Source organism: Melanaphis sacchari, unplaced genomic scaffold, assembly GCF_002803265.2.
Source record: "Melanaphis sacchari strain LSU unplaced genomic scaffold, SCAv2.0 Contig4_pilon_pilon, whole genome shotgun sequence".
NCBI lineage: Eukaryota > Metazoa > Arthropoda > Insecta > Hemiptera > Aphididae > Melanaphis > Melanaphis sacchari.
The window spans coordinates 7,277,507-7,349,595 of record NW_020271335.1 but is presented as its reverse complement, the minus strand read 5'-3'; the positions used below and the strand labels follow the sequence as shown (position 1 = coordinate 7,349,595).

General features: G+C 27.6%; 3 protein-coding genes across 7 annotated transcripts in view; 2 read left to right on the top strand and 1 right to left on the bottom strand.

The window, feature by feature from the left end:
- The first annotated feature begins 20,267 nt into the window (after positions 1 to 20,267).
- On the top strand, positions 20,268 to 36,304 carry LOC112599170 (hexokinase type 2-like). 3 transcript variants are annotated; one of them, XM_025345966.1, is made up of 9 exons: positions 20,268 to 20,369; positions 30,664 to 30,826; positions 30,889 to 31,031; positions 31,098 to 31,316; positions 32,600 to 32,699; positions 33,905 to 34,094; positions 34,201 to 34,356; positions 35,316 to 35,589; positions 36,070 to 36,304. In XM_025345966.1, exons 1-9 carry the CDS (start codon positions 20,268 to 20,270, stop codon positions 36,178 to 36,180), a joined length of 1,458 nt encoding a protein of 485 aa, XP_025201751.1. In that variant the 3' UTR covers positions 36,181 to 36,304. The 3 variants fall into 3 exon arrangements, with proteins under 3 accessions (XP_025201751.1, XP_025201750.1, XP_025201752.1); XM_025345965.1 differs by lacking the exon at positions 32,600 to 32,699 and adding an exon at positions 31,462 to 31,570; XM_025345967.1 differs by lacking the exons at positions 20,268 to 20,369; positions 32,600 to 32,699 and adding exons at positions 28,976 to 29,325; positions 31,462 to 31,570.
- Positions 36,305 to 46,807: 10,503 nt separating this feature from the next.
- Positions 46,808 to 60,959, bottom strand: LOC112599093 (M-phase inducer phosphatase-like). 2 transcript variants are annotated; one of them, XM_025345827.1, is made up of 11 exons: positions 60,826 to 60,959; positions 51,992 to 52,198; positions 51,400 to 51,430; positions 51,164 to 51,323; positions 50,928 to 51,043; positions 50,718 to 50,853; positions 50,523 to 50,654; positions 50,167 to 50,449; positions 48,800 to 48,968; positions 48,556 to 48,741; positions 46,808 to 47,402 (listed from the first exon to the last, which is right to left on the bottom strand). In XM_025345827.1, the coding sequence occupies exons 2-11, from the start codon at positions 52,146 to 52,148 to the stop codon at positions 47,126 to 47,128; spliced, it is 1,647 nt and encodes a 548-aa protein (XP_025201612.1). In that variant the 5' UTR covers positions 52,149 to 52,198; positions 60,826 to 60,959; the 3' UTR covers positions 46,808 to 47,125. The 2 variants fall into 2 exon arrangements, with proteins under 2 accessions (XP_025201612.1, XP_025201611.1); XM_025345826.1 differs by lacking the exon at positions 60,826 to 60,959 and adding an exon at positions 54,159 to 54,587.
- A 6,218-nt stretch (positions 60,960 to 67,177) lies between these two features.
- LOC112598861 (N-acetyltransferase ESCO2-like) overlaps positions 67,178 to 72,089 on the top strand; it is a 5,029-nt gene continuing 117 nt past the window's right edge. Inside the window, exons 1-10 of one of the 2 annotated variants that reach the window (XM_025345507.1) lie at positions 67,178 to 67,323; positions 68,330 to 68,776; positions 69,039 to 69,436; positions 69,503 to 69,732; positions 70,484 to 70,607; positions 70,665 to 70,850; positions 71,045 to 71,243; positions 71,326 to 71,493; positions 71,578 to 71,785; positions 71,878 to 72,089. The exon at positions 71,878 to 72,089 is cut by the window's right edge and continues 117 nt beyond it. In XM_025345507.1, coding sequence (XP_025201292.1) covers positions 68,336 to 68,776; positions 69,039 to 69,436; positions 69,503 to 69,732; positions 70,484 to 70,607; positions 70,665 to 70,850; positions 71,045 to 71,243; positions 71,326 to 71,493; positions 71,578 to 71,785; positions 71,878 to 72,008 — 2,085 coding nt within the window. In that variant the 5' untranslated portion in view covers positions 67,178 to 67,323; positions 68,330 to 68,335 and the 3' untranslated portion in view covers positions 72,009 to 72,089. Of the gene's footprint in view, positions 67,324 to 68,329; positions 68,777 to 69,038; positions 69,437 to 69,502; positions 69,733 to 70,462; positions 70,608 to 70,664; positions 70,851 to 71,044; positions 71,244 to 71,325; positions 71,494 to 71,577; positions 71,786 to 71,877 lie in introns of both variants that reach the window. The other variant, XM_025345506.1, reaches the window with a different exon arrangement.

The window sequence follows — 72,089 nt, the reverse complement described above, 5'->3', positions numbered from 1 at the left end:
GGGCGAATCGCACAGCTGTAGAGTTTAGATGCAAAATATAAACAGAAAAAAAACGTCAGCGGTCGGTCGGTTGATATGAAAATCGGCCGAACAACAATGATATATTATTATTTTGTGCACGCGTCGCGATGCGAGCCAGATGACGGGCAAAAAAAACGAATAGATACGAAAAGAAAACGCCAGGAATAGAACCGCGTTCGGCACAGTTTTAGAGAGCTCCAAGGTCGGCTGTGGCACTTTTCAGGTGCAGGTCTTTATTATAATAACGACCGTTTCGCGTGTCCGTTGTCTATAGGTAAATTATAATAGGTACCTACGCAAAATTGTATTATAATAATATAATAATTATGTATGTTATAATGTATGATATTTTGATGACCGTACTGATGGCCGCCACACGTCCGACAAGATTTCCTGTATCGCGCATATCGATAAAGTCGGCTGCACGCCTGCTTCGTGTTTCGATTGATAGAACTATACTTTTTATAGCATAGGTATTGTGTATAAAATAATAAAATTATACGATTCTTACCTAGTCATGCGTGAAACCGACATGAAATTGAAATATTCCCAATTTTTGTAGTGTATAGTAACTAAATGTTTGATAATATTATTATTATTGTAAACATATGACACAGTGCAAACGCGAATGCGCTGCTGCCGGCTTATAACACCAAATAACGAGTCGTGTTTTAAAGGTTGACGGCGACATTTCATCTTCACACTCGCATATCATACACGCAGTTATAGTATAATTTCTAGCTTTGATTTGAAATTTTGTAAACTCAGGTTTTCTGTACCACGAAGACTTGTAAAAAGTGTTTTTGAAATTTCCTAGTTTTAAAAACAATATGATGTAACATTGTAGTTTCAATAAAAGGGTTATTTTTAATTAAACCGAGAAATAATATATAACTTTTAATTAACTTCATCGCACAAAACTCGCACATAATTTCCATAATATAGTGTAAAATTATACATAATGATAATGTCATCATAATCATGATAATAAAAATTAATTGCGTTCTAAATAATTTTCGTTGTTTATTAAAAATGTTTTGTTCATCATAATATTATACATACTCAACTTGTTCGCATTATCAGCTCAACACATTTTTTGTTTGATTGATTGACTTTTGAATAATTTGTCTATTATCTTATCTAAATAATAAATGCTACCATATTTTAAAATAATTCAAATAATTCTTTATTTTAATATTTTTAATGTTTTTTTTTTTACAGTTTATAAATATACATTGAGTAATTATTAAATAATTAAATTAATTAACATGATTTTGATGTTTAAAATCCAAGATTAAGGTAATTTATAAATACTATTTGGTAAAACCACATTATCTTATAAAAAAAAACATACTAAAATTATATTTTATGTCGTGTGGGTTATAATGACGTATGTAAAATAATGTACAAATTATGTAACAAAATTTAAAATATAATTATGTAAACCATTTCAATATCAATTTATTTTTAATTTTGTATAACCACTAATTGTATATTATATACACGTATAGTTATTTCATAAATATTTATATATTATTTAGATAATTTTATTGAAATTTATCCATTCTCTCATCGAAATGATTTTAATGCAAAATATCTATAATTTTATCTAGATGACTATTTATTTATAATACTATGCATGAGCTTTACTCTTGAATAGATAGAGCGATTCGAGTTATAAGTTCAAATAGTTACTATTAAATTAATAAATAATAATAAAACGTGAAAAATGAATAATACAACCGTTAACAGAAATAATATAGGAAAACTTACGTTTATTCAATAAATTAACCAAAAACTAAAATAGACGATCACATTGAATTATTATCAATGCCTGTCATTGTTACCACCAGACTATAGTCCATCAGCATTCAAATCAACGATTTGACATACAAAAAAAAACCGTAATGAAACAATTTTAATTAATGTCAAATTTAAAATATAAATAAAAAAACGCTAAACTCAACCTGTAACTATTTATTTTGTTATTTATTATACTTGATAATAATAATTTTACACTTTACCCACTCTCATACCGATAAAAACTGTTTACGGGTATAACCGAATAGACAATAGTCGAGTTGGTAATAATATTATTGAAGAGAATTATAAGAGGAAAACTCCCCAACCGTCACAATCGCCTCCACAATCACATTAGGATGTGTCAGTTCGGGGTTAAAAACGATAAACCATCAACGGCACTCGACATCAGTTCCCTAAAGAAATATTTCGACGGATTTCCACCTACGCATTCAGTATCCATCTACGACCTACGGTACAACCCTTTCGCGCAGTCGCTAGGCCGACACGCACTTGGCCCAGTTCCCGAAATTCTCCGACGACCCTAACCCACTTTTCAGCTATCCGCGTGCAAGCGCCGTGGCTTGTTAACGATAAACAACGAACGAGCTAACTCGGTATAATAATTTAATATATGAATATACAGCCAACTTTAACGGTGTAATTTATTATGATATTATGCACACAACCAAAATACAATTATATAATATTGTGTTTTATTATAGGATAGCTTATGCCGATGGATATGTTCGAAAACCTTGTCATGTTCCGTAATATAGTGAAACTTGCGTGTTATAAGTTGTCGCGCGTGGAGAACACGAAAAATGCGAAAATTTCAAAGACCGCCACAACAAATAATCTTTAATTAGACGACGACCGTTTCGCTATACGAGAAAAAAAACCCATTCGATTTGAGTCAGCTGCAGAGGTAACCACGAGGTTATCATCTCATATTTTGCATTTTTTACGTTTTGCAAATTATTATTGATATCGATCAATTATTGTTATTAAATGAATCATCATCAACAATACATTTAAAAATAATGTATGATCAATACAATAGAATTTTATTTCATTTTATCGCACAATAATTAGTTGCGAAATTTCCGTACGAATATAATATTATTTTATTAGGAAACTAAGTGTAATAATAGGTGTAAGTAATTTAATTTAATTTTAATGCTTTTAAAATATCATTAAAGTAATCATCGAAAACGTTATCTCTACTAATAATATATTGCAACGCACGCTCTAAGATCAGACGATCCCAATCTTTATTAGACCGCAGTTATAATTCCACCATAACCGAATCCCTCTTGTGGTTTACAATCATACCCGTATTATATGTGTTGTTTGTAGTTGTCATAACTATTCGACCGGCCGAGCACATCATCGTTAAAAAATATTATTAAAAAATAATATAAATTATATTATGCTTGTAATGATAACGCACCAAGACGATGAAACCCGTTTCGCAGTATCGGAGAAATCGTTACGATCTCAAAGTTTAGAGAACCGTGTGAAACGAGCACGAACTCCAATTATTCTCCTAGATTTTGGAACGGTTTCTGTACTTGCCTGTTATACGTCACAAGTTCGAAAAGACTGCGAATTTGATACGTTTTTATTTTCTTAATTTTCAAAAGGAATTGAATATCCGTTAAAGATTTATCTCGTATCACTGTACCGGTACGCTTCCTAAGAAATTCTATTTCAAACGGTTTTGCCCATTTGATGGCCTGAGCATGGCTTATTGTAAATTACATTGTACTATCTACAATCATTTTTATCCAAGAATCATATTTTTCATGTCTCACAATAACTTATCCCGACACGATTGATTTAAATTACATTAATGGCTATAAAAAGACTATTAGTTTTTTTATTATTGTTATTATATTTTTTATTTTAAATTGCATATTTTATAAAATATTATATTACGCTAGCTTTTTACCTATGGCTTCTCTCTAGATATTGGTTATCTGAAAGAGAATATTTTACCTCAGAAATTTCTTTAGTTTATAACTATATAGAATTTACTCCTGTTTAATCTCACGTATAAAAATTATCTATTGTCCAATGAATTCTATCATTATGAGTAGGTATATAGGTTAATTATGGTTTCTGTCCTGGAAATTCAAATATTCCTTATAATATTAAGTTTTGTAATAACATATTCAATACTTTTATGTAATGATCATTGTCAAATTTATGTTACTTATATTGATTTCACAAGGGTTTTTGATCGAATATTTAGGTGAATTTTTATAGCATTTATCCATATTATAAACCAATTGATTTTTACTTACTTCATCAATAATTTATCTATTTTATCTTTTAATAGTTCGTAATTTTGGTTTCAATCTTACTCATATACTTCCTCCCAAAAATTCCACGTTGTAGGTCACTTAAAACTTTGGATTTTATTGAGTAAGCTGTAAGTGACTTTAAATAGTCAACACCAAGAAAGTTTTATGCTGCTTATTTGTTAGACTTATATTAGAGTATGCATCGATTCTATAATTTTTGAGACCTTAATGTCCTTAATTCAACGAGAATGCCTAATCTATTTACTAAAGATGTATTGTCCTCCTCACTTTTACTCTCCTATTTTAATACATTAATGTCTGGAATGCTTAGCTGATTAAAGGTAATGTGGCTAACTTAATTTTTTATGCTAATTTAATAATTGATAAATTAGATTTTCCTGTCTTACAATCTCGAATTATCTTCAAAATATTACTAATAATAATTCCATCATTATGGTGTGAACTACATTGTCTCTAACTAATTTACTAATGTTCACATTATTAGTTACTTTGAAAACCTAAAAAACAAAATTCTTTTTTTTTTTTAACTTAAACTATGATTATACTAGTATAATTGTGATTTTTAGTACGAACCAAAACACAAATAATAATTTATACGACATTTATATGTGGTTTATAATATCGCTTGCGCCGCTGAAGCCGTAAATATGTAAAATCGAAACCGAAAAAATATAAAACATATATTCGTGATAAAAGTATTTTTACTTGTTTATAATTGATGGCATTAAAAAACGACCTTTTTTATGGCTTACGAATAACAATAATTATATTGCTCGAAGTCCAATAATAACGGAGACCACATAAAAAACAATGCGACGACAAATCGCGCAGTTCGTCGACTTTTGCTTAGATCTCTTTTTCGGATTGCTTGATGATTATTTTATGAATTTATTTTTGACAATAATTGGAATATTTATCCACTAGCATAACTATTACATACAAAAAAAAAAAAACTAAAATATGTGAATTATTGTGATAATGTTTCGATAACAAATGTGCATCAACTAATCATGTAATAAAATATATAAATAGCATCATTCGCACTAAAATTTTTCAAATAGGTAATACATCAATCTTAATAAAATCAAAAGAAATCTGAGACTTCAGCACCCTTCATCACCCCTTAATCACCAGTTGCAAATGTATTAGCATTTGCAATTAATATGCGTCTGGTGAATATTGGATAACCTATTATGTGCCCTACCGTAGTAATCTGAATCAACTTCAACTTCTCTCGTTTTTCACGTCATTATACTCGCGTATATAAATATATTATAAATACATTTTTATAGAGATTATTAATGATATAATTTGCGTGCAAATCGATTAAAAAATAAATAAAATGTAGAAATTACATTTTAATGAAGTGTTATAATGTCATAGTTTGCAAATTATTTCTGTGTATCTGCTATACATGTTATGTTATGTTATCGATAGTTCAAATATAAATGTACCTATATGAAGAAAATCACACTCAACGAGCATGCTCTAATTTCCTGGTTACTGTATATGGTTTATTACGAATCTAAAATTAAATAAACCTAACCAATATACGTATATGATGTAATGTTGTTCATAATATATAGTATTATTACCTCACTGAAGATTGAAATGCAATTATGTGTTTGAACTGAAACCATCAAGACGCAGAAAACAACGCGTCAAACATAATATTTTATTAGTTACAATAGGTAGATATACATTGTATACGAAATCTAGAATCCTTGTACTAGACCATTGTCAATATATTATCTCGTGTTGACATATATAATTAGTTAATTTGGTGTTAATAAAACAATATTATTTTAATTTAAGTAGATTGATACACACACGCATATACGCATTTTTACGTCATATATAAATAGAGAGAGGGGTGAGTGAGAGAGTGAAGGAGCACGCGTGTGTAAAAATATTACATCAATGGTAAATTAAAAAAATCAAAAAAAAATCGACGGTCATTTAAATTAAAAATTAAGTATTGATATTTTATGTTACGCATATAAATAATCCAATGATTCAAATAGTTGTTATGTTATATTATAAGTATTTATTATTTTTGTTTATTTTATTTTATTTCATTTTTTTTTTTTTTACATAAAAATATTTTAGAACCAAAACCGCGATATTGTATGGAAAAAATTGAAAGTTCAAGATAAAAATAAAATAGTACATTAATATGAGTCGGGCACGGGTATATTAGATATTATATTATCATATAGATACTAAAACTTCGTAGATATATTGTACACATTTTATTGCATTTATCCACTAAATTGAAAGTATACTTTATTTTCATTCCTAATTTTCTACACATATCTGTATAAAATACACATAATGTATATAATATAATTAACTACATAAAATAGATATTACAGATATTCGACGTACTAAGTATTAAAATAAGGTTTATAGTATATGATATTAACTATTAATGCTATCTACTTAAAAGAACTTTTTTTTCGTATAATCGAAAATTACAAATTTTCTGGGTTAATTCAACAATAAGACATATTTATAAAAATTAATCAAGATTATTTCTTTTAAAAGTATTTTAAAATAAACAGACTTGGTTGACTACCTACATAAAATAATGTAATGATATTTTTATATTTTTTTTTCTAATAAAGCTTTTTATTTAATTATTGTAAAATTATAAAAATAATATTTTGCATTGAATTTAAAGAAAAACACATTATTTTAATGTATTTTAGTTAAAACTCCACGCTAAATTCACATTATTAATGATATAATATTAAACTCGTACAATTATAATCGGTATAAAGTTGAATTATATTTAATTTAATTACCAAATCAACACTTGGTGGCCGGATATGGACAATCGTAAAAATTAAAACAAACATCCCCACGTATTAAGTATATCTGGCTTGAATTTGCGAATAAAATTAAATAATATATTTATATCGTATTTCTCGTGTACTGGCCGGCAGTGTATCTAATACTACCTATGTCTGTATTAACACATGGCGTACTTAATGTTACTCTTGTACTATATACATTACACACATAAAATAATCTCGTTCTATTAATGCGCGCAAAGATTGATACTTGCAATTTGCATTAATATTAGCACTTGCCCTGACCCAAATAACGCAGTTTAAATCAATTTTATTTTTTTACAATCAATCGTGATATAATTATGTTCAAATCATTATAATAATATTAATAATAAATAACATTATCTTAAATCTTAGTCTATACACATATAATATTAATATACCCTAATATTGTGATATACTCGTACTACCATTGTAAAGTATACAGAATGATGCAACAGACATGTTCATTCCTATAAAATGGTTGAAGCACACTGGAAGACCATATTTGAATGCAAAGATTTTTTATACTATTTAAGTATAAGAAGTATTCTGTTAACTGTGATAATACAATCTTCTTTTTTTTTAATAAAAACGCCACTTTTTACTATAAATCATTATCATATGACTTTTTTAAAATTATAATACCTTCATCTTAACTTAAAGTTTAAACAAATATAATTTTTGTCATTTCTAAGTTATTAAACTTTAAATACTATATAAAAGATAAAATACCATAATAATGGTTTTACATGAAAATGTATAAAATAGTTATTATATTTAATCTATTATTGTATATTTATTAGGCACTGAGAATTTTTATAAATTATGTACATTTTATAATTTTATAAATTGTATTAATATACACTTGTATTATTTTCTTATCATAAATACTACATCGTCTAATCCTACTGGACTGTTATCCTAAGTACTTAAATTGTGTAATTAATTAATAAAATAAATCATCTCTTTAACAATTTACAGTAAAAAAATATTATGGTTCTTATTTAAATATAAGTCACACTTAAAATAAAATAACATTTGAAGTATTTAAAACATGGTTTAAGGTACTCTTAAAAATTCAAAAATCCAAAATGTATAAAAACTTATTATTAAAAGGAAAAATATGTGGTGGCTGGTGAGCATATCTGATGAATCACTCTGTATAACATACGTAGTAATTGAAATTGTGTATGTATATATTAATTATACAGGTAAAATCTCGTCAAATCTAATCATATTTTTCAATATTATATAAAACATCTATTAAAAACATTGATAGTTAAAAAGTAAAACCATAACAATCATAATATTAATTATTGTGACGTCTAATAAACTACGATTATATTTTTTAATAGTATAATAGATACATTTCATAAGGTATTAATTTTTCAGTACATCCGTTAGGTACTCGTATTATTTATTACACATATTTTTAAATGTTTGTGGATTATCTTGACGATTGGTGAACATTTCAGTATAATAAATCAGTGTAACTAACTACTAAACGTAACACAAACTTACAACAATTAAGGTTTAGTTTTCGATTTAAAAATAATTTCATTTAAAAAAAAAAAAAAAAAAACATTTTTTCTTTTATTTAAATAGAATAATTAATTAATATTGGATTAAAAGTGTCTTTAAAATTACCTATCGAGTAGAAGAGATCGCATAAATACCAAACTACATTTCATACTAAATTAATTTAATTATTTAATTATTTATTGCACATTTTATTACAATAAAATCGTACAACAATAATATATATGTTTAAGTATTAAATTTACCTCTCAAAATAAAAAATATTTTTCAATCCACCATAAAATAAACGGTTGATTAACAGCATAGGAGATGTTTTAAATATCCGATTGAATGCAGCGCAGTTTTCTATAAACCAATTAACAATTTTTTTTTTTCGGGCATTAGTCTTCGCTGTCGCCCGTCGACTAGCATTGACTAAATTATATTTAATTGATTTACTAATAGCATATAGGTAAAAATTACTAATATTAATAACGAATAAATTATATATTTTAATTTATACTAAACAGTCTTAACTAAACATTGATACGTTTTACCAATATATAAACAGACAATCAATGTTTAATAATAATGATTACGAATATTATATAACAAATACGACTATGATGCGAATGAATATATAATACAATATAATATTTCATTATATTTTAACAACCATTTTGAATATCATTTTATGCCACAACTCGGATAATATATACGGTTTGTAATAAATAACGGTAAATAGATCGAAACGGCGATACGAATATGATATAAATATAGTTATAAATCAATAGACGAAAAAGAAAATAAATTGTTTTGTGGAATCCGTAAAAATGTCATTCTATTTGCCATATGTAGTCTACGAAATTTAATCTAACCAAGCCGCACAGAAAACAGAAAGTATAATTTCATTTCTACGACTATTTACAAACGATGTTTACTTTTCAATTTTTATTTTTTATTATTTCTAAATCCTTTTCGAACGACTTATAGCTTAGTATATCGTTACAATACTGTCGCGTCTAATTATTGCGATATGAAATATTGACTTAATAATTTGATAGGATTGATTAAAAAATAAATATATTATGACGAATACATATAACCCGAACAGTGTAGTCCAATTGGCACATGATCTGTGAAAGATATAATATCTCAAAGAGTGTTGAGATGAAAAAAGTAATATGACTATACATGGATTGACATGTCTTAGGTTTATTACAGTTTTAAATGACGTTCACGCATAAAACAAACGTGTCAGTCAAAACCAGTGTAAACGTTTTGTACGAATGATATTACGAAAATGGGGTGAAGTCATATTAAATCGGCGGATGACATAAGCGTTAAACCGCAATGTGAAAATAACAAACGCGGAACAACAAATATACGTAAATACCATATACCTATAACCTATAATACATCCGTAATGTGTGTGATGTGACCTTGAGACATACTAATTTTCTATGAGTTAAACGTAGATGCGGAAAGAGAAGTATCTATGGGCGTGAGACCAAAAACTCCGATATGCAGTAAGTAGTAACTCAAAAAAAGAAAAAAGTTTATGAAATAATACAATGAAAAATATATAATATTTGAAATAAATTACCAACATATATTTAAATTTTAGATGAGTGGATTAATGGACTAACATTTTCCGAGATTCCACCGTGTAGAATATTATTGTACTTTATTTAATTTACCAGTATATTTTTTTAACAAAACATAAAAAAATAAAATTGTTCGAAAAATTGAGGATAATCTAATTTAACAACGGCATAATAGACTAACATACATCCAATCTCTTTTCCAGTTCTTTATAGTTTGGAATGTATTCACTTTAATCATAATATCAACAATGTATTGTTATATATCTACACTTCTAAAGTATGAATTTATACCCAATCAGTATCATCGTCCTTTAATGTTTCAAGAATTATTTCAAAAATGTTTGACACTTACTCTGTGAGTGTAGATTTATACCATTTATTCATTATTGGAAGATTATGATGAAAACTCACTATTAAGTCTCAAAGAACCCATTTTCAGCTCTTTTATTGTAACTTTGGCATTTCATTTTCTTTCTTCTTCCTTAATTTGAAGCTAAATTAATAAAATAGCGCGATGGTTTGAGACAGTAAATACTTTTGATTTACATTTAGTATAATAATTGATTTGATAAATTCATATTTCATTCCCATACAAAAAAAAGCGCCTTAGCCTTTGAAAAATTGAATTTTTATACATTTAAATTCTCGAAATATTCTGGTTTGAAATATAAAATAAAAATGTAACTTTTTTTTCAAAAACATAATTTAGAAATTAATTCAAATTATTTATAAAAAAAATATGTTAATACATTTTGGGAATAATGAATGTTACTATATACTTGTTTATTGTATATCCAACCAATTATTACATTATTTTATATTATTTATTACATAAAGTTCAAACATAAACGATAATATTTTACAATATATATTCAACATAAACTAATATTTTATTAGGACAGGAAACTTGTTATTATTATTTCTTAATAATATGACCATAATTATACAAGTAGAGACGCGTCTCTTGTCCGAAAACATTCATTATGCAAACTACAAATTTCACTGATTGATATACGAATATAGTTAAATCAGCTACTGCTATTTATGTATATATTTACACCCACGATAAAATTACAAGAAAATCAAACGCAATCACGTTTGATGATCATTTCAAATAAGCACACATTAACGAAATTTGACGGTCAGACGATATACAAATCTATAATAATAATAATAATAATAATAATAATAACAATAATATAAGTAAAGTTTATTCGCTGCGAAACAACTATAATAAATCGCCCGACAAATAATGTTTTCGTGTTATATAAGAAATAATACTTGCATCGTAACCACCCACAAAGTATACGGATTTATTCTCAAAAAAAACCTTGAAAGAGTTATACCCACATAAAATTACGTATTGCTAAAAACGAGGAGTAGTTCTCCTTGGATCTTGCGGCGCATTTCCCCAAAAATATAACGACTTCTTTTCGCTCGGCTTAATTTTAAACTTTTTTCCCGAAAATACCGCGTCATTATATTATAGCGCATTATGTTTTATGTTTGTACCACGGCATTAAAAACTTCCTTGAACCACATTATTACAATAAACTCAAAGAACTCAATAGATCTCATGTCTTGATAATTACACAATAAATTCCAGTAGAAATGTGGCAAAACATCAAATTATAAACGAATTATACCGCTATACAAGTACCTGTTTAATATTATTACATATAGTTATAGTACAAGGTGAGTGTTTAAAGATAAACACTCATTTTATTAAAACATTTTTGGTAATATTTTTTTTTTTTTTTTACATAATTTATAGTTTTTACAAAACAATGTATCCTTAGAAAAAACTATAATTTTACTATTTTTAATGATATCTTTTTTTAAGTTTTTGCTCTTTTGTATGACAACGTCATATCATTATCAAAAACAGAATATTTTTGTAGATAAATTATAACTTAAAAATTGTTGAAGTTTTGACGAGTAGATAATGGAATGTCACAACGTACCAATAAAATAATAACCACTGCTACTCTGCACTAATATTAACTTGAGTTAAAAATTAAAAATTATAATTAATTCTAATTTGAACTTTATGCATTGAAATTTTCATAAAAATATTTTTCTTTGAATATAAAATTTAAAAAAAATGTTCATTAAAAAATAGAAAATAATAATAAATAATATAAATTGTTTTCGAAATTAATATTATTTTGTAACTAATGACATTAATTTTAGAATATACTTTTAGTATACTTATTCTAAAATCAATGATAATGACTTAAAATAATATTTAAAAAAAATACATATTTTAAAATAATCTCCTTGTATTATATTATCATATAGGTATATTTAGTCTGAGCAATCACAACAAAATTCTACGTTACTCATTTCTCATTGCCATTACCTTATATAATTTTACATTTTGTACTAATCACTTTAGCTTTCTGTAAAAATTGGTGTGATTCGTGCTTAAAATTACAACAATGTGTTTGTTTATGCAAAATTACATCCATTGTTTAACTACTCTAAAACCTTATTATATTTATTTTATATTTCCATTCATGCAATATTTAAAATTGACACTCGTTCAACTTCCCTCGATTTAAATTGCATATAATATGACATGATCGAAACGAATTTCTTTTTTATTACAATATTCCGAAACAGATTATTATTTTTCGATACGTCTGACGTGTGAACTGAGTCTTGATATAAAAATTATTTGTCATTCTCCCTTAACTGATTTGAGTGCAATACAATTAGTACCTACGATTATCAATTCATTTTTTACAACGGTAAATATAATTAATGTTTTCAAGAATGTATATCACACATTTTCATAGGTGTAAATCAAATTGAATACTCGACTGGGAAATTATGCTTACAAAAAAGTTCACATATATATTATAACACTTTCAATTATTGTTTTATTTAGTCGTGATGTCATTCCTCAGTTGTCGACAAAATAATATTAATTAATATGCCAATGGTGTGTATAACGTACATAGTTGTACTGCACAAAAACCATAAATAATAAAGACAAAGAAAATAAAATCACCATGCTAAGTCGCTCTTTCGGCATATTACAATGTAGCGGGCGTATAGTAGTCTCACATTCCTTAAATCATATTTTCAGTATCGTAGTACAAACTACAAAATTTTATCAACGGTTTCTATTGTTGTCCAATTTATGAGACTTGCGTTTTCCTGTATGCATACGTAAACGTTTTGACGATTAGGAAAAATCTTTCTGATGTCGAATTAGAATTGAATTGAAGTATATTACAATTTTGTACACAACATAGTTCTTGTAATTTTATTATTTCAATAATACATTATGTATTATTAAAGGTGATCATTAACTAATTAAAAATTTAATATTTTTATTTCTTAACTAGTTAATTAATTTTCTAATCAATTTAATAACTTAAATAGTAAAAGTATAAATAAATCCATTTTAATAATTTTGCTTAGTTAATTTAAAAAAATAATATGTTAAAAATAATTCAAGTTTATACATATAACAAATAATACATAGTTTTAGTCAAAACTAATTAATTAATTATTCTTTTTGTTTAATCGTATTTTATATAATTATTTTAAATAAAAATAAACAAATAAATATTCCATGATTAAATAATTTAATTGATACTTAATGTTCTATTAAATTACTAACTTTTAATTGCATAATGAATTGTAAGAAATAATAGAAGGATTTATTTTAATAATATGTATGATTAATACTTAAAATAAATTGAAAATTATATAGTAATCATTGTAATATATTTAACTCAAATAAAAATACAAGTAAAATAAAAATGAATTAACTCCTTATTATTTTCTATAGTAACTTTAAACTTTCTAATTTGAATTTATTGTTTGTTAACTATTACTAACTCTTATATTCTAAATTTCTTAACGTTTACTTAAAATAATTTATCTTATTATCTTTCCTACATTTTAATATTATTTTTAAATCTATAGTTATAAATGCGAAAACAGTTTAAAATAAATAAAACAGTCATAAGTTACTCATATTAGTATATTGAATATTCGTTTTTAATATTATTTATTTATGACAAATATTATTCAATATGAGTCACACGTTAATAGGCATTTTATAATACATGCATCATGCTTGCAGGTTATGAACAAGTTAGTATACATTAACTATGATCTACGATGAACGAAAAATAATTATTTGATTAATTAATCATGTGATAAAATGCATATACATGATATTAATGATAATAAATTACATTGTTTGAACTGCATATTGGACCAAATACGAAGATTAAACTACGATCAATGTTTATTCATCAAAAATCTACTCTTCAGTTTCAGTGGTGTACCTATTGATAACGGATTAATGTAAAACTCGGTAATAACAAAGCACGCGTGATAGGTAGGTATATTCAGAATACACGACATTCGCTCATCTATTAAACACGTGAATTTTATTGTATTGATTAGTTGTTTGTATACGCAGTAGTGTGATTTTGGGGGAGGAAAATTTAAGAAATAAATCCTTCTCATAACACTTTATTTTTAAAGAAAAATTTCTTAAAGTAATATTTTTAATATAATATTTATATATTTTAACAATAGTCTTAACTAATGGTTAAATTTAAATAGATAATTACTTATTTATTGACAAATTCTAACAAATCCAATTCGTATTAACTGAAGATAAATTAATTTACTTTAAATATTTAGTAAAACTGTTTAATCCTGATATGGATAGTTTAGATAAATACCAATTTAAATTTAAATTGAAGAAACGTAATTCAACAGTTAAATAACATTTAATATAGGATAACAAAATAAATAAATAAATGCAATAATATAATATATAGTATTACTATGTAAGCGATTTGCACAACAATGACTTGCATTTATCAATAAGAAATATTGAAAGAGTTTCCAATGTTAACAAAGTATTGTAATATTAAGTTTAACAAAAATTAACGACATTTTGACAACGAAAAAAACTGTTAGATTTACTAAAACAATTTTTAGAGTATAAGAAAAATGTAAAAAATTATTATTTTATTGTTTTAATAAATTGTTTTTTCCGAAAACTTATGTAGAAACTATTTATAAAAGAACTTAAGTACAGTTTTAATCAATTACGCTAAAAAAAAATCAATGAAACCAATGGAAATTTTAGTATAATAATATAACTCCGCATAATATTAAGTTAATTATGAATTTATATTCATTATGGAAACCGAAAATTTTCTTTTCTTGGTAAAAAAAAATGTAATTGCCATTTTGATAACCTATGTATTTAATTTTTTTTTTATTAATAACAATACTATTATAATATTATAACTAATTAAATATCATATTTTTTAATGTTATTAATTACATTCATCAACTTTTATTACATAACAATATTATATAGATATGTCCATGGTGATTGAATTGAGAATATAAAATAACGTAGAAACGTATTTTTGACAAAGCATTTAACTTATATTTTGTCCATCGCATCGTTATACCAATCAAACTACAGTCTACAATACAATTCCTGAACACCAATCTAAATTTCTCATAAATAGTTTAGCTAAGATTGGTTGTTTAGCTTTTTTAAGTTTTAACATTTAATACATCTAAAATTTAGCTTTGAGATCTTAAAATTTTAGAAATCTTTAACATATTAATTGTTAACTTTTTTAACGAAGTTTTAAAAAAAAAATAGATAAAAAACGAATTTAAATCCGTTTTCACTTTTCAGGAGTCTTTTCCGATAAATTGATAAATAAATCATTCGGAATGTTAGACAAAATAATAAAAAATTTTAGCTAAAGAAAAAAGTATGACAGTTTGCGAACGTAATTAATATGGTAACCGGTAACTTAAAAGTTATAAGTGTAGTACGAATAATTAATGATCACTATTATATGAATGACTCATACATGCGCACTTCTCAAATTGCCTATATTTAACTCCTTAGAAATGAGCAATCCCTTTATTAAGAATTTAAAAACTCTATATCAGAAATATTTTATTAAATAGATGATACAACTCATGTCATTCGATAATCGAAAACCGAAAATTTAATAACTACCCAACTATTTAATTTATAGAATGATTATTGTATTGTATAGCACTCATTATTTAAAAATTGATTAACATTTTTAATTTTTTTTTCCTTACATAATTTCTAGTCGAGATAAAATAAAATATATTTTTTAATATTTTTATCGTCATAATTTTTTGTTTTTTGCTTTTTTAACTTACATTTTTAATTTTATATTCTAAAACAGAATATTTTTCAGAGTATTTCGATGTACAAAAATGTATATTTGGACAATAGTAGTTTATGATTTTAAGTATCTAAAATGTATGTTAGTATAGAGTAGTACGGGGATAACCCACAAAATGTTAGTCTACTACTCCACTTACCTAAACTTTAAATACTCATAATTCATAAACTACACTAGTCTGAATTTCGTTTTTTATACAACAAAATACTTTGAAATATATTCTGCATCAGAATATAAAATTAAAAATGCATGTTGTTATTCAAAAAATCAAAAATCTTATAAAATTTTAACAATATTTAATATAGAAAAATATATTTTTTATTTCAAAAAAATTATGTAAAAAAAATTTTGTAATAACGTTAATATATTTTGAAACAATAAGTGTTATACGATAAGAAAACCATCCAGTATTTAAAGTTAAAATAATTATTAACTTATATTTCTGAAGGATGATAGAAAAGCACCAAATAATAGATTTTTTTAATGACTCGTGCATAAATCACCTATGATTTTTATTACAGAAAAACTCATGCCTGTATTTTTTTGGTATTTAAGTTTTTATTTAATCTTAAACTTGATCCATATAGCACGTAAAACTATAGAAAAATATGACTAAATTAAAAAAAGAAAATGTGGTTATCAAAATGTGATTTAATATATTTTATAATATTAATTTTTAATTATAATACTATGAATTTCTTTTTGTTTTAAAAATGAATACCTATACAGTATATAATATAATTACGGTTATATTTCTTTAAATGTAAATGTCTTGCTTATGATTGTCAACAGTAGATTTATTTCCAACGTTGTATAGAAGGTTATCGTTGTAGATTCAGTGGTCAAAATATTATACTCATTTTGTACATATTTGAGAACATTTTGATGTGTTATTACAACTATAACTACAGTAAATAGTCTCGCGTGCAATAGTTTAATATAAAAATACACTGGAATAAGTGAGGTACAATGTATTATTTATTCAAACCAATGTAGATTTATACCTATACCGTGATTACTAATTGTAACTTATTAATGTGTCTTTATATTAATAAAATAATCATGAATCAATACAACTTCAAATATATATTGTATATTACCTATGAAAGACTAAAACAATGTTTTATTTCTCATTTTTGTTTATTGCAATCCTTATTATAATAAATTAAAAATGTCGATCTTCATAAATCAACTAGAAAAATAATGTGATTGTGAAAGTGAATATTTCATTATCATAGTTTATTAACTCAATTACGGTAGTAAAATTCTAAACGAAAAATAAGTAACAATCTACGTTTCTCGGCATTATTATGTGTACATCTGAATGTCAAGGATTTCTTGTATCGTGATTATGAATTAAGTTGTTCCATTAAAATAAAGCTTTAAAATATAATATGTATAATGAATATTCTATATATAATGTTCAAAACAATGTTATTTTTTAATCAATTCAAGTTCAACAAGTGTTTTATTGTTTATTGTTTAATTAACAAAACTATAGTGTGAATCATCCGCTTAAAGAAAACTATTATAAATACTGCTCTTTTACAAAATTAAATACGTACCTACAGTTTTATATTGAATTCATAAAGTAAAAATATAAATATTCATAAATACATTGATATTGCATGATAAATAACAATATACTTGTAAATATGATAATTTTTTTATATAAGTACTAAATAATATGATAGTGTCTGTTGCGAATGGTATAAATAATATTAAAATATACACTAGAGTTATAAAAAAAAAACAAAAAAATGTTTTTTTCTTTTAAAATATTAAAAATTTCTTTGCAAAATAATGTATTTAAAAAGACCTACTATAACTATACATTATTATTATTATTATTATTTACTAATTTACTAATTTTTTGTTTTTTGCTTTTTGAATAATTGCAGTCTATTTTCATCGACACGAGTACTAACTTTCTGGTTTTTCAAGTCGATTACTAATCCTGGCCTGAAGCCCTAAAATTATTGCAATGAAATATTTTTGTAATACCATATTATTTTTCTGTAAAGTGACAATTATTATTAATACTAATTTATCTATAATTGGTTCAAAAATAGTTAAAATATTTTGAAAATTATACTATGTGTATAAAGAATTACTGAATTAAAAACTGTTAATGAAATGTTCGTTTTAAAAAACGAATAATATAGAAATTCTAATGATTATCACGTAACTGACATAAGACATAAACAAACATTAATAATAATATCAATAAATCAAAAGCTAATAAACATGCATGAAGTAACACATGCGTTTATACATTTATAAATTTATTATAATAATACTTAATAGTAAACCTTAAATAAACATGGAATTTTATAATAATCATATCCATTCTCCCTATATATATATTACGGTGACCACTATAAATCCAGATACCCCTTAGTCTTTACATAATAAAAAAAAAAATTCTAACCATCGAAAATCTAATTCACGTTAAAAATGGTTTGTAAAGAAATGTCAGCTCATATCGAAAGAGAAAAACAAACGACCAAAACATAATATCGACAAAACGAAAAAAATATACACTCACGCAAAATAATACAATATAAGGGTGCGAAAAGCACAACGAAACCCAATAAAAAAAAGGAATAAAAACCAATACAGAAAGTTAGCGGTGGCGGTGGTAGACTTAATGTTATACCTCATAAAAATTTAAGTGATCCAAGTATATTATATTATATCATACATACACTGCAAAACCATGAGTGAAATTTTATTAGTTACTATAAGCTGCATAGTGGACAAGAAAACTGTATATTGATTTTACTGAACGTAATAATATAGTTCACATTTTTTTTTTTTAAATAAAACGTTTTTAGAAAAATTACTCAGCTCAAACATGTTCATATTATAGTATAACTAATAATAATACTTCGTAAATTAGAAATTCTGTACAAATACATAAATCGTGACACTTTTTCCGACACTTTTTTTTAAACTACTCGATAATTTTCAATAAGACCGTTTATAACTCTTGAATTTCTATGCATTTTCTATGGTTTAAAATGTGCTGCAAAAAGTGGACGTTAATACTTCAATCATCAAAGTGTCGTACATATATTGCAGTACCCATAAAATAGAAAACACAAATTTACCTAAATTAAAAATTCTCTCTGCTACGATCCAACGGCCCGGCAAGAGACGCCGACAACTGTTGAGTCGAAACTCGAAAGTATAAAGGTCGAAAGCCTCGGCTGAGACCTAGACGGCGGCAACCGCATTATCAGCTTGAACCGAGATAACTGCGAATGCGCGCGCACCTCCCGTAATCATTGAACCGTAACCCGACCGTCATTGGTCGATTTTTATTTCCCGTTCCACGTCCACGGTATAATAATAAAAAAAAAAAAAAAACAATACTACAACAATCAACACATTAGAGTACTTTACAATATTTACTACGATAAATTGTTTATTGTTTAAATAGCGCGTGCTGTGTGTATACACAATTAAATACGTAGTAAAATCGTTCACCCGCCTCCCCCTCTGTATTGCCACTTCACTCCGTCACACCACCACCCGACCGTTTAGTATATAAAATAATATAATCCCCGCCAGCCACCGCACACAGATATAACATTATTATCACGCATAAATTATTAGTGACGACGATACGCTCGGGATAAAGTAGAAGGAGAGACTCGTTTCGCATTATATAAGACCGCGTACCGGCCGAATCGTTCTCCGTGTTGGGTTACTTGTGATATTGTAATACGTACCATATCATTAAAGTTCCGCTGGCATCTGCACCGCAGACAGAGGTGAACAAAAAAACATAAATCGTTCTCAAAACAAAATATCCAGAGTTTAATCGCTCTACTGCCAACCAACACCGAAAACTCTGCAAGTTTTCGATCGTACATCGATTTTTTAACATAAATCCGTCAAACACACAACTGCCAAAACATGAGGACCAAGCCGGAAATGATGGGACAACTGCGTCCAGCATTCAGCGAACTCAATATTTCTGAAGGTTTCGAATTCGACACCGAAATGGTCACCAACGAGGTAAATAATTTTCGTTGAAGTTTTTTTTTAACTCTACAGACCTCTCCGAATTGCGTTTCTGAGAAGAGACGTCTAATTTCTGCGCTCAAGTTTGCGGTTACAGTGTTTTTTCTCGTATTACGATATAGGTATATCTACAAAACTATTATTTCAAATAATTTCCCACGTTGTGTACGTATTATAAACATATATTATCATCTCAACAGTCATAATTAATACTATTATAAATTATAGCACCTATACTAACATGCATATTATACACCTAATTAAATCCTAATAGCGGAACTTACGCGCGCGTTTTACATTATATACAATAATAATAATTAATATTACGTGAATAACATGCGACCATTTGCGAAGAAACCATATAAAAAATTGAAGTTCGATATTTTAGATGGTATAGGTATAAATACATTTAGTGCACTTTATTTTAATAACTCGGCGCAACAGTTAATAAAAACAGTGGTTATATATCACTTCAGCATAAATTACACTCAGTTTTCGTGTTACAGACTTGAGTCGACTTTTACTCAACTGACACAATAAATGACGTTAATAGTATAATATTATTTAATATTCACTCTGTCAATCACGAAAATTTCCCAGTTAAACATATACTCCGCTCATAAACAGACCGGTTATTTGTTTGATGTAAAATTTTAAGCGACCAATTTCGTTCATTGCCTATATGTTAACTCGACTTTGATTTCCATAGCAATTTTAATACAATCGTAGCGTGGTGTTCGATCGTGTGCGGGTAACATACCAGTATGACGTGCAGTAAATTTAAACTAAAAGTCAATTATATTATAATATGTACACAAGTAGTTGGTATAAATTCAACTGTCACCTGTATTTAAATTGTCTCGTATACGTCATTAATGTGTTAGTATGATAATTAAATGCAGTTTTTCGCCGCCTAAACAAATTACCGTTCTCGACGCTCTCCCGAAAATAAATAATAAATTCAATAATTAGGTACAAATCTATACGTATTACCTATATAAAATGTTACAAGTAATGTAAAATGTAAATACCTATATAATATTACAAGTGATAATTAGTTTTTATTTTATAAAATGTTTATAGACATAGGTAATATAATATTACTTTAAATGTTAAATAAACAATTAAAATTTCAATGGATATATCGTAAATAAATCGATTAATGTATTATTAAAAGTTTTTTATGATTTTATTGAATTTTTAATACACTTATGGAATATTTTAAATTAATTAAAATATAAAATATAACTTTTTTATTATTCGGTATAATATAGGCTATTTAACTGATTATTAGTAATTTAAATGACTGGAGATAAAAATAAATAAGTATGACACTGTATACTAGGTATTGCAATATTATGGATAACTATTTATTTGTACACATTATATTATGTACTAGAGTCTAGAATATTAAAACACTTAAATGACATACGAAATTTCGAAATCCACCAGTTTTTCTGTACACTTTCAACTTAGTGCATCGATCTGCTCTTCTCGATAAAGTTTAAATTTTTGGTACGTTATGGGTTTGTAGAAATCAACCAACCTTAGTGATTGCTATATACTTTTGATTTGCATATCAGTCGGGTTTTATGATTTTCGCACATCTATACTATTTACTACCCCTTACCTCTTAAACGCTTATATATAACACCTTTCAATCAACAATTAACTAAAACCTAATAGCGAGCCAGAAACTACAGAATTCCCCGATCTTTTTTGAAGAGGGGGAGCTGGAGTATTATCAGTACAGCTCAATATAATCGCATTTATCACTAAATTAAACAAACGAACACATACTAAAATGAAGAAGACAGGCTTTGCAATATTATAAAACAGTGTCGCTCTAGTGTAAGTGGCAACACAATAATAATGTTATATGTGTACAAAAAAAAAAAGGTAATAATGTTATTAAGATTATAAGATTATAACATAATCGTATTCCTAACCTCAAATAAATACGATTAGTAGTTATAAAAGTAATCTTATAAATAATATATTTAATCCATTAAATTATTCATGATCAAAATTGAATAAACATACTTAATATCCGATCGTTTAAAACAAGTAATTCTTATTAAACACTCGATACAATCAATAATTTAAATTTCGCAGAGTCGGAATAATTACCATTGGATTAGTTATTCTATATTCTGTCTACCACGCGGTTAAAGGCGGTTTGCCATTTCAGTTGCAATTCGGTGTGCTATAATATTACGTATACCTAGACAAGTATCTATAAAGCATGTATAATTAAGTGACGGGGAGAACTTAGCATCGGAGCTTAATATGTTTTAATCCCTATCGGCGTAAACCGCGGCGGCATGATCTGCATCGGCTCTGCTGCACCGGTCAAGGTACTTCCGTGAATTCGCGATATAGTTTTTATTATTATTTCTCCAAGGTTGCGTAATTGGCAAATTGTTATTATTATTATTATTATTATTTTAACTATTACTGTAGTAATATTATTATTATTTTTTTTTTTTTTTTTTTTACTATTATTATTTTTATCTCCACCTATACGGACAAGTATGGTGAGTGAGAGGTCAAAAAAATTGTCTTATCTATATACTACATACATATATCAATTAGAGACTACAGCGTAAATCCGTCGTCGCCGCTAGCCGCGCGCAAATCGGTTTCTCAACGAGCCACGTGACTTTGCAATGACCTTTAATGCGTCACGCGGCCGGGCCAGTTTTCATCGTTGTCGCGGTATACACATTGGTTCTGCATATTCGCGCTCGTGTCCAAGTAACATTCAAACATTATGTAATGTCACATACATAATGATTAATGAATATCGATTGCCGAAACAGACACCCAAGTAGTGACTCCAACGATGTTTCATCTAACCTCTGTGCCCCTGCCGATTTTGAGAAACTACAATACATTATACTTGTGTGTGTATATGTGTGTTCATGATTTTTTTAATTCACTTCACATGCATAAACGAGAATCTAATTTACAAGTAATTTTTTTTTATGGGCGATATCGTTTTTCAGTTGGTATAGTATTATGTGTTTCCGAAATTCTTGAATAACATCAATCGCACACGTCATGACTAACTTTAAAATATTTATTTATTATTCAGAAGTTTCAGTTTATAGAAAGTTTGTAGTTCTTTATTACAGGAAATATTAGTTAGATGAGGTCTCATTTTAGCTAAATATTGTTCATGTAAGCTAACTAATATTACTATAATAAATATTTCAGGACTCAGACGTATGTTTTATAGAAATTCTAATAATATATTACTTATGACGTTTGTTTCATAACTTAAATTTAAATAAAAAGAGTTATGTAACATATTGCACAGTGACAAAATATAAATAATGAATGTATAGGATACAGAGTGTTCTACTATTTATAATGTGAAATTTATTTTTAAGGGTGAAAACAAGCTTCAATTTTTAGAACTTGATATCTTTTAATATTATACTAGACACTTTTATTGTGAGAACTGATAAAACTAATTATTTATTTTAAGACTTGTAACCAGTCTTTTAAAATGTGAAAGTTAAAGATCTTTCTTATGTTGTACAAATATGAAATATTATACCTGAATGGCTGAATAACTATATTTCAATCAATATTTTTCTACATAGGATAAATTTATAAAGTAATTAATCTAATAAAAAATATAAAATTTAGTATTATGCAATTTTGTTCAAGACGTTTAAATACATTTTTAATTATAATATTATACGCATAATATGAAACATCTGCACCGTAAACAATTTATAATACAACTAAATAGTTCATAATATTCGATTTTGTGCAAAATATATTCAGTAGATAACCATGACGATTCGAAATTCGTTACATTTTTCTTTCGCACAAAGTATTCTGTATAATACACACGCGTTTGTTTCGATTTTACAGTACACTCGATCGCATTAATGTAAATAATAATAATAATAACAATAATAATAATAATAATAAATAAAAAGTAACATAAACACACACTAGTAATTGTACTAGTAGTATAGAAAATCAATAATGATTTATTCTCCGATTAATAACAGTGTTTACACAATTGGTAACCAATTGACACGGACTTTACAAAAGCAATAAATTATAAATATAATATACACATAATTCTTGACGTTTTCTGAGAATAAGGCAATAGGTGGTTCCTAAAGACGAATAGGTTTTTTTCTCAATTTTATAAATAGGGCTGACAAACGAGACCTTGAAATACTTTTAAAAAAATTGAATTTTTTTATTTCTGCCATCGTCTGCGGCGATTGCGACGGCGGAAAAAAACTGCGCACTTGTCTTGTATTATATACCTACCTGATGCGGCCATGTATATAGGTGACTATACACTGAACATACGTTTCCTTTTCAACTACATATTTTATATACCTGCTGTAAATTCGACGTGTGGTGGCATGCATTATAATATTATTACACGCAAGTCCTACGACGTAGATATTAACACGTTTATACCTCTCGTGTACAGGCGAGGGAGTGCATTATTCCAATTATATTTATAATACATATTTTAAATGTATCACAACCGGTCGACGGTGTGAACCATCGCCAAGGACACACGCGTTGCCCTCGGGAGTCGATTTTTCTTCCAATTTTTTTTCTGCGATCAATGATGTGAATATCGTATTATGTATGACCACATTATGCTTACGCGTACTCTCTACACAAGTCGACGACGGAGCGGCAAAAAAAAAAAAAACACCAACTCTGACCGTAATGCCACCGACATAATAATGGAAAAATACATCAGCCGCATTCCTGCGCGCGTGCGATGCCCCTGGTACGACTCTTGGAATATAATACGTATTATGTATAATAAGATACGTATCCTTGTAAACATTTGAGATTTACGAATTCCAAACGGAGATTAAAAAGACTAATGGAACGGAAATCTGGCATTCGCGTCGTTGGTTTTTCAGACTAACCGCCCTTTGTTAAATCACTTGAATTGTGTCGGTAGTGGTGTGGTGGGGTGGTGGTGGCGGTGGTGCATTAACACTATATGGTAGGTAACTAGAAGTATGGGGCTTATTTTTCCGCGATACACGGCCACACTGAGAACATAATGACATATTATGATAAATCTCCCTCGATCGTCGTCGTGGCACTGGGATAAAATATGATATGCCGCGAGAAATGCTTACTCGCCGAACGGACGAGACGTTTCGCTGCAGCTGTATGCCACCATAATTCACGTTCGTTATTTCGTTTTGCTGTTCTTATTATTATTACTATTATCGTATTCACTCATCATTATCGTTTTCGTTCAAAACGATCGAAAAATAATCGATACCACAATGCGCCTCCCATTAGCGCGTTTATCGTTTCGGATGTTCGCGTATTCGGCATGCATTCGACTATTCATCCTTGCTGGAGGGTAGGTGTCGAACCACATAGTTTGACGGCGGAAGAGCGCCGCTGATGACGACGACGTCCATAATGATAAAATAGTGCGTCGTAAATAATTCGTTTCGAGAGGAATGTGTGCGGGACGATGGTGCGTCTCGAACCGGAGAAAATCACGTTTGTTCTTCTTCCCATTCAAATATTAATACAATAGGTATAATGTGCACACGAGACACCTCGAGCATACGTGTAATCTTAATATTTTACAACACTTTTAAACCGAACGAATTATTATCCAGTCAGTATTTCGCTCCTCGTGAACTGTACAAGAATGTGGTACGTATAGGTAATCGCTATTTGTATATCATGATGCGTAGACGAGTGCATAGTTATAAAAATGTATTCCAAGGTTAACACCACCGCCATCGCCACCACTCGTCGAGTACCAAAGATATTATAACTACATGAAAATATAACTATAACTTTTTGACGATCAATAGGTATTCTAAAGTATGGCCCAGACACTCAAAAAAATGAGGTGCTTCCTCATTGGTGATGATAAACCGAGTACAAACTATCAATTTCCATTGTAAGACTGATGAAGTAGATAACAATTCTTAATATGGTAAACGCTGCGGCGTTGTAAATGATATATTACAGAAATTTTCTAAGTAGGAAACATTCTAATACTATATTGTTCGAATACTTTTCAATTGATAATACACTTAAATTACATAATTTGTCATTAAATGATTTTATTTATTGTTTAATTCTTATTGTTATTTAACAAAAATAATAACCAGTAGATTTACTTTAACAACCTATTTAGTTATATACAAATTTGAAATTATATATATTTTTATATATTTTATTACCTATATTATTATTAAAATAATTCAAAACTTAAAATTATTAACCTAGTACTTACCTAAATACTTAAATAATAATTATTACTATGTGTGAGTAATGTTACAAATATTAATATTTTCACGAGAATTATATAATAGATACGATGTCATTCTAAGTAACTATTTATGTCTTCTGACCTCTGTTTTTTTAATTTATTTTGTTAAATGCTATACATGCAAAAAAGCATAATTTAGGTACCTATAATCGTATGAAATTAAAAAGATTATAAATTATATAATATCTCAATGTAATCATTAAACTCAATCATAAATAATAAATTTAAAAACCATAACGATACCTCGAACTTGTCGATTTATTGAATAATTTATCGATAATACCTGACACATATATATTAATAACTAACGTTTAAACTGTGGTATATTATTAGGTCATATGCTATAAATTAATATATACGATAATACGTGGGCATAAATACATAATTTACTTTCTATTTTTATTATTTTTTTAAATTCTATAGTTTGACTTTGAGACACAGGCATACACATTTCATAATTTAAATATTTTTGTGAATTAACGTATTATTTTATAATTTTTACATTAACTCATTTACAACATTAAGTACAACAAAATCAAATAAAAACGTTCACTAGTTTTTCAAATACATTTAAATATACCTATATTGAATAAACGATTAATAACTTTTAGTTTTATTATTTTCTCCTATATTACACCACACAAAGAAATATTACCTTGATTATTGAATGGACTCTAACTAGAATAAAACATAAAATTAAATACCACGCATATTTTTATCGCAGTAACACAACTATTTAAAATGCAAATGTATAAATATACTCAGAAATAATTATAAATCTTTTTATTTTACGTACCTACTTAAATATTTCATAACGATAATATTATAAAAATATTTATTATTGTACACTGTATTTAACTCATTAGTCATTACTCATTATAAAGCTTGAGAACAGCTCAAAACGTATAATGTGTATTTATGGATTAATTTATTTTAGAATTGGTTTTTTGTCATTTTGTCAAATGTCGTACGATAATAGTTTTACTATATGATTTAAAATAGACACGTTAAAAACACTTAAAATTATTCCACCAGGTGGTCGCATTCAATCGCGGTCGACATTGCTCAACGATTTCCGAGTTAGACACTTGCATACTCGCACGTGTATCGTGTGTAGTTGACGTTTTGAAAAAAACATAACGAGTACCCATAATATTTCATATTATTATCTTCTACACGAAAGTGAACAGCCGTCGTGCTCACATAAATAGCTCGTGTACCTATATAACAGTATTTGCCTATTCAATCGATTAACTCGTAAGAATAAATTATAATATGCTAGAAATCGACTAATAAAAACATACTCAAACAAAAAATTGACTACACGTTTAATAAATTAGTAAGCTCCCGTCGAATCGTACAGTACCGTTATAACATCGTATCGTGAACGACGTTAACCCTTTTAAGTAGCGGTACGTGGGTAACGCTTAGTGTTCGGTGATAGTAATGATGGAGATTCTGTATCCTCCCCCCGAACTACGAGTGTTCCCCTAAATCTCGGAGGATAGTTTAAGCTGTTCGCCCGTGAGAGTCGCCGTGCACAAAAATATCGTTAAAATATCGTTAATCAATATTATACATTTATGTCGTACCTTAATAATACGTCTTCTATTAATATAGTAATATGTATACCAATAGTCGGCGAAGTACCATAATAATATTATTACACATACGACGTACTCGTCTACTACACAGACCGAACAAACCCGCGAACCGGTCACGCGATCTAATTTTAGAAACATCTCTCTCGTAACCCCGTGTGACGAAAATCGATAGCGTTCTCCCCGTGCCGCCGAATGAACCCGCGGGGTGACGCGCGTAACCTTCAAAATTCGGGCGAAACAATGTAAGACCGACGACGACGTCGTCGCGTGATGATTGAATATTAATACGTCGTGTTTACGACAAATTGGCAAAAACTGATAATAAATAGTAGTCACTACGCGGAGGCGGTCGATAGGGAGAGCAGAGGAAATTTGACCGATTTCTTATTGCGGGTGTGACGTAATAATAATAATAATCGGCGTGGCGGCGAGGGCACTTTCGGTCGATAGCGGTCGCGAGCGCCGCCGGTGACCTGTTTGGCGCGCGGATGAATGGTCGCATGTGTGTGTGTGTGTGCGTGTGTCGCGCATGCGCCACCATCGTAACGGACCGGGCGGTGGTGGAGGGGTGCGTGCACTCACACACGCGTCTCCGCCGTCGCGTACTCGTGTGACGAGTGCGCCAGCGCGTTGAAAATGTGAAAACCACACTCGGTCTCTGTCGGCGGCCCGACAGTCGACAGTCTAACCCTCTCGCCAGTAGTTTTGCGTCCGTCTCGCCGTCGCCCGGTTACGTTTTTTTCGCGTGTCTTCGTAGTTTTTTTTTTTATAATTTTTCTCGCCTCGTCTTTCTCCGACTTGTTCGTGCCGAGTCCGCCGCGCGCGCGTGTGTGTAATCTGTTCTCGTCGCCGTTTTTATTTGGCGATAATAAAAAAACGATCTACTGTAGCCTGTAGGTACTCTGTAGATTTGTCGAATTTTGTCGATTCGTAATCCACCATCGCCATGTGCATCGTAATCCATCCGATCCTGCGCACCCTGTACGGCATATTCACCGGAACCACTTCGACTTCTCCCACAGTCCGCGTGACCGTAAGTCCTCCTCTCGCCCGTCAAGGCGGCTTAGCTGAGGGATGGTTGGGTTTTTTGGTATTGTTGGGGAGGGGGGGAATTCATCGAAACACACACACAACTGCTCCACCGCCGCGCGTAACACATTTTGCCACCCGTGGTCGCTCCTGCGCCTACGCCTATGGCGCGGACGGGATGCGCGCCGTCGCGTGAAACGTCCCGTCTCCCGTTCGCTACTCGTTTTTTCGGCGGCGCCTATATGAATTACCGCCGCCGGGGGTGAAACGAGTAACCCGGTGATCTTGGGGATGAAAAACGGCGAAGTTTTCGTGTTTGCGCCATGTACGTAAATCATAACAATATATAATATTATATTGTACGTGTTAAGCCGTGCCGGTAGTGATGGTGGGGGGGGGGGATTAGTGAAATTCCGTCTTCGTAGCTTTCGGTTTTTTTTTTTTCGTCAAAAACTTCGACGACCTTTACACCGATCGTACTCTTTTGAAAGTTCGATTTCATTTTTCTCGAGACAAATAAGTGGTAATACTACTGTATGATTACAATTCGTAAAAGATTATGTTATTACCCCCGAATACTCTCCCACCCTTTCCCTTGTTGCATTGGCTTATTAAATTGCAAATATAGCAAATTTAACTCGAGCCATAAAGATGTATAAAACAATAATAACAATAGTAAATTCGAATTTTACGATTGTCGTGCTAATACAATATTATAAAAATAATAACGTTTTGTAGGTGACTTTTACGATGATTTTTACTGCGAAATTCTTCTAAAATTATGATTGTGACGACTTACGATTGTTTTCATTTGTATCTACGGAATATTTTTACTCCAAGTTATCGTAAAAATGTCATGGCTATAACAAACGTACCTATTCAAATTATCAACTATAAATTACGCGATGTGTATTATTATTTAGTGTACACGATAAATCTATGTAAATAATATTTCGTTGACTAAATTACAATTGAAATGTCAATACTAAAAAGTTATTTTATTACACCTATCTGATTTTTTTCTTGACATTAATAATTAGTCATTTTTTATTTCTATTGATAACTTATTAGTCATTACACGCGCAAATTTAACACATGATGTACAATTACTGTAAAAATACTTAATATACGTCATTATTATATTAGATTAGAATAATACACTTGTTTATTACTATATTATAGGGAAATTTTATCGCGTTTAATTTATGTATGTATATTATTTAAAGTGTTATGCTAATAGTTATGAATAATTATTTTCATTAAACTCTTTATTAACTATCATCTTATTCTGTGTTTTATTTTAATAATATAAACTAACAATATTGTGTTTTTAATTTTTTAGATCAAAGAAGATTGTAAATCACTTCTTTTGTCCAATGAGCAACTAACCACTTTGATGAAAGATATGGATGGAGCCATCAGGAAAGGTTTGGCCAAAGATACCAATCCATCTTCCATTGTTAAGTGTTATGTCACTTATGTACAAGATTTGCCTAATGGCACAGGTAAAAAGGCTTCTGGTGATTATGATTGTAGATGATATTTTATTAGTATTTTTTTCTTCCAGAAAGAGGCAAATTCTTAGCTTTGGACTTAGGTGGCACCAATTTCCGTGTATTATTGATTGAATTGGGAGAGAATAACTATTTCCATATGGATTCTGAAATCTTCAAAGTGCCTACTCATATTCAAACTGGCAAAGGCACAGAAGTAATTAAATATAATCTTGTTATTAATTGATAATTTATATATTTATACATACCTTTATGTTTGTAGTTATTCGATCATATCGCTAAATGTCTGGCAGAATTTATTAAAAAACACAACTTGGATAGCAAAATGGCATTACCGTTGGGCTTCACTTTTAGTTTTCCACTTAGACAAGTTGGACTTACCAAAGGATATTTAAATAGTTGGACAAAAGGATTTAATTGCTCAGGAGTAGTTGATGAAGATGTTGTCAGACTTCTTAAAGATGCTATCAAAAGAAGAAAGGTAAATAAAATATTCAAATTATCAAAATCAGTTAATTTTTTTTATTATAATACATTTAATATTTATCTCACCTCTTTGATTTGTAATCTTCATAATACATGTTATTAAGTATCAACAGATTTAAGATCTTAGAATGTTAATGTAGGGCCTGAATCTACGTTTAACAGCTATATTGAATGATGCAACCGGAACCTTAATGAGTTGTGCTCACAAAACACGTTATTCAAATAACTGTTTTGTAGGTTTGATTATTGGTAAGTTTGGCTAAGCCAAAAATTCCAAAATATATAATGCCAGCTGTTTGCATTGGGTTACGTTATACGACATTTAAAGTCTGATGAATGCTTTCTGTTCATATACATAACTTGTATATATTTTATATTGTACTGTTATGTCAAATTGTCCATACAAATAGTCTATACCTACAAACTTGAAGCATGAAATATGTATTGTAATTGTTCAAAAACCCATCTGTGATTGTCCAATTAAAACATGAATCAAATAAATCTACTGATATATTATGAATATGAACTTTATAAGCATATTTGTTATTTATCCTATAATTTTGCTTAAATTGCTGATGATTGTCCATATTATTTTTGTTTATGTTCATATAATATGTCGTATGATGATTCGTAAATTGCATTATTGTTAATTCTTCGAGAATGCTTTCTTATGTACCTACAGTCAGATATGTGTGTATCATAAACAAGCATCAGGTACGATATGCAATATTTGATGAAATATGTGTAAATGCGATATCAGTAATTTTGCTACTCCTTTTTAATATTAATAATTTTTTATTTTTCATAAGTTATTATTTTCAGTACTGATAATAAGATAATGATGATGTTTTTTTACAAAAACTATGGGTCACACTCCTTATCCCTTTCTTGTCTAACCAGTTTCACATATATATATAAGTATTTAATTTGTATAAATATCTGATCATATATGATTGGGTCTGGACATGCCTATGGCTATAGTATAAATGTTTTCTTAAAACATTCATCGACTTTTCTTCTGATGCTCAAATTTTTTTTAGGTACATTTTTTAAAATCAATATTGTGTAAACTAAGTCTTTATTTCCTCAACTCTAAATTAAGGTTCAAATTTAAAAAATAATATAGCTAGTTCTTACTTACAACTATTCTCTATATGAAGTTATTCAAAAATCAAATGTTAAATAGTACTATGATTACTTGTAGATATTAAAAATATGTCCCTGTCTATAAAATAACATTATATAATAGAAGGTTTGTTTCGGTGGTAATTTTATTAGGACGTTGAAATCGATGTGTGTGGAATATTGAACGATACAACCGGTACAATCATGTCATGCGCTTGGAAGAACCCGAACACCAAAATTGGAGTTATTGTTGGTATGTTGAGTAATTAGATGTTTAAGTGAGTTAATACCATTAGCTCAATGAGTGTGTCACACAGTTGAGTTAAAACACACAATATTTATTTTTATTTTAATAAACCTTCTCTTACTTTAGTTACTTGCTCATGATAATATTTTCATTTTCTTTTAACAACATTAAAAATTTTATTTCTTTTCATTTACTGATTAATATGTTGCATATGTGTTAACTATTAAACTAGGAATGTTAAGTATTTAAGTTTTTATTATTAACAATGTACTTATTTTAAACATTTCTATACATAAATTAATTTTAATAGTAATGCATAGTTTCTGTTTTTTTTTTTTTTTTTTTGTATATATATATAAACAAGATAGATTTAGATTATTTTTTTGAGATTTTTTTGTTCCTTCGTGTAAAATTTATATTTTACGTTATATTAGTATATATGTATATACATAGATTTTATATTGATTTGATATGATAACCTTCGTTATGAAATCAAATAACCTCTTATTAAACCTCGACATTATTAAGTGATAACTTTATAAGTTATTGCAATCGGTCAAAAGTCAAGTTTGAAATTATCTAATTATTATGTGATTGTAGATTTTGTTTATTGCACTATACCTATTAATGTCGATCATATACATTTTGTACGAGACAAAACTATCCGATAACTGATAAGTGATTACTGATTTTAGACATTTTGAAATACAATTTGTCAATAAGGAATTCTTACAACTTTATAAAATTATATTCGTGTATGGGAGTAAATTTATTTTTATCCTTTTTATACGATTTATGATTTCTGCAAACTAGCGATTAAATGTCGCACAATGCTTGTATAATATCATATTCTCGATGTAAAAATTTGCTTTAAAAACAGACCGATTTGCGTTTGGAACTTCTCCACATTTTTATTATTTTTTAATGCTGCCGCAGCTAAATGTGTTACCTAACAATTTATACATGGTATATATGCATTATATTATATTAAACGTGTGATAACCATCGTCATAATATAAATAATATTACTATAGCTTTTGCTTTTATTAACTCGCCTGCAAGTGTCAGATATGCGTTGTTTTCGTACAACGGATATAGATACATAGCGGCACCGCGTCTATTGTGCATTTCGAAACGAATATTTACGGACTCGTAATAAAGTCCAACAGTTCTAAGGGTACGGTTGTCTATTAACGCGTTTGTTTGTGCAGGAACGGGCTGCAACGCATGTTACGTCGAAAAGGTTGAAAACGCCGAACTTTTTGACGGCGACAAGACCAAACCGCATGTGATAGTAAACACTGAATGGGGCGCATTCGGAGACGATGGAAAATTGGACGCCATCCGTACAAAATACGATCGGGAGATCGACGAGAAATCGTTGAATCCGGGACAACAAAGGTAATAAACGTGTGTCTCTCGACAACAGCAATGAATATGATGACAATAACGTTTTTCTCTATTTTCCGCGGTATTGCCGGTGTCTAAAATTCGCACTGTGTTTTAGATTCGAGAAAATGATCAGTGGAATGTACATGGGCGAGATTGTACGATTGGTCATCGTCGACTTAGCCAACCAGAACAAACTCTTCGAAGGAAGATTGTCCGAACAAATGAAGACTCCTGGAGCTTTTGGCACGTCATACGTATCAGACATTGAAAGGTACTATATATAGTATATTATAATAAATATATTTTTTAAGAACTTTAATGCGAATGTCACATCGTCGTGTAAGAATGAATCAGGCACTTTATATAAATTCTAATTTTTTAGTTACGTATATATGTTTGATAGTTTATACTCAATCTAAGCACATATAATATTATATGTAAAATTAGGTATAATATATATTGATTAGAAGTGGTGGGAGGAGGGCTGGGGGAATACATGACGTTTTTCTATCCATTTTTTCTATAAATGATATGAACCTTTTCAAACAATATAGTAGAACAAACGTGTTAATATTTTAAAATTGTAGAATATATATATATATATATATATATTGTTATTATATCATAATCAACATTGAAGTAGAGTACTAAGGACGCCATACTACCCATCATAATCCATCAATAAAAATCGTTTTGCCTGGAACAAATTTCAGGTATAGAATTCAATTCACAGTATCTTTACAAAATGTATACACTAAAAATAAACAAAAACGACTTAATATGTTATAAAATAATTTGTTTTTAGTTTTTAATAAATAGAAGACATTCCATAATATGAGAGTTGATATCAATAAATGAAAACGATATATATGACATAGATAAAGTACTTCTTTGTGTATTTTAAACATTTGGATAAAGCTGTAGATACTGTAAAACTATATTTCAAGTTCTCTCAAATTGTCGTTAAAAAGTCGATTCTACAAAATCTCTTAAATAGTTGGTGCGTGGCGTCCTCTAATAATGACAGTTATAGAATAGCAAGTTTAGACAGTATAATATAAATTGACAGGAGGTAGTTGACTGACTAAGATTTTAGTTGTTCTGAACGATTTGTTTATTTACGTCGTCCTTAAAGTACCAGCGCAGCACTAATCGTGTACTCGTTCATTGCGATTACATACTATTTACATATTTTCGTATAACTAATTATTGTGATTTTCGCGTTTTCAGCGACAAAGCCAACTATAGAGAAACATTGAAGGTCTTAAGCGAAATGGGCATCAACGATCCATCTTTGGTCGACTGCGCCAACGTACGATACATTTGCGAATGCGTGTCCAAACGGTCGGCACATTTGGTGTCTGCCGGTCTGGCCGTTCTTCTCAATAAAATGGATGAGAAATCCGTCACGATTGGCGTCGACGGTTCGGTTTACCGTTTCCATCCTTACTTCCACAAGCTCATGGTGGAAAAGACCAAGCAACTGACCAAATCCGACATCAAAGTGAGTAAAAGAAAGGATGGTGTTAACTCCATAGTTGTATATGCTAAGATATACCGGGTCATATAATAGTTTTTTTTAAATTTAGGAGTGATATACGTGTGTGGGTTGGGTGTAGTTGTTACCTTTTCTTTTTTTTTACCAATTTTTTGTTTTTTAAGTCCTCATGGCTTATACTATTCAAAATGATAATTATTTAAAAATTTTTAATTAATTTAAACATAACGAAACGACCAATTTTTCAGTAAATTCTATTTCTAGTGTAAATAAAAATATTTTTTTTTAATTTAGTATTTACTAACATAATATATATTATACTAGAATCCATTTTTCATTGCATTTTTTATATTTATTTTTGTTAAATTTTTTCATAATTTAATATAATATAATTGCTATTATATTATCATTTTTGTATGTAACCATAATTAGTATGTGATACTTATAGGTAATATTTAAAAACAAATTTTATTTTTCATTTTGCAGTTTGACCTGATGTTGTCTGAAGACGGAAGTGGCCGTGGCGCTGCCCTTGTTGCTGCTGTAGCAGTCAGGGATGAATTACCATCCATGACAAATGGATTCTCGGCAAAATAATTAGTGGTATCCAGCTAGAGAGTTGAAGTTGTTACCAAAAATGCTCGAAGTATATTAAACATTATTTTTAGCATTATTTGATTTGATTTTTTTTTTTTTAAGAAAAAAAACGTTGGTGCTAACGCTAAATAAGTGTCCCTTAGGCGTATTTTATTCACTTAACAGCGTGAGTCTTGTATGTCTTAGAGTGTTGTCATTGTTGTTGAGTATTGAATCCTGATTGTTCGTTGTTAAATATGTTTTTTTTTTTTAGTTATTACTATATTAGATAATAATACATTTATATTTATATAAAATCAGCACTATAAATGTATCCATTATAATTTTTTATACCAATAATATGTATGTATGAAAGTAAAAAAAGTTTTATCTATGTTTTAGTTTTATATGAAGAATCTACAATATACATGTTATGTAATTGATTTATAAATCTCGGGTGTTATGTATCTATGACAATAATAGTGATAAAGCCCAATTATTTTTATTAATATTATATATACGTGTACTTCTAGTTTCGAATCGTTCCATCAATTTGATTTTTACCATTGTCATTACTGTTGAACATGAAATTAGTTTTATCATAATTTTTATTTTATTATTACTGTTCATTTTAAATTATTTTTCTTAACCTATCATACTAATAATTTTAGTTACAAACGTACCTAAATTCAATTTTTTTTTTTCGGGATCATATAATTTTTTAATTTTTTTTTTTTGTAATATGTACCTATATAAAATAAATATCTTATCCTCCAATATAAAACCAATATAAAATATGATAATTTATATTATTACTTATTTGTACTTAAGGTTGTATTTAGTGAAATGCTAATTTATAATATATTATTATATAATATACACATTGTTTAAAATGTAAAAGCTTCATCAGTTACTTAGTTTGGTACTTAATCGGTACACTTATTGTAAAAATATTGAATAATAATTATATAAAAATTCTTGAATATTTTATTGTTGAAACTTATAAAAAAATAAAATATTTAAAAATATAATAATTTTGAAAATAAAAATTGATATCCAAAATATTAAAAATTGTATGTATTTACTGTTAATTCCATTAATATTATAAGCCCATTTTAATCATTTAATAAAACAACTGAACTCTGAAGTATGGCGGCTTGGTTTAGTGTTAGACCGAAATTACTAAATGATGCTGCAATCAAGCAATATCCGATATTATTAACTGTTGGATGGTTGATCATCTGTGTTCTTAGTAACGAAGCCAATTTTCACATACGGAAACACGTGTTACAAAAGCCTACCATACCATAACAAAACATAAAAATCCCACAGCCCATGGCCTGAATTTTCAAAGCAATAAATATTACAATAATATTCAAAATATATATAATAATTTTTTTCACTGTTTTAATATTTTGTTGTGTTGCTGTTTATTTGATTGTTCCGAGATTGTTGCTGATGAAAGATGAAAGGTTTGATGATAGTAGGAATCAAAATGTAATAATAATATGAACATTTCGATTCGCGCTCACGCAATATAATGTAAAGAAACGAAATATATTTAACAAAAACAACGCGATTCGTGCTAAATAGAAAGTATTAAAATTACGGCTTTTTTGGTCTTCACGCCACGATGTACGGCAGAAGACTACCGATCGACCGTGTTAAATCTGCGAGCACCCGGCGAGTCGGCGGCGGCAGATAACGCGCCCAAACGTAATCTGCATAATTATATGATTCAGAACAACAAAAATATAAAAATAATATAAACAGACATAGGTAACGACGATAACATAATGCGTTTGTGTGTGTGCAGTGACGTCAAACTCATCTGTCATCAATTATGAAAAGATTGCTACACTTTTCAAATGAGTAGGTAGGTCGTGGGCTTATTATAATCCATGTGTAATCGCGTAGAAATTCAAATAATATAAAAAAAAAAAAAAATTTATGTATTTTTATATCATATTAGTTTGGGCAGGTGGGTGAGATTAAATTTTAGATTTTGCTTCAAAAAAAAAAATGAGTTCGGCGGCAGTGTGTATGTATGTCAATCGGTGGCGACGGTGACCGTGAATTTTGAGATTGTTTATATTATTTTAATTACCAGCGGTGACCGGCGCAAACAGCTTGTGATAACATTTGGTTGACTGCCGTTGACTCAATGCATTTAAGTTGCGACTATTTTTCGGGGGAAAGAGTGGAGGGGAATGTTTGCATTTTCTTCAATTATATTTTTTTATCTTGTGTAGAATTTGAGTCCATCATAGTTTTCTTCTATTATTGGTTTTTTTTTTTTATCATATTTTATTATTGATGTTCGTAAATATTGATTCCTTTTTCAGTAATTAAGTTTATTTTTATTAATGTTGCCATTGAATGAATAATGTATTCATACCACGTAAAATTACAGGCCAACTTGTAGAAGTTCTTTGTTTTTCAGTCGCAAGTTAAGTAGCAGACGGTAGTCGTCTAAGTGCGGGTAAAATACCACCAGCTCATATTATTATACCAGTTGAATATATGCTAAATCTAGGTGGCTACAACAAAATTTCTGTCTAAACTGCGTTTAGTACTATGCAAAGCTTTGCTATTGGTTCGAGTTGCAGCCAAATAATTATCAAAGTAGCAAATTAATAAAAAACAAAGGTATTTTTGGACTGATTAGACTATTGTAGTATTGTACTTGCATGAATTGCATTATTGTCCGTAAAATAAAAATTTTTCATAATCAATACAGTGAACGATATTCTAAAAAAAACTTTACAGTAAAAATATTTTAAAATTAATACAAAGGACACCGCTGTAGTTTCCGCAAAAACTAGTAGAAATTCATTGCGGTGAATCGGCCCTGCATTGCTAATGTCATAATAAATGAAAGTGGAAACAGTCGAGAAAAAAATAAAATAAATAAAAATAATATAATATAATATATTTATATATTTATATTCAATATTGAATGTATACATTTTTTATAAACAATATTCGAATTAAATAACTATTCTATATCCATTTTTTTTTTTAATGAAATAAAAATTATTATCTCAGAAATACGAGTATTAAAAATTATTATAACACAGAAAAAATAATTTAATAATATTAACCTTCTAGTATGTTTTCTATTTGGCAATCTGTGAGAGCAATTTTATTTTACAAATAATTATCAATTTCTTCTGTTAGGTACTCCATCGTTTTTTACTTTATCTGAAAATTTGAAATGCAATATAGTAAGTTATTTTCAGTGATAATTATAAACATGTCCAAGGTTATTTATTTTTGTTTTACCGTTAAAATTCGATGACTCTTGTACAACATTCTTTGTTTCTAAAAAAAATATGATAAATATATAAAAACAATATTTATGTGTTACAATGTTAATTACAAATAAAAAAATTTTGAAAACTGTAGATGTGTACCTATTATGCACAAGTATTAAAAATTGTTATGTTTCAATTATTATAATTCATAACAAAAAGATTTAAAAATAATAACCTAATAGTTTCACCGATAGACACTTTGCGAGGACAGTTTGTTTTTTGAATTCACTTATTTCTTCTGATAAGTTTGAATTCATTAAATACTTTTTATCACTTTCCGAGTCTAAAAAAATAAAATATATAAAAAAATAATATTAATACATTACATTATCGATTACAATTTACAAATACACATGTGTGAAAAGTGTAGATGTGTATTATGTATATAAATTTAAAATTAAAATTGTTTAAATGTTATAACATAAAAATAATAATTTAATAATATTAACCTTCTGATATTTTTGATAATAATTGGCACTGATTGAGGGCGTTATTTTTTTTTCAATTAATTTATCTCTTCAGTTAATTCTTTATTTATTTTTTTCGATTTATCTGAAAAATTTGAAACATAGTATAGTAAATTCATTCGAGTGATATTTATAAAAATGTTCAAGGTTTTTTTATTTTTGTTTTACAGTTAGAATTCGATGACTCTTGTACAACATTCTTTGTATTTAAAATAAATATTATAAACAAAAAAAAAATTTTATATGTAACAATATTTTAAATTACAGGAAAAGTTTTCTAGACCAACTAGCCTTGCGAGCTAGAAAATAACGAAAACCAATAAAATCGAGTACATCTCGGACAATTATTGGAGGAGGCAAGTTAGTTCTAGTTTGTGTTTTTTCACATGGTCCGGTGGTAGAATCTGTTATTTGGTCGTTGAACACAGGTTTTTTTTCTACATACTTCTGGGATGTCGGATTTTGTCGAAGAAAGATGACATTGGGTTGTTTTTTTTGGCGTTTCAAAGTCACCGTTTTTCATATTTGTTAAATTGTTATGTATCAACTAATGTCGAATTATTCACTTTATAATAACCAAAATAAATAAGCTTGAAAATAACTAAGAATCAGATAAACTTAATAACTCTTTGAAAGCTAATACAAAATATCTTAAACTATTTAGCTCATGCACGTAAGGATTGTCCTAAAGAACTGATTTATATTTCAAATTTAAGTAAACACAGAAATATTCATGTTTATAATGAGTTGCTATGCGATTTATATTTTTTATTTGAGCCAAGGACTTTATGAGTAACTGAGTTTAATGATGAACTAAATAGACTATTTTAATCATACATTTTAAATTGTAACATGCATATTTTAAATGTATATTAAATTAAAATTAAATAAGATATTCAATTTAATAATACGATACATAATAATATAATATTATTAGGGAAAAGACCATAATATAATTATCATTATCATATTCTTAGAACTGGGTCTCGCAATAATCAAATTTTCGAAATCAGCACTTGTAAAACGTAAAACAAATTATTTATGTAACGACTTTATCCAAAGAAACATGCGTTGAATTAACTCTAACCCTCTTAATCTCTTAAACTATTAAATCTAACTGAAGGGTAACATAATCTTAGACTCAGACAACTTAACGTTTTTATTTTCAATACAATACATACATTTCTACTTTTTAATTGCTTTTCATTATTTTAATATTATATAATTATACTTAATATTTTTATATATATTTTGTTATTTTATATTGTCTCTTATATTATTTAATTATTATCTCAGATGTATTAAAATTTGTGTATTTCCTTTGTAAATTGCCGTCAGGCGTAGAAATAAATAAATCACTCGTGAATCGTTTTTTTTTTTTTACCCGTGGTATGTTTTTATCATTTTGTGGGTTATATTCACTGTTCCTAGAACTGCTTTATATAATTTAAAAAAAAAAGTTATAATATAGGTTAATTCGATCGCATAAATCATGTAACAGCGAAATATTAAACCTATTTTAACGATATTATATTATGGTATAGGGTAATTAGTGGTAAATAGTCTATATTTTAAAAACTAACACTATTTTCAAAATATTTACTTTAACGAATTTTTAAAAACATTACAACCTTTTTACACGAAGGGTTAAATTTTGAAAATTTTTATAATATCTCAAAAATATACATATTGTTTTTTAGTTGAGGATAATAAGAATTTAAAACTTAATACAAAATTCCTCATTCATTTTTTTACTTCAAATAAAAAAAAATTACCAGAAATATTTTTCAAAAGCGTTTAAAGTTCGAATTCGTACACTCTTGAAATAACTATTCTTAAAACGATATATAATACTTTGTAATAATAAAAAACAAAAAAAACGAATTAATGTAGATATTTGAAACTTTCACCAAACGTGAAATTTTAAAATCGTTTTGTAGTTGAAAATTTATAAAATAATCAATTTCATAGTTAAGAATTTACAATTTGATACAAAATGTATTTTAAGTAGCTCATATTGAAACAAAAAAATCCAAAAAAATAAATAACCCTGACTTTCTATGGACATTTAAAATCCAAATTTGAATAAAATTTATATATTTAAACAATGTTAATTAGTTTTTAGTTCTAAATTATTCACAGAGACTTTTTTATTTTATTATTTTATTTTAAGTTTAATATTTAGATTTTATTATACATATACGTATGTAATGTAATTTCCAAAATACATAGATTAATTTTATGCAATTATACCTACCTATACTATTTCACACTGTTTTATAGTAAAGTAATATCTCAAAAGTTAATAACAATATTATATAAAACTATATTATTATAATAATTAGATATGGATAATATTAATTAATAAATGCAATGTTTTTAGTAAAAATTTTGTCGACCTACCGTAATATTAATAGTAAGATAAATTACTTTTATGCAATATCAAATTATCTTATTATGAAATATACTAAATGATATTCATACCTATATTATCTATAAAGTATATTATAATATGATTTAAAATAAATACCGCTCAAAATCGTTTTTCGTATACAATTTGATAAACCTATCATAGAATTCAAATACACCTACTTGACACCTAATGTACAGCAATATAGTACCCGATTACTCACTTTTTTAATGTAACTTGAGTATACCTATTCTCAAATCGTGTTTTCATATCACTTCTCATCTATTTTTGTTTCTTTTTTCTTTTCAAACTACAACAAATATTTTTATTAGACACCGTTACGACGTTCTCAATTTTAGTTTTTTTATACATTCAACTATATTCAAGTTCAAAGTTCTGTTTCGTAATACTTTAACGTTGATAGTGTTCTTGCAATTTTTTTTTATTGCATTTCATTTTAATTCAATATTATTATGAACAATTTGTTTACAAATGTATAACTATCAAATAAAAAAAAAATGATTGACAGATAGATTATTATTTCAAATATTAAATACATATTATAAATATATTATAAACTTTATAATATAACATATTATGTAAGAAAAGATTTGTCTATAAAAGCCTAAGCTTGTGTCAGAATCGATAAGAATTATTTTTTCATACCTAAGAAAATATAAATGAAAAATTAATAATAACATCAACGAAAAGCAATAAAAATGTATTATGTATAGCTATAGCCTATATGCGTACACATTAACTAGATACACAGGAAATCCGAAATACTATAATATCATGTTCCTACTTATACTTATATTTTATACACATCTACCCATATTAAATGTATCTATATGCCCTGTATATATCATATTTGATCTATATTAAATATTTTTATTATAAAAAAAACACATTGCCGTAACCGAGTGAGGACAAAGGTTCGGATCACATGTTGATATTTTTTTATTACATCAGTGAATTTTGATTATCGACTATTGCAAACTCAAATTATCAAAACTTTAGAAAAACACCAATTATTTGAAGATGATGAAGCATCATGAAAAGCTCTTAATATTTATCAAAACATGGTAATAACTTCATTTGCTATAACTTTATAAGTTATGTAAGACATTATACATTTGGTGAAATGTGATTTAATTAAAGCCTTGGCATATGTTGAGACTGTTTTAAGTAGAGTTAAAGACACGCAAATCAATGTACAATAAATCAAACTTTCAAATAACTATTCCAAAAAGTAGAAAAAATGTTAAAGTTTATAGACGACAAGGATCGCATAAAAAATATCAAGACTTAGTGTTGGATTTTGAAATAATAAAACTAACGCGTATTGCTATTGATATTCCTTTTTACAATCATTTTACTCAACAATTAAAAAATTGATTTTCAAATTATAAAACAGATTTGTTTTATTTGTACTTACTACTTAATAATGATGAAAATGTGTGGTTAAATATCAAAATATAAAATTGTTTAACAGCTACTTACACAGATTTTATCTTGTATTATGACTATAGATTTCGATTCATTATCTATAAAAATGAAACTATGGAATTGAAGACGAATCACAAATTCTTAAAACGATTGTTGAGAACAACAGATATTTTTATATTTTTGAACTTAAAAATTATATATGACGGAAGCAAACTGGCCAGGTGAGACAATGAGAATAGTCTTACTGAGTCGCGGTATTTCTAAAGCGGCCGAACTGAACTATGTAAATTTTAAAGTTTAAGCTAATAATATTATAAAAATGATTTTCGAACAGATAAATCTATAATCGGAATAATTCGGGCATACTTACAATAAACTCATAAAATGATTGTAAATGCGGATTGTTAATTATAAATAATAATGAAATTATTAAATTAATTCGGCTCGGCAAATGTAAAAAATTAATATTAATATTTTCAAAAGTTTAATTTAATTTTAGGATTATAGTCACATATATTACTGATAAACTACTAGAACAATATTTTATCACCGTCGTATTAATTTGATTATGAGTAGATCAATTTATTGAATTATACTTCTGTATACATTTTTTTGAGCTTATATTATAATACAATAAACTATTAAGAAATTGAAATAATAAAGGTTCTGGCCAAAAAAAATTCGAATTGTCGGATGTCCTCCCATAGCCAGGCATTTCGAATTATCGAGAGGACCAAGCGTTTTGTTCGATTTATGGAGTTTTGTGGAGTCAATATTTCGTGATACATAAAAAATATTTTTGTTTGCGTAACTATAAAAACTACTAAAAGCCGGCAATAAATTAAACATACTTCCTGAAATTCAATAGTTATTATTACAAAAAAATTGTTGAATTCATAAGTTTCTGAACTAGGCTATTTAGACTTTTCACTCTTTCTATTTAATCTTATGTGTCTAAAATAAACATAAATGCAATGCAATTATTTCATGAAATTTATAAAACGATACCTTAATTTTAAGGTTCTTTAAAATTTAAAATCGATTTCCTAAATAGTATAGATATTTCTTTAAAGAATTTATACATACATTAAAAATTTAAACCCAACATTTTGATGTAGGTACGTGTTATTACTTATTATTTACCACCGCTTGTTGGACGTATGCAAAATATATTAGCTCGCTTGGTCGCTAATTTTAAAAATTGTTAAATACGCCGTGCAAAGTTCACACCAAGTACATATCACGACAAACTATTTTCATAGTCCCCTGGTAGACAGTGTACCCACGGCGCGTGTCACGAAACGGTTATGAAGTAGAGTGATAATGGTGTAAACTTTTTCGTTTCGCGCGCAAATTAAACAAGGAAAACCAAAAGTCTAACGGAATTAATATTGCCTATCTCGTTCCTAGTGCGTTGTATAGATATATTATTTAAAATTCAATGTTTTCAATATTTTTCAACATTATGTAATTCACTTTGTTTTTACATTGTTTTGTAACCTAATAATTTTATTTACAGGTATTTATATTTATACTGTTAAAAGTGAATTTAATTATTTAAATAATTTTAGTTATCTATTTAACTAGTCGAACCACTCTAACCTGTTCTTTTATATAAATAATAAATTAATCAAAAACGTAAAATTAGTGTTTATTTCTGTTCAAATCAAAAAAACAATCTTCAGTAGGTACAAAAAAGTTAAGTCTCCTTTACTTATGAGTTATAGACTACTATTACTCCAAAAAAAAAATAATATTAAATAAGCATACCTTAGGAACTAAGATCATTCCATATTTTTGTATTTATTCCTTTCTAGATACTCATCAATGAAATAAAACTTTGTTTATCTTCCATTGACTGCCATAATAAATGCCAACTAATGGAACTTTGGACATTAACAGAAACACAAATTTAATGTATATAAGTACTACAACTGTACACTGTTCTTTTACTGTCTATGGATGTAATTTGATGTAAGTGAACTTTGCCAAGTCAGGAATAAGCTTGAACTGGATTACCCTTGGGCAGCTAACTGAGAGACTAGCTGTCTTGTAAGGGGCAAAACTTTTTTAATGCTGGTATAGCTTACTAGTCTTGATATACCAATACATACCTTATGATTTTGTAAGTCAAAAAGTGATGAATATTAAATCTATAGATGAAAAAACAATTAATTAGTTTCATACTAAATTTCTGTATTTCAAATAATAACATTTTCATATTAATACAAAAAATATAAATTATTATCTAAAAATATTAAATTGTTTGTAGAATTTACTTAGTATACACTGAGTATAACGTTTCATACATACTTTAAAAGTCAACTCATCTAAAGGAAACAAATTTGTAAAAATTACTAAAACAATTTGTATTCCTCAAGCTCTATATATAGAAGACTGAAAAATAATGATAAAAGAGTTCATAATATCTATTATTAATTTATATTAAATAAAAATAATTATTACTAAAAATGTAAAGAAAAAAAGCATTAGAAACAATTTTTTTTTTTTTTATGCTCATCTTAAACGAGTCGATAAAGAGATTGTTAAAAATAATTATAATATAAAATTGTAACTAACAGTCGATGACATAGATAAATATATTAAAATATAATATAATGTACGTATGATCTCATAACTATTAATATTTTAGACAAAATATGAAAAAATAAAATAATTAATAAATAATAAATTTTTTCAAAATTCTTAATTTTACTACGAGTATATACACATTTTTCTAATTATACATAAAAATTTAGAACACATTGGCAAAGCGATATGAAAAATAAATAATAAAATGAACACATTCAATCATTTTTCATAAACTTATGTCTTACTTATTGTAGTAATGCTTTGTAAAAAATAAAATTAATACTAAAAGTCTTTTTTTTTAAAAAATGTTTACACACTGACTAACATTATTTTTTTTTTTTTTTTTTTTTGTTTAATGTTATATAAAAAAATCACATTGCACTTAGCAAAAATATTAAAATCACACAAACACACGTACATAATAAACTATATGCATTTGATTTTATATTAACGATCTATCTATTTATATAAAATAATTAAAACCACTAAAGCTGACGATTAAATGTTCTTTTTTGGAAACTTAGCTAGCAGTGCTTTTACTATTATATAGCATCACAAAAGTTATACAAAATTGCACTGGGATCTAAATTAATACTTAACACATCAGTTTTAAAATAGAAAAAAATTGGTTAAATGGTAAAAAAAAAATTAAAATTAAAACGCAAAAAAAAAAATAATCAGTAAAAAAAAAAAAATATCAACTTATTTACATGAAAGAATACATAAAGCAATTAATTAAAACCCAATCGTTTGAGCGTGTTTTTCCCAGCCAATCTTGGCATAGCATCATTGTGACAATTCCATGTTTTTGATTTGGACCTAAACTTTCTTAGATCTGAAGCATGGGCCGGATCACACATTGACCGATAGCTAGACGGTACACACAAGTGACTGTGTTGACTGAAAAACTTACAATATCCACCATCGAGCAAGTACATTTCTGGATAGTCCAAGTAAGGGTAGCACATACTGTTTTTTTGACGATCTGCATTACGCAGGTATCGTGACCTGTAATATAAAAATGCAGGTTATTAAAGGTATATTAAATGTGAACTAGCTTAATTATATTTAATTAGTACTTTTAATAGTTTATTAAAAGGTTTATAATAAAATAATTATTACCAAAATAATAATTGTGCTACATAAGTTAAGTACATTAAATTAAATTTTTTATGATCAATAAACAGTTTGTTCAACAGTTCAACTATTAAGGTAACTCAAAACATGTATAATGCATGACCTTTAATTTTATTATAGTTTATTTTTACAGTAAAGGATAAAATATTATATTTATCTTAAAATCTTTTTATTTTTAAAATAATATTGTCGTGTACATAGAACAAAACATTTTTTTTTTTAGTTTTACGTTTTACTCCATTACCCCCACCCTTTCTTTAAATTAAATTTATTTTTTAAACACCAGTACAATTCAAAAAAATTTTATTTTGTTACACATACTCAGAAAATACTGATTTTTCAAAAACATTAGATAAGAGTAATACATTTTAAGAAGTACAAAAAAAACCAAAATAAAATTCAGGATCCAAGTATTTTATATGCCTTTTATAGTTGATATTTTTTGCAATTAAAAAATAACTTATAATTTAAAAACAATTTTTTTTTTTTTTTTTTGTTGATCATAAGCTTGATAACTAGGGCCATTAGCTGTGATAAAGTACATAAAATTTGAGTTTTTGTGTAGTGTTTATAAGATTATTGAATAAGTTATTACTAAGACTTATGACTTATAACCACCAACATACTGGCCACAAAAAAAAAAAAAAAAATAACAAATGTTACATTAGTTAAATGTATACTTCAGTTTTAGTAGCCAATTATTTTTAATATTTAAGATAAATTATAAATAGTAATGATACAATAAAAAAAATTTTCAGTGAATTAATCATTTTTACAAGTCCAGACTGACTTTTATGTACTTAAAAAGCCTAATATATTCCATCTAATATTTAAAGAATATTTTATAGTAGCATTTTAAGTTTGAATATGTGCCCTTATTTCTTAGTCCTTATTAAGTTGAATAACTCAAAAAAAAAAAAAAAATAAAATAAATAAAAACACACACTATTTAATTATTACATAATTTTAGTCTATAATAATTATTAATTGTATAATTAATGATAAAATATATTAAATTACTCACAGACTTGGACCTCTTTCTGATGAAAATTCACAGTGAAATATCAAAACATTTCTCTTTGCATTAATTTTATCAGTTTTATGAGATTTTTTACCCAACTTGTTTTCGGTATAATCTTTGAATAGTTGCTCTTTAGTAAATATGTTAATTGCACCTCTTATATGACCACCTTCATACTCGTAAGGATATCTACAAATGAGATTAATTAATAGGTACAGTTTTACTAACAATATAATATTTGAATTACCGGCAATCTATAATTAGATAGGAGTCAATACAATCGTCGAATGAGCCTTCCAATAAATGAGCTAATGTATCAGCAGATATGCTACGGAGATCTGCATGACGAGCAAATGATAACAAAGGCAATATAAATGATTGACTGAAGTCACCAATTAAATTTGATCCATTATCCTCTACAAAAATAACAAGTTTTAAAATAATAGTGTATTTTTAATAATACAAACCAAATAAAATTATTTAGGACAAGGATACTTATAAACAGGATTCGGACTTTAAGTACTTGCTTATATTATTTATTTCTATATCTATTGTATCTATTGATTTAATATAATATTTAGCAGAATGTTATTTAAATTTATGTTATTACAATTTCAAAATGTTTATTTTGGTAGTCTATCTTTAAAATACTTTTTACTAGCTATATGTCATATATTCTACTTAATACCACGAAAACAATAGCCATTAATAAACTAATTTATTTTTCCAATCTTAGAAAAATATACTTAACACAAGCACAAATACTTTCTATTTAATATTCTAAGAGGATAAACTTGAACGTTTTTAAAAAGAGATTCTATTTATTTACTTTTTGGAAGTTTAAGATAATGTTTATTAACTGCTTTTTTTTGAGTCCATTAAATTTTAAACTATGTATTATAATAATTTAAGAGGATATCAACGAACTACTTGTTTTTCCTTTCTAGCCCACTTATATGATAAGACATTTATTATTTAACAAAACCAACCTTGTACTATAAGAATTAATATTAGAATGACTTGATTTATAAAAAAAATGTATGGGCAAAAATATTATCTAAAATAATAGTCAATCGACTCTAATCTTAAAGCTACTACATACAACTAGTTTAGTTCAATTCCAATTTGATATGAGTAGTATATAGTGCATGGGTTAAAGATAGAAAAAATTAGGGCATTGATATCTCCGTAAGGAGCAAACTAATGAAAAATTATCCTCACATAATTTAGTATACATTTAAAAAAAATTATCATTGTTAATATTTAAAAAAATATATCATGTATAAAAAATGATAAAATAAATATTTGAAGAAAATTTTAAACATCTACCGTTATTTAATATTTTTATAAAAAATATTTTGCTTTAGAGCACAGTTAAAATAAAGATAAAAGTTAAAAAAACCAAAATAAAATAATAAAAAAATAATTAGACATTACTTTCAATTATATAAATTAACTAAAGAAAATGAATGTAACGAATTATATCACAAAAAAAAATTTAACAAATTAACAAATTTAAATTTAAACTTCTCAGTTAATGTATTTATTTTGTAATTATTTGAGTTAAACAAAAAAAAAAAAACCGGATTGCTTCATTTTAAATAAATTACTTACCTTTCTCAAATGCAGCTTTTATAGTCGCTTCATTAGTTGAAAATGATCTCTGTAGCTTGGAAACACTATTTTTGCAAAATCCATAGTCAAAGAGTGTAGTTTTTTTATGTGATACAGGAGCAGTTAAAGATGTATTTCCGGTGTCTAATTTTGGAGAATTAAATGACATTGAAAGATCAACATTAGGTTTTAACCTTTTGGATACAATTGATGACTCTGACGGACATTCAAAATCATTAAATAATTTACGTTTTTTCACAACATCAGCGTTTTTAACTAAATCCTATTTATAAAAATATACAATTGTTAATCGAAAAAAAAATATTATAATATGCATTAATACAATTAATACTTACAATTTTTCGAGGTGTCTCTGAAGCATACTTAGAATTTTTTCGTCTTACAATAGGTTTTATTACCGGTGAATGTAACGCAAAAATATCTCCATCAATCAAAGCATTGAATTCAGTTGGAAGTGAATCTTGAGACTTTAATTATCAGTTAATAATTAAATGACTGTGTTAAAATATGTATTATTATTTATTATTTACCAATCTTGCTGGAGAATTAACATTGTCTACAAATGGATCATCTATTTCTGAGATTTCTTTGTGACAAGCAATTGAATCTGACCGAGAAACAGTCAATGAAGAATTTTTCTTTTCAATTACATTTTTGGGTTCGAATCTACAAGCACAGTAAAATATATTAATTAACTGAAAATATAAATTCAAATTAAATTACTGATTGTAGGAAAATACCTGGTTAATGATCTGGAATCTTCAGAGAGCACGGAAAAAAAACCACTGTCTTGTGAATTTGGATCATGATCTTCCAACGGGTGACGACCTCTTGTATTACGACTGTGCATCAAAAACTACAAAATAATAGTATACAAAATTATTATTAATTACTTATTGGGTAAGACTATATTCAAATATTATTTCATACACTTGTTAGAATAAAAGTTTAAATAATTATAATAAAATAAAATTACTGTTGGACTTGACTGAGATGGTGATAACATTGTTTTAGAAACTATTACATCGGCACATTTAGTTGTGTTTTCCTTCTCAACTGGACTATTTATCATTTTTTGAAGCATCAAACATTTCATAGGACTATCATTAATAATTTTTGAACTTCCTTTGAATAATCTTTAATAAAATAATACATACGTAAGTCATGAAAATATTCAATGTAGTACAACCATATATAAAAGGCAGTATTTACCTGGTATTTGATGAGCTGTTTATATCGTGATCTATTGTTTCATTTATTCAATTGAAAATAAAAAAAAATAATTTTAATTAAACAAAATACGCAACAATAAAATTATTTTAACACAAATTATTTTTTAAGTCAATATCTCTTAACATACTATCTTAGTAATCAAAAAATTTAAATTCATTAAAATAGTTACAATTAGCGATAAATGTATATATTTTGTATATCAATCAGAATATATACCCAAAATAAAAAAGAGAGAAAGAGAAACACGAGTAAATAAACGTTATCATCAATATAAGTAATAATAATCATGGATTTTTATTCAAGTCAGTAATTGATTCTACTTAATAGATAGAATTTTTTGAAATATTTTGAAACTTATATTAATAATAGTTATAAAGTACCAAGTATAGTACTATAGTATACACAATATTATTTACAACATAGATACTTATTGTATCTATACATAATTAGGTTTAAAACAATCAAATTATAAATATATTAAATGGTTAAAAATAGGTGTTGTCACATTGATCAGTTTAAATTATTAAATAACAATAAAAAAAAAAAACAAGTTTTAAAATTTAAAATTTACCGTGGAGTATGTTATCATAACATTTTTTCGGAGTTTCACTGGATTCGGATAAAGTTAGTCTACGTCTGACTGTCAGTGATGTTCCAAGACAATTAGCTAAATTTGTCATTGGTGATGACACCTCTTGAATTGACTTCCTATCATTGAATGAACTCATTGTATCACTTGTTATTTACTGACTTAAATGTATTGAGCAGATAGTATAAACTGTCAAAAAAAAATAGAAATTTAATTATTTATAATGATTAAAAGGAAACACAAATATATTATAATATGTAATAACTAAATAGATTAATAAAGAAATTAATATAATTTAGCTAATGGCTACTACCTATAAACTGTTAATTACAATTTTATACATTTAATTAAACACATACCTACAAGTCGTATCAATTCCAAAAAATAATTAATTTTACATATACTATAATTTTGGCAATTTTATTGAGGTTTGTGCTAATGATAAATATTATTTAAATTGTTTGCTTCCGTGAGATATTAAATAATCACTAATAAAATACATTATTTATTGTAAATAATGTAAGGGGTTTTGGGGAGTTTTTTCAATTGAAATGTTTATTTTGAGTATAAGTAGAAAGGCAGAAAGATATTAATACACTAAATCTTTTTTGTAAAGCTAAAGCAATGTATTAGTTTTATACGACCATTTTATAATAGATTGGAAAGCAGACAATGTTATTCATCTACCCAATACCCAATAAAGGTATTTACTGCCATATTCTTAACTCAATATTTTTCATAGTAAATACTAATTATCAAATGATTGATTAGTGATATCAAATCAACTACTACCATTTAAAAAAATAAAAAGGCAGAGGCTTCTTAATAGCTACTGGACATTCTTAACAAGTTAAAATGTGGAATGAAAAATCAAAAAATATTCATAACTCTTTTCCTGCCCCTTAAAATGTTTTTAAATTGACTTTGAAGTAGGTATATAATTCAAAACATTTATAAGACAACTGTATTTTTATTCTTCATAATATTCAAATAATCAGGATACAACTATATATAATTCCTTACTGTGAAATTTAATCTTACTAATGTAAAATTAGTGATTAATTAAAAATAAAAATGGCTAAAAATAAATGGTTAAGTAAATGTAAAGCATAAAACATTTAGAATATTCTTACTTACCAAAAAAATAAAGCATACCTACTTAATTTTCAAGAAAATCAATAGCTCATTCACTTTGTATAATAAACAAAATATAGGTAGTTATATCTTACATAATTGCAATTGTTTCAAATAACTATATTTTTTTATACCTTTAAAAAAAATGTGGATATTTTAAAGCTTAAACTGTACTTATTGTACAAATACAAGCATATTTTTAGACATAATTCAACTATTAAATCATGATAAAATGTTTAACTCTATAAAAAATAAAACAATTAAATGTTTATTTTATAAAAACAATTTGAAGAAAAATAAAATACATAAATACTAAAAATTATATTTATAGCAGTAATTTAAGTATGCATATTAAGTAGAACCTTTACTTATAATAACTTACTGAAAATACGTTTAATATCTAACTTAATCAAAATAATAACCATGAGCAAACAATTATAAATTTCAAAAATATACTCTGTAAATTTACAATAATTTGATTGAATAAATTTATAATAGCAAATTATTAACATATTTGATCCAAACATTGTTTGACTGGTTCATAATTCTTGATTATATCTAGTTTGCTGCTATTATAGATCAATTTTACTGCTATGTCAAAGATATTTTTTAAATTAGATAGGTACTCTTATGAATAAGATTAGATATGTCATACCATAAAGTAGGTAGGCTTATCAGCCAATTATTCAATTTTTACAAAAGAAAAAAAGAAAATCTAAGCTAACTTATCACCATAAATTAATGTAGATAGGTTAAAAGAAATTAGTGAAATAAAATCAAAAATTAGAGTAAACATTAAGCATGAAACTATGACGATGACCGATGGCATGTGTCTGTAGGTATGCGACTTACACATAGATAATTGGTTTTTATAATACTTCAGCTCGTGTTTAATTTTGCACAAACCATTTCAGACACAAACGAAACGATCGGGACTACCTTTCCAGTTCGAGTTCCGCTATCAGGACCGTCTAACGAGAACTCTTCATGCTATTTTTCATTCGAATATACTCACTGTTTACAAAATGTCAACTGCGACTACTGCTGTTGCACAGACCGACGACCGGCGAACGCCACATCGTTTCGTCCGCGACAACACCAACCGTCGGAAAGTTCAGTCGTCGTCGTCGTTGTCGTTTACGCTTCTCGCGGGTGGTGCGGGAAGCCGAGAAAACAAATCGCGATAAAATGAAAAACGAGAAAAACACTGTGAAAGGCGACAAAACGACGAAAGAACTCGGCACCGGACGGCCGCCGTCGGAGGATATAACGATATTAATAATATTATTACAGCGACAGCGCTCGGGCCGGTCCGTTTCGGTTTTTTTCTTTTCAAAAAGTTTAACGGGCGACGTGGCTGCGGCGGCGGAGGCTGAGGTGTACGGCGGTGGCGGTGGTGGTGGTGGTAGCTGCTGCTGGTGCGCCTCGGGCCTACGATCGTCAGTGTGAACCAGTACGGACGGACGGGATCGGCTACGGGCCACCGCCACCAGACGGCGTCCTGGTCGTTGCTTTTCGGCGGCGGCGGGGACGAACGACCATATGTCGTCGTGTCGTCACGGACTCACGGTCGCGGTCGTCGATGGGCTGGCGGGTGACAGGGAGGAAGAGTGCACAAAGACTACACAACACGGTTCGCGCTTTTCCGCGGTCGGTTCGACAACCCCTAGCTGCGACGGACACGAATCTATTCGGCTATTATCATCGTCATTATTATTATTATTATGAATTACAGTACGATTTTATGCGTTTCGCAATAGCGCGCGTGCTGCCCGACCACGCCAATCCGTTACCGCGGTAATGGTATAGTATCGCACAATACCTTCGTATTATTACAAGGACCCGCCGTGTGGCATGTGACGATTTTTTTATTCGCAAATCACCCGCACGCCACCGCTGGCCGTATTACAATGCCAATGGCCTTTCGACGTCGCGGTCGAGTTGTAGGTACCTACTCGCTTCCACCGCGGTATATCCTGCACGCCGTTGTTTAAAAGGGTGCCCCGCACATATTTTATTTAGGGGTAGAGCAACCGGGCCCGAATCTTTGCGTCGGGGGTGCCGAAATTTTGGCTATACGTATAAAATAGGTACACGCCGAGACATGATTCGCGGTGCGCATGACTTGTGACGATAATATTGCGTATTACGGTTGCTAAAGACTATAATATATTATAAATTATGGAGAGTAGAGAACGTGTTCGTTTAAAGCCAACTCCGAGACGATAAAATTTATAGTGAAATCAAGAATTAGAAAAAAAATGCCTAATCGCCACCGACTTTATTTGCGAGGTGCAGTGCAGACAAATAAGACCACTAAATGCAGAATATCGCTTCAAAAAATAAACTTCAACAATTTGGAAATAAAGTTCGAAATGTTTATAACATTATGGACAAAAATAGTTTTAAAAAGTCGACTGAAATCCAACTATATATACTACATATTATTGTAACCGTTTAAAAGTATATATCGCTTCCATACCGGTGTATTGACGCAAAATTATTAACCACGTTACTTGCTTGATCATTTCTCATAATCTCCATATTGCATTTAAGCCTATTACATATAGATTATAAACTATAATATTATGACCTAATTTTTAGATTTATATAATTGATGTGTTTAAATCATCAAATATGTTCGCAGATCTGACATTAATGCTCGAAATATTATCCTGATTTACTCTTCATTGTATAAATACTTATATATTCTATAAAAGATATTACCGATTAAACGCATCTGATCTCTGTATAGTGTATACTGTATATAGTCTATATTGCAATCCACCGACCACCGTCTATTTAGCATAGTTATCTAGCGCCTAGTATTGTGGACTGTGGTGTATTATGTACAATTTATTTGTGTAAATTTATCACAAAACACTTAAAAAATCATAAATAATAATAAAATTATACGAATGGAGTAAGAAACAGCTAAGTGTGTACGAAATCAATGACCGAATTATCTATAGTATACATATATTAAAATTTATAATATCACACAATTTAGATTTTTCATGCTGATATATTTTAAATATTAATAATTAATATTCGATAACATTCGATATGGCTATCAATATGTAATACATAAATTACGCATTTAGTGACCTATATTATTTAAAATATAATATTGATATTATTATAATAAAATATGTAGGTACCTATACTTAAAATTCAAATTGCAACGGGCCTATATGCTCGTAAGACTCCTGCTAACTTTACCGACATTACTTTCGTACCTACTACGCAACATACTAATGAATACAATTACGACGATTGTACAAACGATTATAATAACAATAATTTCATACAAAGAATAATATCAACAACAACAATAAATATAATTTATGTTTAGTGAATGATACAATGTACATAATTAGGTACCCAATACCTATTGACGTATCACATAAAACCATGATTGAAACCGTTATTATATGATATAATATGTTTATCGTTTATCGATAAGTATTCTGTACGCATTTATATAAATATAATATTAATTATTAACTATTATTATAATAATTTATATGATGATGCTATATAATATGTTCATATGATTTTTTTTATCCAGTGTTTAATCGTAGACGATTGTAAAGGAAAACGACGTCTAATAAAAAAACTCGTCTTTGCGTGGGTCGATCGTAATAATAATATACATTATAAAATGTGGTTCCATTTTTAACGGACAACAGCACTCATGACGGAGACGTCGTTCCGGACGTTCCGATAGTAATATTATACATGTATTGATGTATACAAAATATTTATTATGTACATACATATATATACTATATATATGTACTATACATACGGTATAGTCTCGGACGTATCATGTACTGTATAGGTACTTCCTCTGGCTACTCATGACCATTTTTCGATCCAACGCGCGCTTAATCGAACGGTTTCACGACTCGCATCTGATTACCTTCTTCTACACTAACATTGTATGTAGTATGTACCTATGTATATTGTTTCATAATATAACACTATACTCTTCGTAGATTAAACCTTGCTAAGACAGTGGAAGCGCAGCTATCCACGCAGCTATATTATTATGATTTATGATGCGAAGCGCATGCGCATTTCTGTGAATATTTTCAAACGCATCGCTACGAAAAATACGTTAAGACGCTTGTTGTACGTTGTAGAGCGGTACCTGCATACGTCTTGTAGCAACATAATAGCAGTGCAGCATTGTGATCGTGGGCGTGTGTATACTGTGTATAGAAGTGTAAAATATAAATTATATACAAAATACGTATTTTACGACCGGGACGAAATCGCATCGGAATTTCGAGAGAAAAAAAGTATAATAATTTATAAACGGGATATATATGTAGGTTTTACATGACAATAATACACTTTTACTTATATCGTTGTCGAGATCCCGAAAAAAAGGCCGACGATATATTTTTATGTACATCGTTTGAAACTCGTCTTGTGTATTATATGTTATATATGTGTTTTAGGTATATATAGAACGCGATCGATGTACGTTAGCGAACAATATGTGTATATATACATATATAGTAGATATTTTTATAATATAATATGTTATACTACAATCTAAAACATTTTAACGGCGTGCGAGGCGACTGTTTGTGCGTAAATATCACAAGCTTTGGGGGAGGTTGTCAAAAAGAAACCGTTTTTTTTTTTTTTTTTGAAAAAAATTTCCCCGAACTACATATGGACCTTAAAATCACACAGATATATATGTAGGTATTATATCGGGTGCGTCTTGGCCTCGAGGGTGAATGGGAACGGTATCGGAGCATATAGATATTTGGGGCGACCGAACGAGAACTACGACGCGGGCGCCTTATAACAAACATTATACGCATATACGAACGACAAGGGTAGCCAGGGTAGCCGGTAGGTAATATATTATTATATGTAGTCACGACTTACGACTATGCACCGGTTCGGGTTTTACACTACACACCGTGTGTATGTGTTTGTGTATATATATATATTTATATACATGTAATATATGTGTATGTTAAGGGGTGCGGTGGGATTCGTGGCGCGTAGGTAATCGCACTAACACATGTATAAATATAATATATATTATATACTTGTGTATTGAATATACAGAGATTTCGTTGGACAACGTATAACAATCGAACTGCAGACGGTTATTTTTCAAAAGTGATTTTTTCGATCATGAAAAGAATGTTGAAATACTGAAGATGGTGATCTTAGGTTTTTCTATGATAAATTTAAGTACTTATATATTTATATATAAATATATATACATATACGTGATTTTCTCTTAAAAATGTACATTTTATCGCGTATAAGTGCTTAGGTTAGGTTTTATCCTTAGTCCTGCAAGTTAATTGATAACAAATGAATTAAATTATTATTACTAGTTAAATATATATTGTACAACTCTTACAAGTATGCGTACCTATACGTTATTAGGCAACAGCGCATCGGTCGTATCACGCGCTTTGGTTAATCTATATAACTATATTAATATATTATTATATAATTATACACCAATAAAAAATGGGATTACAAGGTTTCTGCAGATAAAGATTTTATCAAAAAATACAATAATCAAACAATGATATTTCAAATTAAATATTATATTATAAAATTTATATTTTAATAACAAATAATACCTGCTCATATAAGTATATTATATATACTTACGTAAAGGATAAACTAGGACATATGGAAACTAAATATCTAACTATAAACAATAAATATCAAGAAAATATCGGTAGTTTGTATATTATACATACGTGTTATTACACATAGATGAGATATTGGTTCACGCACGAATGTCGTATAAACAACAATAATATGTTGCTTGTACAGTTGTACACGTAATGTTTGTCTTTTTTGACGTTTCCGGTTTAACAAAGTTATTACTTCACTTGAGCGATAGTGCGTGTGTATTAAAAAATAATAGGTAATATAATTATATCATATACTAATAATAAGCCTACTTGATATGATAATATAAAAATGTAAAATATTTTTTTTTATTATTTAGTTATAGCTATTTTACAATGTTTTTACCGATTCAGGTATATGAATATTTTCTTTATTTACATTTAAATAGTAATACTTATATATTTATTCCTAAATGAAAACATGCGTTTTCTAAACGATTTTTTGTCATTCTGAGTATTTAATATTTTTGTTTATTTTAACTAGTAAATTTAATAATATACTGATATAGCAATTGACAATTGATTATATAATTTATAAATTATAATAGGTACTTTGCATAATTAAATATAAAATATTATTTAATCATTGATATATTAAATTATATTTGTCAATAGAAACTTGATAAAATCAATTAAAAGTCTTAATATTTTTATGATTGTTAAAGATAAATTTACAAGTTATGAAAACATTTTATTAGTTTCGTTTGTATCGATGTTTAACTCATTTAAAATAAGAACATTATTTCTGAAATTTTTTTTTATTGCATTGTAGTCGAAATGATATAACAACAAATAACCTATACTGCAACGATGATCTATAATAAAAGAAACGTCATGTATAGTAGTACTGTATAATATTATATATATATATAATACCTGCAATTTATTCTCATATATTCTATAATACCATCATCCCCAATTTATTATTATAGGGGTGGATCCAAATAGGGTAGGGAATATAGGGTCTATGACCGCTCACTATACATTTTAAAATTGTAAAAGAAACTCTTTCGTTTTCATTTAATTTATTTGTTATTTAATTATGGATTAATGAAATACCTTAACACTGCCAATTATAATCATAGGGAAAAATTATCGTTTTATACGTTGGTAGTACCTCCTGTAACTTACAAACAGTATATATTATATAAACACAGCCACACATGACCACTATATAGAAACCAAGTCAGGGAAATCAATCAATTGCGTATAATTATAGTTCGTTAAAATATACCTCTGCAATTCGCAAAATTCTCAATAACCCATCATCAGTAGAGGAATCGAGAAACATCTAAAGGTTAAAATTAAAAAAAATAAATACCATTTCAATATAAATAATTTAAGTAGTAAATTACGTTAAATAAAACTGTGTAGTTTGTTATAAAAAAGCCTTTGTGTACATGGTATGCATGCATATATAATATAATATAAACTCTTGAAAGTTGAATAATAAACCACGAAATGAAATGTATTCAGAATATTATATAGGTGCAACAGGTGATTTCTTTTTATGCCGCGATGTCTTCTTATGATGCACATAACAAAGAAATTCTGAGAATTAATAGCATCCATTCAAATCTATAACAAAACATAGCGTCGATACGAGGGATGAACGACGAGTGTGCATTGAGCGACAACAATCTCAAATCTGCAGCGATATTATAATAGTTTGTATTATATTCATTCACAGGTCGAATGAAATAAGCTGACCAAAATAATGTAATATCTCTGATAATAAGAATTTTTCACGCTAAAAGCGTATATTACTTTCATTATTATTTTGAAAAACGACAATTTTAAAATTTATTAATATTGACATGTAGGTACTGCAGTATTGTACATGCGCATTATTTTAAAGTATAAAAGAGCGCATTGGAATTCGCATAGGTTCGCATATAAAGTGAACAATATTATGTACCTGTATAGTTAAGTTATACCTATATAATAGGTCCTATTATAAGATCATAAGATTTACAGTTATAACTCATAACTTACCTATCTATACTATGTACCTGCAGATTCGAGTAAGCTTGTAGTTGATCCATTGATTTATGTGTATAGCCGTTCAACAATAAATTCATCGATATATGTGCCCAATTTAGATTGTATAAAAACTACCAAGGTGTAGAAATCTTTAGTACGTGATATTTTGATATTAACCGAACGAACACACGCAACGAATGAAACGAAAAACGAACGAGAACTAGGTACCCATATAGTAGAAAAAAAAACTCGTACTGTTTTTTTTACATTTTTTTTTCCACGATTACGATATTAATAATTATTGTACTCTCCTCCAGTCGTCAAATCGTTATAAAATATAATGTGTGTGCGCGTATACAATTGTGTACAATTCAATTATAGATGTATTCATTTTCTTTTTAAGAATATAGCATTGTACTAACTTCGTTATGAATCTATACAGGTATAATCGAGATATATATATATGTATGCAATGTACATTTAAGCGTTAAGCATTAACTTATATTTAAACATTAAATTAACAATATATATCTTTATATGGTATTGTATTTGTATTTATGTGTAAGTGTGACAATTGTTGCAGTTGCGGCATCATAATATATATATATTAATGTTAATATACCGTCATTTTTCAAATTCTTTATACAGACGGACCTGTGTAAATATTATACATTCTAGTATATTGTATAAAAACATAATTTTGTATGGATATACTGCAGTATATAATACCGATATACCTAAAATATCGTATACAGAATGCGCGTCATGAAGGTCTAACATATTATTTCAATATTTGAATTAATATAGTCGAATAGGTATTATAATATACTCAACACTCTGTATACCAACATTATAGTAATATAGAGTAGGTATATACCTTATACATAAATTAATAATACCTATATATATGTATACATATTACTTAATACATATTCATATACATATTTACTGATAATGTGTAATATGATGACAAAAAGATTAGTCATCGGTAAATTTAACGGGCACCGCTCGTAAATAATTATCATTAGGTACACACATTAGTCGTAAATTCGTGTCAAGAAAATAAAATTTTTACATACATTAAAAATATATATAGATATATACACGTATGAAACAATTACATCGGATTTTTAATCGTGCGAAACTGTGAACTATGTTGATCTCTGCACAGACTACACGTTAACACTGTGCAATCCTATATGTATAATACTATAATGGAACTCGTACGAGTTGGGGTGAGCTGCGACATATGGCCGGAAGGAATTAGTCCCAATGCTCCCGTCTAACATCTCATCACTTACACAGAAACTTCTTATTCGTTTTGTGTCAAACAATTTGCATTGATTTGATAATTTGTTAATTAAATTAAATGCCTATCTTTTTGCATAGGGGTACAAGACAGGAAGTAAGAATACCGTTGAACATTTTACAAATGATATACGTTACCGAAAATAATAACAAATAAAAAAAAATTTAAACCACCGACATTCCCTTGGAATACCTAAACTGTTCATATTTAATGTACCTATATACCTAACAAATAACAATGGCTTATATTGTGAAAGTAACCGATCAAGAAGTACCACATTATTTGTAATTTGTATAGCTTTGTATGTGAATTTGGCTAAGGGTGACCAGATTAAAAAATAATATTATAATGTTTTCAAGACAATAGAGTTAGTAAAATTTTAACATGTCCCTTATAATTATTTTCATAACAACCATGTCAACTTGATTTCCCATAACAAAAACATCTTGCAGTATAAATTTTAAACATTTTTTTTTTTTTAAATAAAAAACCAGATTTTTCGGTGTATCCGTATCAATTATCAGTTTATCTATTTTCAGTGAAATAAAGACATATATATATATAACACTTTATAAAATAATATTATCTACAATATGCAGTAACTATATTTAATGTATACCAATTTACTAGTATAGAATGTGTAAGCGGGTAGAGAATAAACGAGTTCGCGTGCAGCCCTATATGCAGGCATGCAGTTATATAACTTGTCTATAGCTGTTCACTGCTCTTAATATTTTATACTATAACATTAAATTAAATTTTACATAAATTATAAACACACACACACACACATACATATATATATGCATAATATACACACGTAACTACCATGCAACACCCGGAGACGAACCAGCCGGACAAAGACGGACAGAACCCCGTCCGGTTGACTGCGTTCGATCGCCGGCCGGTGTGTAGTTAGTGATTATTTATTGCTCAACGGCGGTATCGTGTACTGCAGTCTGTAGCAAAATATAATAAAAACGTTCACCGTAACGATAAATTTCCGTAATTCCGTACTTCCGAACATAATTATTGTGTGCGCAATCTGCGCGGGGAGATTTTCCTCAAGAGTTTTTATTTTAGGACAACTGTTTTACGCGGTATGGTAATACTCGTAATTATTGTCAGTCGAATGTGTATTACACACTACACACATCGTTCGTGTATCGTCGTAATGGATCTACAGCGCGTGATCTGTGTTTGCATCAAAAAAAAAAAAAAAAGGATATTGTGTGAAATATTATTTTTATAAATTTTCATATAATAATAAATATAGTTAATACGATGTGATAATTATTATTGTGATATGGACTGAGACATAAAGGTATACATTATATGCAAATAAATATGCAATATGCAATATGTGTATTGTATTATGTAATTTATCATCTGCGAGTGTGCTGCCGAGTATACCACAACAATAATATTATCATATCATATTATTATCACATAATTTCTTTTAACGTATTTCTTTACCTACGCGTTGCCGGTGGTCCACCTAAACCGTTACTGAACAGTGATGCAAATAAACGCGTACGTCGCGTACCTACGTTTACTGATTGTAGAAACAAGACAACTGAGGTTATTAAAACATTAACGTTTCACAACAAAAAAGAGAGGCAGTTAATTTTGAAAAAACAAAATTTGGAATGCCGTCATATTTTATAAAAATATTTATATTTGAATATTTGAAAATGAAACTATTAAGAATAATCGGGGGAAGGGGTATTTATTATATTTTACCGTCTACCTATAAATACTTACTTGCCGGTCAGGCGTGATCGCATGCAACAGATGATACGAGAAAGTGTATAATATACGTTAGTTTGTACCAACACGCCTATTTAGTTTTTTCTCACATAGTGGAGATACTAAAAAACTAAACTATTAAATATATATGTGTTGGGTTTGTGTTTTGTGTATACTGTATACTTTAATTATTATTTTAAATAAAAAGCTTATATAAGCCCAGGTTCTGTTAAAAGGAATGTTAAATAAATATTTTTTTACTTTCTATACATTTGCTGATGTCAAATTTAATTGCGTCAAGAATGCATAACGATTTTCATTGAAAAAAATTTTATTTTTTTCAAAACATTGTTATGTTTAATTAAATTTTAATATATTTTTTTGATGAACCATGATCATGAGTATTTTTAATAACAATAAATATTTCTTAAAAATGAAGCGATTGGTAATATCACCATAGTGGCGTATCACGTATATATACTTGAATGGGGAGGGGGAAGTTATCAGTGGAAAAACTCTAACCTAAATTCATTTTGAAGTATTTTTAATGATTTAAAATAAATTTAAAAAAAGTTTACAAATGTATATGAAAAAATAGTTTTAAATATGGTCTTATACAATATTAGACTCCCAAATTCAAAGGCCTATTATAGTAAAACGTATGTTTATGCAGTTATAAAATGCTATATATCATAGTATCAAGGTATTAGCTGTGATAAAAAATCGTATCGATTGTAACTATTGTATCATTCTATTATCATGTAAACTCAGTACATCACAGAAATTAGAAGTAAAAATAAAAGAATTAAACGACGTTAACATGTTTATGCGCAAAATAAACTAAACCTTATTAAAAAAATGGTTTATGAGTAAAAACGCATACCATTAAATATATAGAGTCCAATATATTTTCGGTATTAATACCGGTGTCTGATAACCTTATAACTTTATTAGTTATAAGAGTTTTTTATTATTCTAAATACATAGGTAAACACCTCGTTAAATAAGAAACAAAAACTTTTTTTTTGTAAAAAATATTTTAAAAACGCTAATGTGGTCGTATCTTAAATATTGTTCTTTAGACATTATTTTTATAGTAAGTGTTTTTACTTTAAAACCACTTTTTATCTATAGTTTGTTTGCTTATAAATACTTTAAAATTTTAATTTTTTGGTTTATAAGTTAGATTTTTCCACTAACTTTCCCCAAAACCTTGCCGATACAAAAGTCATAACGTGTTTACATTACTGCAAGTGTACTTAAAAGTTACGCTACTAACCAATTTATTATCAAGACATATTTATTGGTTAGTATACATTGTTACAAATACTAGGTATAATGTATCGGTATATCAATTATAATTTATTAATTTAAGACAATAGACATAGTATTTACATTGATTAAATATACATTTCATGTGTAATATGTATATTTAATTAAAAGTATTTATACTCGTATACTTGTTCGTTACTTATCCTCACAAACAATTTAATATTTATATTATAACCAGGCGCGGTGATATAAGCCGACGTATATACTTCCTCGTACCAGCTGTTGTATTGCCACTCCTGGCAACCAAGTAAGATAGTATCAAACGTTCAGGTATATTATAGTAACGGAAATACGAATCAACTATTCGAAATCCTGGGACCTGATAAAGATGCAAACATAAAAGTAACAAATTTTTTAAAAATGTCAAAATAGCACAATTTAATTTAGCATAATAATAGGACTGTGTAAAATAATAATAAAAAAAATGTAATCTACACGCTAATAATCATTTTTGTTGAAGCGTTATTTTGTTCAATGAAAAAAAAAAGAAATACGAATACAAAAGCGCCATCTGTTCGATTTTAAAACAAGTTTTTTTTAAAACGAATTATTTTGTACAAAAGCATTTATTTGACAGTGTTAAAATTCTGAGTTGTTTTTATTTGTGTTGATAACTTGAAACATGCAATTGAAAATGTTCGGCTAACTGTGGAAGTTTGTGGTCGTAATTAATAATTATTAATAATTTTCATTTAATCACACTTAACCATTAATCAATCATAGTACTCATCAATAGTATCATTGTACTATTGTAGTGATTATGAAATTGGAAAATGGTGTACACGCTGATAGTAAAATATGATATTTCACTGATGTTGAAAAATAGGAATATATATATATGTACATACTACATAGATATTTAGTCATATAGTTGAATTGGAAAAAGGAAAAAAAATTTTTATTATTTAATTATTACAATATATACTACGTTTTACTGCAACCCATTGGAAATTCATATAATCTTATGACAATAGCTGTAATAAAGTTATGCTTTTAAATTTTGACGGGGTTTTGCATTTTTTACAAAGCTTTATAAATTCATTAAGCCACCTAATTTTCCTTTTCATGTTGATCTTCAGCTTTATATTCCCTTTCTTTACCTTTAAGTAATTATTTATATCACCTTGTCTGTGATATAACTTATCATTATAAATTGCCGTTTTCTGCATTTAACAAGTTAAAGTGAGCACGTAAACAGATGGTCTGTATCTAGCTCCTCGCCAAATTCAGAATTTCTCGTTCTCTAACATTCCCTATATCATCATATTAGAAGTAGTCCTCCCAGTTTCAGTTAAAATGCTTATAAGTATTAAATCCCATGTTAGTTGTACATGGGTTTACCATTAACTGCCGAGTGGTGTTCTTCCCCAAAAGTTATACCTACTTAGCCACTGAGTGATTACTATCAACAACGGTATTTTGTGTACATCATGATCGACCCCTATGGTTTGGAAGTTCGAAATTTCGAATGTTCGATTCGCGTACAAAATTATTTCACCGTCAACAAGTTGTCAGAGTTGCCTACACTGAACTCCTCAAAAAAGTGTTATTTTGTTATTAAAAAAATGTGTTTTTTTATATACCTACTTCATAAGTAGGTGTTAATGTGTTATTATTACTACTTTACTAAAATACAATAAGGAGACATAATGTACACTGGTATTCGATCAATAGCTTTAATGATTTAATTTTTTTGGACCAAGGTCTAAGTTATTATTCATTCTTGATTATATAATATATTGTGACGAATTCTCGGTTTCTTGGACATCACAGCCAAAATATGATATCGACATTAACGTCGTTTTATTTTGAATTAGATTGCAAATCCATTTACTTGGAATATCTTTGAAATATAAATAATATTATTATCACTTCCTATATTAAATCACTATTGTTATTTGTTGTCACTACTCAGCTGTATTTACCAAATCGTCCAAAATCTAAATTTAAAATTTTCCACGTTTTTACTTTTAACAGTGATTGATTAGTATTTGGTAGCGCGTAGAACTGAATAGTGAATAGCTGATGGCTGTCGTGTATTACTGAAATGCTTATTAATTAGTAATACGTACTACGTAGTCTGGTAGTGTAGTGGAATTGAATAAGGTTTAAGGTCCGACGTAAGTACCTGTTGCAATATTTCATACTTTTAAGTGTTAAATATTTAAATACTATTCATTTGCAAAAATGTTATGAAAAGCCAAAGGCAAAAGTAATCGTTTAGGTATTATGACGTATCAATGCATAATATATATTAAATATTTGACGAAAGAGTGATAACTAATTGAGATCTTTCAAACATTATAACAATCACAAATTTTAAGTTAAATATTATTATTGTTGTTAGAAACCTATGTATGTATTAACATTCAAATCAATATACTTTACTGTTAATTTCATGTTAACATGAAAGGTTATTAAGTTTTTTAACAATTAGAATTGATAGTAATAGTCTTTTTTTACATTTCTTTCAAGTTATGCTTTTTCTATTTTAAGAAAAAAAATTTTTACCTCACTTGCCTAATTATGAGAATAAAAAAAAAAATAGTAATTACAGTAGATAGTTACCTAACATTAGACAAATCCTTATAGTAGTTTATACAATTTATATGATAGTATGATAGGATATTATGAATTATTAGGTATAGGTACAAGGTACAATAAAGAAAAATCATAAATAGAACTTCTCAAAAAGTCAAATCAGGCTATTAAATTAAGTATGTTTTCCCTATTATTACTTAAAATTTGTCCTTTATTTCTTAATGGTACATAAATATTTAACAATTGAAGGTGTACCCAAACCTATTATTACTTTACTACCCATTTTTATATTTGGATTATGACTTTGAAAACCCAAAGATAATTATTTAATGTTATACCATGAAAACAGTTAACTTAAAAGAGCTTCAAATTTGATGAACATTCAAATTCTGACTTCATCATTTTCAAAATACCAAAATATATGAGTCCTTTCCAAAAAAATACCTAGTTAAAATAAGGGTATCTGGTAAAGTTACAATGTTCTCAATTAAACTAGGTTTATGAAGGAAATGTATTTTAAAGGTATATTTTTTATAGTGTATATTATTATTTATTGAATATATTTAATATTGTAATTTGTTTTAGGTTAAAATGTTTACTTATACAAATCCTCGTAAGTCTCTTCGGTTAAATAAAATTGAACCATCGCCATTTTCAACAAATCGAAAACGTAGATTATTTTCTGAAAACAATTCAGATGAAAATATCTCTCCTTCTATGGTTTATGATCCTGAGCATGCTTTTTCTGAAACATCTTCAAATATAAATTCAACTAAATTAAGTCCTACTTTAAGTGAAAAATTTGAAAGCCTTATTTCAAAATCAAAGCATGAGCATTTATGTTTATCATCAATTACCACAACTGAACCTTCAAATCTTCAAACAATTGAACAAACTGCCACAACACCATTGAATTCAAAAAATGTCAAAGGAGACAAAAATCATTCAAACGAAAGCTTGAGCTTAAATAAAATTAAAAACAACAATGCTGAGTCTGAAGTAAAAGCTTCATGTTTTTATGATTATAAAACAGTAAGAAATTTAGATTATGTTACTAATTTAATAAATATTTATATATTTTTTACTTAACTAATACTCAAAAAATAATTTAAATATAACCCTATTGGAATCACAAATTAAAAAAAAAAATCATTTTTGCTATGTGCCTATTTTTTTATTGTCTCATCATACTTAAACTTTTAAAAAGAAACAACAAAAATATAAAGTGAGAAACTATTGTGTAAGATGTAAATTAACTGTTTAATAATACCCTAAAATTAATGTTTATTTACAGATATCACCTAAAAATTTTAGTATTGAACGAGTTACTCGTTCACATTATAATCCTAAAGTAAAAGCAAACTTATTTAAAGATAATAAGTCAACTAGTAAAAAAAGACCTAGATCTACTAGCCGAGAACTAAAAACAAAAATTAATTTGTTTCCTGATGTTATACCACCATTTAAAAAGAAGCCTAAAGATATAAAATCATTTAAAAAAGAAGAGGAAACCAATTCTACTAAAAAAAATGTAGTTAAAAATACTAAGACTCCTAAACAATCTTCTTCAAAAAAAAATGTATGGACAGAATACATGAATCAAGATAAACCCAAACGTATTCTTATGGAACAACACGACAACAGAAAATTTTTCAAGTCTAAAGTGGTTCATAATGATATACTAAATAAGAAGTAAAGTTTTCTTTGAAATCAATTTTAATTGTTGTTACTTTTTTAATAATATTTTTAATTTTTTAGAAAAGATAATGGTTTTAACTTTAAAGTTATAAATTGGAATGATGAAAATAATATTAGTTCTACAGTTGAAGTCAAAGAATCTAATTTAAATGTTCTAGAAAGATTCAATGATGACAATATCAGTGAAAATGAACAATATATAAATAAATCAATAGAATTGTTAGATGATAGCTATTTAACAGCTGCACATAGTTTGCTACCAACTCCAACATTAAAAAGAAATTATAAAGGTATAAAATAATCTATAATTAAGTTATAATGTCAAATATGATCCACTAAATTAATTTTTATGTAATACTAGAGTTTACCCTAAAATTGTATTTAATTACTGGGCTTGTGTATGTTTAATATTTATATAATATATATTATATTTATTTTTATAATCACTAGTATATAATTAATGATTTCATACAATATTATTATTTTTTCTTTAAATTAAAAATGTTTTATTTAAATCTGCAAAAGAATTTTTAAATATTATATCCATAATCAATGGATAGATAGGTGATCTCAACTAATTGTTTTAACTGTTTTTCAAGTAAAGTTCTTGATGAAATTATAAGAATAATTATAATATATTACTTGAATTAGTAACATGTAAGTTTAAACAGATATTGTTACAGCAGTAATTTTAAATGATATGTGATATCTAATAAACTAAATATAATTTACTGTTTGTTCCCAGTTCTCTAAATAATTAATTTTAACACCACATTAGTTGAATCTTAATAAGATTCTAAAAAATGTACCATAAATGTTTTTAAACGAGTATGTAGCTACAATTATTCTTTTTTCAATGTTGGGATTACTGATAGATATTGCTTATTCTGGTAAATTGTGTACATCACAACCCATATTTTTATTTTTATAAAAAATGTAATCCAAGTAAACTGTAATGAAAAAAAAAATAAATATTTAATGTATTATAGTTTTAATAAATTTAATTAATTGTTTATTAAGATTCAGAATTTTTAAATAAAGATGTCCAAAATCAAAGCTCTATTCTAAAACCAGTTTTAATTAAGAATGCTTATGATTTTTATGAGGATTGTGATGTAGAAAAATGTCTTTCTGCTTATTCTTCACCAGCTGCTCATCTAAAGGAGTAAGTGTTTAAAAAAGTTAAAAATAAAATATTCATTATATTATTCATATTTTTCAGTGTATCAAATACTTCAACTGATTTTAATGACACAATTATAGACGAATCAGTTGATACTTCAATCGATATTAATAATACAATTATAAAAGAGTTTCCTGATACTTCAGTTAATGTAAATGAATCTCCACGAACAAACTTGTTCCCAATTTTTAATAATGAAACACCTTCATCTAGTCATATTATTTGGTAATTGTATATAAATTATGTCTATCACTATATTTATAATATAATTTTTTTATAATATGAATTATTCACATTAATCTAATTATACAACAAATCTAGACTTATAACCTTAGTAATTGAAGAAATATAACTTAAAAGTAAAAAAAATATAATTATAATATATTTTATTTTTATTAATTGAGTTTTAATATTATTAGTCCTAGTGAAAAAAAAAAAAGTACAGTGCGAAAAACAAGAAAAAATATTGACAACACTCAATATCAGATTTATGCAGGACAAAAGAAATTTGGTGGTTTTTTATGCAAACAATGTGGTCTTTATTATTCAAGAGGAGAACTAGAAGATGAAGCAGAACATGACAAATACCATAAAGCCAAGGATATTTTCAAGTATAAGGTATACTAGTTAAATTACATTTTTCTATTTCTAATATCTGATTAGTAATTATTAATTAATATATTATATTTATGTACTCTAGACCGTAAAAAATGAAAAAGTTATTTTTAAAGATTTTGATGAACGCATAGTTGTAATATCTGGATCAGATTCTAAACTTTTATGTTCAAAAGCTTTAGAAGTGATGTCATATGTTGATGCAGAACTTGGCTGCAGTACAGGACTTTCTGTTTTACCCACTACTAAAAAAGTACTTATTCTGTCGTACCTATTAATAGTAATGATGATTGTATTAAAAATTATAATTGTTATAAAATATTATTATTATTTTCAGGTTTATTTGTATATAAAAAAGAAACAAGTGATTGGATGCCTAGTAATAGATTTTGTATCTCGGGCTTATCAGAATATAGAGACTGAAACAGAAGATATGATTGTTGTATCTGTAGAATCATATCCTGTGAAAGCAGGTGTTAACAGTATTTGGACAAAATGGGATTGCCGTAAAACTGGAATTGCAAAAAAATTACTAGACTTTTTTCCGGTGAGGTTTTTGATATTAAAAATATAATAATAATTAATGTTTTGTATATAGATGAATTTTAACTAGCCTATTATTTTATTATTTTTTTTAGTAAAAATTATGCATTTGGTCACATATTGACACTTGATGAAATAGCCTTTACAGTGCCTACACGTGCTGGTAAACAATTCATCAAAAAGTATACAAACAAAAATGATTTTTTAGTTTATACTGGGTGGTAATTATTGTGATTTATTATTCTTCATTATATAATATACATTTTTCATCATAATACATTTTATTGTATTCTTTGTCAGAGTTTT

Bases quoted from the DNA above. Each gene is read 5' to 3' on its own strand.
- LOC112599093 (XM_025345827.1), bottom strand. From the start codon at position 52,148: ATGAGTTCATTCAATGATAGGAAGTCAATTCAAGAGGTGTCATCACCA. The intron at 50,854-50,927 runs GTATTTTCCTAC...CTGTGCTTGTAG, and splicing joins GATTCCAGATCATTAACCAG to ATTCGAACCCAAAAATGTAA. The intron at 48,742-48,799 runs GTAATTCAAATA...TCTCATTTGTAG, and splicing joins TATCTAATTATAGATTGCCG to ATATCCTTACGAGTATGAAG.
- LOC112599170 (XM_025345965.1), top strand. From the start codon at position 20,268: ATGAGGACCAAGCCGGAAATGATGGGACAACTGCGTCCAGCATTCAGC. The intron at 20,370-30,663 runs GTAAATAATTTT...TTAATTTTTTAG, and splicing joins CCGAAATGGTCACCAACGAG to ATCAAAGAAGATTGTAAATC. The intron at 34,357-35,315 runs GTACTATATATA...TCGCGTTTTCAG, and splicing joins TACGTATCAGACATTGAAAG to CGACAAAGCCAACTATAGAG.